Source organism: Podarcis liolepis (assembly GCF_965112155.1).
Source record: "Podarcis liolepis genome assembly, chromosome: 11".
Lineage (NCBI taxonomy): Eukaryota > Metazoa > Chordata > Lepidosauria > Squamata > Lacertidae > Podarcis > Podarcis liolepis.
This window is the reverse complement of record NC_139565.1, coordinates 26,815,978-26,872,877: the sequence shown is the minus strand read 5'-3', so window position 1 is coordinate 26,872,877 and position 56,900 is coordinate 26,815,978. Positions and strand designations below refer to the sequence as shown.

General features: G+C 43.5%; 1 protein-coding gene and 1 long non-coding RNA gene across 4 annotated transcripts; one reads left to right on the top strand and one right to left on the bottom strand.

The window, feature by feature from the left end:
- Nucleotides 1–6,341: 6,341 nt before the first annotated feature.
- Nucleotides 6,342–44,362, bottom strand: SLCO4C1 (solute carrier organic anion transporter family member 4C1). Of its 3 annotated transcripts, none has more exons than XM_083464506.1 (13): nucleotides 42,530–44,362; nucleotides 35,683–35,946; nucleotides 27,727–27,924; nucleotides 26,938–27,034; nucleotides 26,325–26,446; nucleotides 24,080–24,189; nucleotides 23,130–23,274; nucleotides 21,104–21,299; nucleotides 18,583–18,739; nucleotides 16,451–16,632; nucleotides 13,450–13,514; nucleotides 11,756–11,893; nucleotides 6,342–9,790 (listed from the first exon to the last, which is right to left on the bottom strand). In XM_083464506.1, the coding sequence occupies exons 1-13, from the start codon at nucleotides 42,765–42,767 to the stop codon at nucleotides 9,666–9,668; spliced, it is 2,037 nt and encodes a 678-aa protein (XP_083320632.1). In that variant the 5' UTR covers nucleotides 42,768–44,362; the 3' UTR covers nucleotides 6,342–9,665. The 3 variants fall into 3 exon arrangements, with proteins under 3 accessions (XP_083320632.1, XP_083320634.1, XP_083320633.1); XM_083464508.1 differs by having other exon boundaries at nucleotides 43,256–44,357; XM_083464507.1 differs by having other exon boundaries at nucleotides 43,107–43,182.
- A 1,930-nt stretch (nucleotides 44,363–46,292) lies between these two features.
- LOC310688348 lies at nucleotides 46,293–49,172 on the top strand. Its single transcript, XR_014516881.1, has 3 exons — nucleotides 46,293–46,957; nucleotides 47,053–48,887; nucleotides 49,054–49,172. It is a non-coding gene; the product is annotated as an uncharacterized lncRNA (long non-coding RNA).
- Nucleotides 49,173–56,900: the final 7,728 nt, after the last annotated feature.

Genomic DNA, 56,900 nt, shown 5'->3' with positions numbered 1-56,900 from the left:
TGTGGCTGTACAGACCAATATGGGAGAGACATGTTATGTTACAGCTGGGGCAAGTGAAGGTGTCCAGTTTGCGCCATGGCATTTCTTCTCTCTGTTCTCCTCCCAGTGATCATTTCTTCTCTGGTCACTGCTGTGGATACACAACCTGACTGTCTGTCACTGTGGTCGTCTGCAAGGGATTCCCACACAGTGGGATTAATGTTACCAGCCTTCATGTCATGTTTGCAGGCATCTTTATAATGCAGAGTTGATCCACCAACAGGCCTGGTGCCTAAAACCACATACAGCACATCCTTGGAGATCCTGCCATGACAGCAGTATGGGATTATCCAGGCCACAGCTTTATTGATTACAGATGTTGGCAGGTTTTGTGGTAGGTATTGGGTATGTATCCTGAAATCAACCAGCACACTGGCAATAATAAATTAACATAATAATATATTCCACATAGGATGAATAATCCACACCTCTCTGCCCATCAAAAATACAAAGATGTTTACAAACTCAAAATTCCCTGGAATTCCTGTACAAGTGGGGTGGGTAACATTTTGGGGCCTAAGGGCCACTTTCACCATTCACCAACCCTCTGGGGGCCACATGCAGAAATAGGTGTCGCCAGAAGTGGGTGTTGCCGCCCAAACTTCAAGAAGAAGGGTTGTACCACACAGACACACAGCCCGCTGCTTCTCATCTCTGCAGATCAGCTAAGGAAGAGTGTATCACACTAACAGCATTTGCTCAGTGTTTGCTTTTATGACCTGGGGGTAGAGAGATTGGCATCTCTATTAGGTCCACGGGTCTTGGCAAGGTTCAAACCTCTCCAAAACACACTGTGGTGTGTCTGCTTTTAGAAATTAGTTTCCTTTTCCTGTTTCCTGCCAAAATCAGTGGGGTGGAGGCGAGCTAGAAAAAAGCAAAGCTCATTGTGCTCTGAAATCAACGCTGAAGGAAAAAGTGGGGAAAGCACCAAACAAATAAACAAATGCAATCCAAAGAACAGGCAAAGCTGCTAAATGGTACTGAAAAGCAAATCTTTATCAAATAATAACAGCCCTTGTGAAACCATAAAATTCCCAGCACTTTTCAGCTGATGACAACCTTCCTCAGGGATGCAAGATGAAGGTTCTTCTATCAAAGGAACATCTCATTTCTTTTTCAATACCTGTTCTGTGGCTCTTCTTTTGCTTCCTCTGGAATATATCTGAAGCAAATGTTTTGATCAATTGTCCCAAAAGGTCAGTCGAACAATACAATCTCGTGAGCTACGCGATCATTGTGCATTATCAGCAGAAGTGATGGCAACTGTGAGTTGAGCTCAGCACTCCTCATGCTATACATGGAGAAAACTCCTAAGTACAGAATACAAAATACGATCAGGCAGAATTATGAAATGGAATCCTGGAGATATGGTAAAGGAAACTGCATGCTTGGTGTCACAGGAGCTTGGCTTCTTGTATTCTGGGACTGAGGACTACAGGAAGGAACGTAGAGCAGCCCAACCGAGGGCCAGCTCCTAGTTTGGGGCAGCCCTTGGCAAAATGTCATCCCATGAGGACTTTCTGCAAGCCACCAACTTGGGTGGCTTTTAAAGAAGATACAATACAAATTCATAGAAGACAAGGCTACCAATGGCTAATAGCCACAATAGATATGTCCTTCTTCCAGTTTGCTTGGAATCACAGGTGGGCAGAGTACTGATGCACTCAGGCCCTGCGTTTGGGCTTCCCATAGGCATCTGGTTAGCCACTGGTTAGCCACTGGTCCAATCTTTACTCAATTCCTCATGGATCTCTAGGACTTTAAGCAGGACCACATCCCCTGGAACCCCTGGAACAGATTTGGGTGTGTGTGAAAGAAGGACAGGATGGAAAGTCCCATTGCATTTGCAGTAATCCTTGCACTAACAAGACCTTGAATTCACACTACATTGAATACAACCTACCGTGTCTACACAACACCCGTAGAATCACAGTGATGTTGCATGCATCGAAATGGAGAGCGATGCTAAGAGAATATACACAACTCTAAGAACATAATTGGCTAATTTTTGTGTAAGCTGAATGGAGCAGGCATTCAGTTGGGATCCAGTAAGGCCTGGAAGGTGGGAGAAAATTAAGAGTGACGAAGAACAATTTGGAGGACTGTGGTTGTCTATAAGCAGTGTCTCAGACTGATAGCAAGGAAATATCACTAACAAATTAGGGGCATGGCAGGAAAATGAGACATGAGCAATAATTAGGCAAAATACATGATATTAACATAAATTCACATAACACAAGCTTACAATGTGAACTCATCTGAATATTAGTTCCGTTTCTTCGGGGATGTCTCTGAAAGGTTGTGATCTGCTGAGGTGGTTGATTTCTGCTGCAATTCCTCCCAACTTTTAAACACTTCCCCAGGAATGGAGTTGAACCTGTGTGCAACCAACTTTGATATGTGCCCATGCTCTTAGAGCATAAAGAACTGACTTACAAAACATTTCAGATGAAGGTCACCCACTTTGACTAGACCGAAACACAATAGTAATGTCCTTTTCTTAATCTTCTTGAAGCCTTTCCTTCCAAGCATTACAGTTTCATCCCTCATTTCTTTTGTCTCATTTCACGTCTCCTCTTATGGCTGCTTTAATATGCTTATTCGCCAATATCTCACTTGAACAGCTCCAATTCACTTACTGTAGGTAATTAGCTCGGAGTTCCTGAGCCCCTGTCATCTGCACTGCGGGCTGCTCTAGCTTGCTGAATTTTTTTTTTAAATCCTCCTTGGTTAGAAACAAAAAGAGACTCTGGATAGAGTAATGGGATTATGTGGCCTGATCTTTTTGTCAGTTCCTGTTCAGACTTAAGTCTATGTTTTCTTTTCTTGTGTTTGTTGTATGCCTGTAGGCATGGGAGCCAACTCCTAGGGACCAAGGTCCATTCAGCACCCCCAATAAAATATTTCAGGGGGCTAGACCCCCCAAAAGTTGATGGGAATTGTCATTCAAATGGTTTGTGTGTGCTATGTCTTATGATCGATTATGTCCCATCCCCAATATTTTATTCAAGTTGGCACCCCTGCCTGTAGGCGAAGTGGAAATTTTAATCTAGGCTAGTTAGTGTATTTAAGTGTGGAGAATCAGTGGGTTCAGTAGCACAGAACAGGTTCAGAATTGTTTGGATGTGTATATGGGAGCAGACATCGTCCAGTCTTCCATTACTGTACCTGGTCCTATCTGAAACCAAGTGAGACCACTGGTCCATTTAGCTCAATATCACTATGCTAACTGGCAGTGGCCCTCCAGGATTTCAGCCTAGAATGCAAACCATGTGCAGCCATTCCTTTTCAAGTCCCATGGGGCCTTCTTCTCCTGCTCGCAAAGGTCCATCCAATGCTAAGCTCCATATTTCATCTCCTGACAGAGTATAGTCTTACTCACCAATGTCTCACATCTACTCTTCGACCATCTGTCATCCATATTTACAACTTCCATTGCCTGCCATCTAGTTGGCTTCTTCCTTGCCTCCTGATAGAATCAGCCCCACCATTCTTTCTTTACCTTCTGTAGTTTCTGAGCTGAAAAAAGCATCCACAGGGATGGAAATCCCATCCACCAACTCCTCCATTCGAGATGACCACCTAGAGTTGATTCGTGATATGTTGATATGTGTGGATGTCTTTATGAAATTAAAGGCCCTTGAAATAAAATATGTTCTATAAATGGAATTCGTGTGGGCTTTTTTTACTTTACAGAAAAGGACATTGCTTTTGACAAAGCATACTACAATCTCAAGAGGAATAGCATAAAAAATGTAAAGTCATGGTCACTGAAGGTATAATGAGAAACAAATCATACACAAAAGATACTGCAGAGGAGTGTTCATACCAGTGGCGTAGCGTGGGTTGTCAGCACCCGGGGCAAGGCAAGTAATTTGCGCCCCCTAACCCCTAACCTGCCGCTGCTGCCAGCTTCTTCTTGCTGCTGCCTGGTCTGGTCTGGTGTGGTTCTCTCCTGCGCTCAGCGCTGCGCTGGGCGGCCGCTGCACTGTCCCTCCCCCAGATAGTCCCTTGCTCTCTCTCCGCACTGCACTCCTGGCACCCCCCCCCTCCACAGTGGACGGCGACCCGGCGGCTCGGATCGGATTCGCACAGCCAGCACTGCAGTGAGAGTGAGTGAGCGAGCCAGGTAGGGGCAGAGAGCTGAGAGTGCGAGCGCCCCCCCCCAGATGTTGCGCCCGGTGCGGCTGCCCCCCCCCCTGCACCCCCACGCTACGCCACTGGTTCATACTCATACCAACTTGTACAATGCGGACTACCATCTTTCGCATCGGGCTTAGTGGTGCGTTGCGCCAGGGCACCAGCCTCTCAGGGGCACCCGAGTGAGTGGGGGAGCTGCGCGGCTTTGCTGATGGCCTCCCCTTTCCCTGCACACCTGCCAGCTGTACCCTATCAACCATATGGCTGGCGGGTGTGCAGCTTGCCTCCCAAGACTCTGCAGGAGGAGAGCAATCCCTGCAGAAGTTTAGGATGGAAGCTGTGCCACACCAACTATATGGCTGGAAGGCGTGCAGCTTCCTTCCCAACCCTCCGTGGGGATTGCTCTCCTGCAGTGGCATGGGGGGAGAGTTGTGCACCCCCCCCCCAAGGCTGGCAGTACGCAGCTCCCCCCCCCCACTATCCATGGTCATTTGGGGGCACTGGGTGAATATTTGCACCCCAGCACCGCATCTGCTAAAGGCGGCCCTGCGGACTACTTTAACTCAAATTAGGGGGCCAAACACATACACAAGTGGGGTTTAACTCCAAGAAGATTTCCACTCATTTCCAGTGAATCCACAACAATCTGTTAGAGGAGCTGTCCCAATATGTGTTCTTATCACCGTATGTGGTGTCCTCCAAAGATGGAAACTTTTTGGACTGTGATCTTGTTAATGGTGGAAGCCATTACAAAGCAAACCATAGTTATGCTACTGTTTGATGTAGCATTATGGACTTTGTTTGATGTGGGCAATGAAGGTCCATAGAGCAGAGGATTGATCAGCCACTTTTCAGTGGCAGCAGAAGTAGCAATAGTTCTGACGTGGAAAACATTAGGGGAAGTCTGTGCAGCTAGGTGGCACAGACAGGTGTGGCAAATTGTCCTTAGGGAACGGTTGACCCAAGTTATGAAGGTGTCTAGAGGACAAAGGAAACAGGTCAAAATATGGGTGTTTAATTTTATCATGCACAAAAATAATAAGAAACAAGGGTGACCAATACCATTATATATAAACCTTTGGACACCCTAATAGTAAGGCATTGTTACTTCTCGGCTGTTCTTTCTGTTTAGGAGGGAAGTCATTATTAGAAAGACACCTTAACAAAAAAAGTGAGACTAAAAAACCGAGTTAAGAAAATGCAGTGATCTAACTACAGCATAAACCTACAAATCCAACCTTATTTGATTGTGCCTGCTGGAAGAGAAAGGTAAAACCATTAGTTTTTTCAAACAGAAATATTCTATGTGCTTTTATATATAGAGAGAAATCATTTTCTGTCCAATATGAGTTACTACATGAATTGTCAATATTCATAGTTCCATAGTTTAGTTTACTTTAACTGTGAAGTCAAAATATCTTAGGTTTGATTGTTTTCCTTGTATTATGTGCTGTCAAATTTTCAGTAAATATTACAGTATATAAATATTTTAAAGACAATGCATATTATCTCTTCCCTATTGCATGTACAGGAAGATGTACAGGGAGAGTCAATGTCTCCAGTCCACCCTCCAAGATTGACTTGTCATTACCCCCATTAGAAGTCAATAATAATAATAATAATAATAATAATAATAATAATAATAATAACCACTCCACCCTTTTAAATGGTGGTTGCATTTCGTGTAATAAAGGACTGAATCTGTTGCAGCTTCTTTACTCTGATCTTTTAAAAACTAAGCACAGCCTAAAAACCTTATTCAGCTTCCGAGAGAGGTGGTGTTGCGAGAAACAACAGCACCATCTGTTGGCAGAATAATGCTAAAAAGTTTGGTCCTCTTTTCTCATGGCCCAATATGAGCCACTTCTTCACACAATGCATGCTTTTCATAGATGTAAGCAAAAAGATGTTATATGCACTCATAAAACTGTGGAAGTGGCACTAGTGTGGTTGTTCCAGCAACATGACTCAAAACAGGTAAGTGAACCTAGAAGCTGGGAAATAGCCCTGACAGCAGCTTTAAATTCTTCCTGATAACAGGTTTTGCATAAGTCTTGCCTTATATTTGGAATGCAACATTTGGTTTAAAACTTTTAAGCTAATAAGCAAATGCAACAACATTATTAAATCATTCAGAAAGAAAGAAGAATCCACAACATTAATACATTTGAAATAAAACTTTATTTCAAGTCAAATATTTAAAAATAATCTGTTTGAACAAAATAAAAATTGTAAGGCATTTACCTCTTGGTGTGATGCTCTAAAATAAATACTGTTTCATTCAAAATATTGTGTGAAACTGTTCAACAGAACAGGAGTACAGTCTGTTCAGGATCTTTGCATAGAGTTGTGTGATATGCATATATGTACACACAAATACATTTATTGATACAACAAAATAGTGCAATTATCTGGCACTCAGTGGCAATATAAAAGAGCATTCTGTTAGCTTGCAAACAGCAAAATCATAATGTTCACAGAGCCTGAGCATACCTAACTCTGTTAGATGGTTTCCATTGGAAAATACTATTTGACACTAAAAAAAAAACCAAAAACAAATCTTGATAAGGTCTTCGCACTGTAATTGAAAGAGGATTTATATACAATCCTGCACCCAAATAGTAGTATGTATAGAAAGGTATCTGAAAGAGAGCACAGTGATTTCTGCAGGAAAATTACACATAAATGGGTCCAGGACTCACCAAAATTTAGAGAAATGTGTTTGCCAATGTTATGTAAGTAGCTCTGTGCAAGCAACTTCATTTTGTCTAAATGCAATAAAGTACTCCCCACAATTCACAAGGGGGAGCTGCAAAAAGCAATCTGACAGAACCAGATTTCTATGGATGAAAAGAAAAGAAAATCTTTCCATTGCCTTGATCACCCACATTTTGGATTGTGGCTAAACTCTTTAAGGCATTTGGTTTAAGAAAAGTTCTGGCAGTCATAATAAGGCTGGCTTAAAATGGCAGAAAGTTAATTGGTTCCCCCCAACTATTTCTTTCAAAATGCATTTTAATGCTTCTAAAATGATCAGCCCTTTAACATAATAATACAACATACATATAAAACCAAAGGTGTTTTCTAACCCTATGGATGTATTTGCATTATATAAAAAAAGACACAAACAGTACGGTTTGATAACTTTGTCCAGATCACTGCAAGAAGAGATTATGATTCACATTGCTTGTGAATCAAAATACTGAGACAAAACTTTTTTAAAATGTAGAACTGAAAAAGCTTGAAAAGCAGGAAGAGTAAAGTATATTACTTGCTTGTGCTGCAGAGATCCTAACTTGTGCAGGCTTCTTTTTTGGGTGATCTATTACAGCACCCTTTTACTGCCAATGATCCCAAGGACCACTTGTATGATACCCTTATAAAAACAGACAAGTCATGTTGTGAATCACTGAAGCAGCACCTACATTCAAAGGGCAGTATTTTTATGACTGCTGGGGGCATAAGATGCTGTAAAGGCATCCTAATTTGCCCCTCCACACAATTATTTTGGAATTAATGGAAAAACATGTGATAGAAAATAAGGTGGGAAATGATAACATCCTCACATATCCTAGCGTTTATGAAGACGTTTAAGATTCAACACACTCCATTTTATGGCACTAATATTGAGAACGCATGAGAATGTTTAACTTGACGTTGGAATGACAAGAATCACAAATTAATGTTATGAATGTCGAAATATAGACATATTATTTCTGCACTTCTCAGATACACTTCAGTGAAAGTTGTGTATCTGAGTGTTCAGACATACAAAAAATAATAATCCATCTGCAATTGCCACTATTCATATACGAATGGTGACATACACCTAATGGCACTGTAAGGTACATAAAAATGTGTAAGGTTATTGGTTTGACTAGTTTTCAGGTTTAAATAGTAGATAAAATATATATGATTCTCCTGACTAAAATTAGTCTGTTTATAAACAGACATAGGCCAAAGGTTCAGGTAGTTACATCAAATGGGTTTGGAGACATGGCAGCAACCATTTTTCTTGAACATAAAGAGCTTAAAATAACCTTCTTGAATTGGGTTTTTTTGAGTTAGTATTCCTATGGTTACACACACACACACACACACACTCTTAAACAATGGTACTGGGTCCTGCATGTGAAAATCTTTCTAGCGATTTCCTTGAATTCTTTTGTTGAGCCACACAAAGACAAAATGCTCCGGCAAATGCCTCTGTTGTATAACATTATATATGCTTTCATATATATAAAAGCATATATATAATTTCATATATATATGAACAACAGAGGCATTTGCCAGAGCATTTTTTTCTTTGTGTGGCTCAACAAAAGAATTCAAGGAAATCGCTAGAAAGATTTTCACATTGTGTAATTGTACCGTTTCTGTCAAGTCAAAGCCTACAAGTCAAAGAAAGCCTACAAAACAGGCACTCCGTTTTGTCAACCTGGCAAGCTATGTAAACAATCCACATTTATCCTTTGAGAGACAGAGGTGCAAATAAATTTAAAGCACTTTGCATCTATGGTCAACTAGCCAACAGTATTGTTGCACAGTGTGCCTGGTTTGTAGAAAACATTACAAGAGCTTTAAACAAGTAAAATTAGCTCTTAGGTGGCTAATTCTCTGTAGTGCATCACAGTTCACTGACAGGTCAGGTCAGACGCTCAGGAGTATAGGGGCAACTGCTGGGCTTGTGGAGATACCAACTGCATGAATAAGTGGGGTCTATGCATGTGGCTGTCATTATTTGCAAAACAGCAGTAGTTACATGTATCTGCTATTTCATACAGTAAGTGCTTCTGTGGGGTTCAGCAGTGTCATAAATCTGCTAGTGGCACACAAGCTCCTAAAGCCAATTGCACGTAGCTGCTGATGGCTGGAAAGAAACAACATAAAATTTAAATGTGCCTCCGAATGATTGAACTCTTCGACATAAGATTAAAACAAAGTGCTATTTTATATTCTGCAACATTCTAGGAGGTTGGATCCAGATTTGCCTTTTCTGTTTGCAGAAGAGATTCACATCCAGTGGTATCTCCCACTGGGGTTTATTTCTGGAGGCAATTTTTGTCGGTTTCCTCTGCAACCCCCAACCCCTCTTCCTCCCAGGCTGGTACAAATTTGGGAGGTTGTCAGAGGATGTTGAGGAAGGAAGTGGGAAATCAGTGCATATTTCCTCTTCTCCCCATCGTCTCACCTAGTGGAAGAATACTCTTAATGGAGTTGCATTTCTGGAAAGTCTGGATCCAACCTCATGGTATTTTTCCTGAATGAAACATTGTTTGAGGTGACTGAAATAAACCTGACAGGCTGTGTTTATTTTATTTTTTATTTTTTTTAAAAAAAACTTGAAACAGTTGCTCAAGATGTGCTCTGGTGCTGGCATGATTCATATTTAGCAGAGCCAGCTGCTATGACATTCTTAGAAAGCCATCGCTTCAGTCTTAGTTTTTGCGTGAGAGTTTCTATTTAAAATTTAGGGGTTTGCTGTGTTAAAGTTGTACAGAAGTCACTGCTTCTTCTTTCTTCTCTGAAGACTCCAGTTGCTCTGGTGGAGGGTTATATATGAAAACTGCTGTAACAGTAAAAACGATGGAGACGACTTTGGCAATGACGCCTGCGAAAGGGAAAGAAGGAAGATTTGCAGCATTCTAACAATTTCCCTTTTGCTAATTTAGCAATTAGTGATAGCTTTCGGTTTATCGTGTTGTAGATTTATTTCACACCTCTTTGGAGATCTCAGCAACATAACCTATATTGAAGCTTTGATATTCCACACATTGATTGATTTATTGATAAGTTAAAAGGCAGCCAATTAAGATGCCGTCTACAATTGGCATTGGGCCAGCTGAGGCAGCTATAGAAAGAAGAAGAGTTTGGATTTGATATCCCACTTTATCACTACCCTAAGGAGTCTCAAAGTGGCTCACAATCTCCTTTCCCTTCCTCCCCCACAACAAACACCCTGTGAGGTGAGTGAGGCTGAGAGACTTCAAAGAAGTGTGACTGGCAGCTGCATGTGGAGGAGCGGAGACTTGAACCTGGTTCACCAGATTAGGAGTCTACCGCTCTTAACCACTACACCACACTGGCTCTCAAGAAAGAGGCAGAAATAGCGTTCTGTGTAGAGGGAGGCCTGCCAGACTGCCATGTGGAAGACTGCAAGGCCAGTGGCACAGCATATGCCTGCGCTGCCCAGGGCGGGCTCATTCCTGAGGGGCATAGAGGGTGCCCTCCAAGGCGTGGGAGAGCCAGATGCGCACCCACCAATCCCGCTTCCTTCCTCTCTCCTTCCTGCTTGCCTGACTCCTTCCCATCCTCTCCCCTGCCTGCCTGTCTCCTCCAGCCGGGAGCATGGGGCGCACCACCCACAACAGCGCACCACCTGCCTGTGACTCCTGGCTGGAGGAGAAGGTGGGAAAGAGGCAGGCGAGCTGGAAGGGGAGAGTAAGGAACCAGCAAAGCAGCGCAGCAGGTCCCCCCGCCCCTTCCTCCAACGGCTCGCGGTAGGCGTGGGAGTCCGAGTCGCAGGTGGGCGGAGCACCGAATGTCAACCCTGCTTAGGAATGACACCCGGAGCTCCCCCCACCCTGCACCTACCTTCCTCCCCCAGTGTGCAAGGCTGGGGCTGTGTGACCATACCAACCAGGGCAGCTGACAGATTCCAACAGTGTGCCCACAAAGTGCGAGTCTCACCATTGGGTAGCCCCCCACCCTCCATCTTGGTAAGCAGCAGTGACACCTCTGCTGGGAGGCTATTGCTGCAGCTCCACCTGACGAGGTGAGTCTGTCCTGACAAGGGATAACTTCCAGTTTCCTCTTTCACGTCTGTTGTCAGCCATTTATGGTCTCATCACTGCATTTGTAGGAAACTCACATCTGTCCATGTCTGTCACAATAACTTCCAGCAAGCATCAGGGCACGTTAGGTTGCCCCTCGCAAGCAATAACAATAAGAAACTGCTGATCCTCAGACCATGTACAGTGGTACCTCGGGTTACATACGCTTTAGGTTACAGACTCCGCTAACCCAGAAATAGTACCTCGGCTTAAGAACTTTGCTTCAGGGTGAGAACAGAAATCGCGCGGCGGCAGCGGGAGGCCCCATTAGCTAAAGTGGTACCTCAGGTTAAGAACAGTTTCAGGTTAAGAACGGACCTCCAGAACGAATTAAGTACGTAACCAGAGGTACCACTGTACAGTGGTACCACAGGTTACATACGCTTCAGGTTACATACACTTCAGGTTACAGACTCCGCTAACCCAGAAATATTACCTCGGGTTAAGAACTTTGCTTCAGGATGAGAACAAAAATCGTGCTCTGGCAGTGCGGCAGCAGCAGGAGGCCCCATTAGCTAAAGCGGTGCTTCAGGTTAAGAACAGTTTCAGGTTAAGAACGGACCTCAGGAACGAATTAAGTACGTAACCAGGGGTACCACTGTATTCAGTTTGCTTAGCATACCAGACAAATGAGAAACAAAACAGTTAATTCTAACTACAAGGTGCTTCCCCCATCCTATATCCTCACTGGAATTGTTCAGACTCGGACTATTTGGAGCACAAGGCTTTGGAGAGATACTTACTTATGCCCACTAGCATATAGGCCATTCTGTGGTTGTTATAGGTCCAACATGATCCTTTACGTCCACACTTATCTATATCCCAAAGTGTACAGGTACTGTCTATTGAAACACCAAAGAGGATTGGTCCAGGTATGCTGCCTGTAGAAAATGGAATAGTGAAAAACAATAACTGAAAATGCAAACTCAGATGCCGAAACCATGCTGTAAAAGAGAGGTGTTGTACCAATAGTGGACTTCTATAACCAATAAAGAAGGCTCTTCAAGCATTCCAGAATAATATAAATATATTTTTGCCTTTAACAAAATGCATGATTGCAAGACTTAAAGACATAGTTTATATGTCTAAAACTATTACTAATGGCAATAGCAATGTTTTAAATAAACCCTATGCTATCAATTGACTGTCAAAAAAATGTTCATATTTTAAGATTCAGATTATGATCCAGATCCTCCTGTTCTCAGTTACCTCTGCAATGTGCTCTCTCAAACAAGAACATTTCTCTGTGCATTCATGCCTCCAGATCATGCCCTCTGAATGTACAGACTAGCCAGTGTCACCATATTGATGCTTTTCCTCAATCTCTAATAAGTTTTCGCTTGATAAATCATCAAAATGGAAATGAAACGTAGAGCCTGGCAAAGTTCTTAACACAGAACTATCAGACAAATTTGGAACTGTTGAAGCAAGAGAGGGCAAATCCCCCCCACACACCAATTTTCAGTGACGGGAGACACTCTGAGGGACCCAATCTACCCGTCAGATTTGGCTGATAAGCAGTAGCGGAGTACAGATGGAAAGCCCTGGAAAAAACCAGAAAAATGGGGGGGCACTTCCCCCCCCGGGTTGTTGTTGTTTTGCAAAGCTGTTTCCCCCCAGAAAAAATGGGGGGGGGGGAATGTGTGGAATATTCAAACTATATCAAACTGTTTTTTCATTTTTTCGAGAAAAAAAGGCTTTGGAAATAAAATGGGGGGGGAGTATGGGAAAAAAGGGGGGGTGGAAAAAACCTGGGTTTCCCCCCAACTTTTCCAGGTTTTATCCAGGCCTTCCCATCTCTATATGGGAGATAAGGATCTGTCCCACTAGTCTGTTCCATGTCTCCAACCCTGCTCCAGAGCTACAACAGAGTAACAAAGTGTGCTTCAGAGCAAAACTCCATGAGTTATTATAAGGAATCAGGGAAATATGGCAAGATTGTACTGCTTGGAGCACTATATGTGGCAGTTTATATAGACGAGTTATGGGATGTAGAAGAATATTGCTTATTTAGAAATCAACAATATTCCAGAAGCCTATTCATTTACAAGTTATTTATTACTAAGTTTTGCTCAAAAGAGACGGTGGCTAGCAACATAGAATTTAATGAAATCTAAAAATATTCAATGAAATGAGCCTTTCATGTGTATTTTAAATAAAAAATAAACACAAATCAGCAGCAATAAATTATCAGTGGTATCTCCTCCAAAGTCAATATCAACTTAAGAAAGATATGTTTTAAACTTCAGCCTGAATAAAGTTAATGATAGTGTACATCAGCCATGTTCGAGTCACCTGTTACCTGCATTTGTACAGGTAACATCCTGATCCTACCTTTTCCATAGATAACTATGGAGCCTTGGGGCACCTGTGATCCTTAGAACTGTGAACATTGTTCCTAGTTCCTACTTAAGTATAGAGGTTTTAGAAAACATACCCAAAATTCGTAGAAAGAGCATGTGAACCCCCATAGCAAATGATCGGTGCCTTTCTGGTACACACCTGTAAACCAAAGTTTGATTTATTGTTTAATAGAGATTTATACCATCCTTCAGCAGAAATTATGAGGATGGTTGACAGTATAAAACATGCATAGCTATCTTTAAAAATACAAATGTTAAAACAGCAGTGAGGGAGAGCACCAAAATTGGTATGAAAACCTCATCCAATTTTAAAATACATTAAGATTTGAAGTTTAAGGAAATGGCAGCAATGTAACTTTCAAATCTACTGCTTCTTCTGTTCATCTATATTTTCAAATCATGCTTCCATTTGTTACTTCTCATTTAGAAGTATGAAAACAGTTTTTGTTTTCATTCTGTAATTTTGTAGATACAATGCCTACTTAAGAAAAATGCAGTCTTTAAGAATAAACAAGAGACACAATAAAAAAACATGAAAAACAAGAAAATCAAATTCAACAATATATCTGTAAATTGTTCCATGCTGATGTCTAGTTTTTAAGGAAAGGAAAGGCAAAATTATTATGTGATTCTACAACGTCAAAGAACAGTTTTTGCATCGTATGAGAGTTCCAAAACACACATACAGCAAGGGATACTGTTATCCACAAAGAAGATGTTGTTATGCAATACATTGCCTACAAAATATCTTAACTGTTTTGGCTATCCAGGCTGCTGGTGTGAATTCTGGAATAGGCAAAAAAATTGCCACCATAAGCTCCAACCAATACTGATTAGTATCCGGCCTGATATCAGCACCCAGAATCATCGGACAGCTGCCAGGGCTCTGGAAAACCCACAGTGCCTACCACTGGTGCCTAACTTGGGTCCCTGTTAAATAAATGTCCTTTTCCCAGTGCTGGGCTATAGTGCAGGAAATTAAAATGTTAGCTTCCAGTGGAGACCGAATGACTTCAAACTTGAGTCCTGTTGCTGCCCACGGATGAATAAATCAACTGTGGGGGAGTCCTAGTTTAGGCAAGGGCCCACCTATTTGCCAAGGACCCTTCAAACCTGGGGAAAACCCCTGCTTAAGTATACATTTTACGTTCAGTTTACTATAGATATTATTATTATTATTATTATTATTATTATTATTATTACTATTATTATGAATAGTCAGCCTCTCTATCCCTCTATACATTCAAGCACAGATGGACAAATCAGTCAACTTTCTGTTATCTTAGTTTCTAATTTTTCCTGTCTTAAATTTAACAGCAATTTGCACTGGAAATACCTTACGAAAATGTGTCAACCTTTTAGTGCAAGTTTCTTTTAATACGTAATATGCAGTTTTGAAAATATATGCATGTTTGCAAGCAATTTTCCTGAGTAAATGCCTTTCACATGCTATGTCCACTAATATATGCATTTATATACGCCCTTCACCCTAATACAGCCGTACCTTGGTTCTTGGACATAATCTGTCCTGGGAGTCCATTCAACTTCTGAAAAAGTTTGAAAATCAAGGCACGGCTTCCGATTGGAAGCTTCCTCAATTCTGGGTTTGTGGCATTTGGGAGCCAAAACTTACCAAGGCATTCACAAACCAAGGTGTGACTGTATGTGTATTTTTGGCTAGGTTGACTAGAGAACTGCATTGCAAAGTTTAGAAAATTGTGTATTTCAGGAGATGGCTGTATTTCAGTTCACACCTTGTTTCAGAAAGTATGGGTTTGGTAAGTTTGACTTTAAATGCAAACTGAATCAGATTTCTCCCCTATAAGATTCCCCCCACCCATATTCAGCTTGCTTGTGTTATTGAACTTGCAGGCAACTTTCAACTTAAATAGGGGTTATGTTCCAGAGATAACACCTAAAGCCAAAATCATATATAGTCAGAACCCATTAGGTTTAATGGCAGGTAGAATAGCAAAAGGCTTTTTTCCCCCAGACACCCACTCCATTTCCACCACCCCCTTTACCATATGTGTGTGTGTGTGTGTGTGTGTGTGTGTAAAAGGTAAATGACCTCTGGGCGACTATGGGGTTGTGGCGCTTATCTCACTTTCAGGCCGACCATGACAGAAACCTGAGCACACGGAAACACTGTTTACCTTCCAGCCTCAGCGATACCTATTTATCTACTTGCACTGGCATGCTTTCAAACTGCTAGGTTGGCAGGATCTGGGACTGAGAAACGGGAGCTCACCCCGTTGTGGGGATTCGAACCGCCAACCTTCTGATCAGCAAGCCCAAGAGGCTCAGTGGTTTAGATCACAGTGTCACCCGCATCCCTTTTACCATACACACACACACACACACACACAAATCTAAATCCACATAAGTTCTGTGTTACCTGTACTTCATCATCTGTAGACATCAACTATACTGCTAGTTCATAAACAATTCATAAACAATTTTACAGATGACCACTCCACTAAAACACACATTAGTCACGTAATGTATAACACTTCCTCCCTCTTAACATCATTTAAAAGGAAGTTAAATAAAGTTACAACATAGTCAATATCCTTCACCTCTACCCAGAATATCTCTGGATTGTATCCAAAGTTAGTCATGCTCAGAGTAGACCTATTAGCACTGAGTAGCACTTTGTGCAAGTGGAAGTAATTCCACTTACACAACCAGGATTTTACCCCCCCCCCACCCAATGTTCTGGGGGGTTTCCCCAATGCTTCAGAATGGGTTTGTGGAGAATAGGAAGCACACATGAGGAGGAGAGCAGGGAAAGTCCCATTGGACGAGCAGAAGTCATTCTGTTGACACATTTATTTAGCTGAATACTGCCCATTGAAATGAATGGGCATGTAACTTAGCTGTGTTGATTCCAGTGTGTCTACTCTGAGTATAACTTAGTTGGATGTAACCCTCTGTTCCTTTCTGAATTGTGCTAGAGAAGGAGGACAGAGGGGGGTAAAAAGAATGAGTGGTTTTTATTTTAAAAATTTAGAGAGGAAATTTATAGCATTCTGCAGTGATCAGTAAGTAGGATAGAAACAAAATGAAAACTACCTTAAAATGGCCACTGTTGTTGGTGTCACTGCCATGAACGTAAAAACAATAGTGAAGAAGAAGAAGCCAAGGAACAGAGCCAGGGATGAACAGTTTGATGCACATTTCCCAGGGGTAGCCCCATAGATGATATTCTCAATGGTAGATTTGGGATTCACAACACAGTCACAGTTGGTGAAGACCTATAAACAGTGCATATATACAAATATGAGCACAACAAATGAAGTAATCACTATTTCCAATATTAGCAATACTGAATAACAAAGTTCTTAACCAATTACAGCAGAAACAGAGAAGATGTTTCTATGGAACTGCCTTCATTTCAACAGGAAAGGGAGGACCATGAAGTCGATCCACAACTTCTGCAATGCACCTGGAGCACTACCCTGGACATAGGGCTGGTGGAGGAGGAAATCAGGCTTAGAACCTAAGAATGTCCATGTAAGGAAGCTCACAGGAAGGAAAGTTCCCTGGTCCCCAGCACCCCGCCCATGCCCAACCCAACATTATTCAAGATGGCTTCTCACTCTTTAGGGAGTGGGGACATAACTGGCAGTTGGGGAGATGAGGGGGGTGGCAAACTTTCCTTCTATGAACTTCCTTAAGCTAACTTGCCTTATGATCCAAGTAATACAGTGGCACTTCGGGTTACTAACAGTCCTGCTTACAAATGCTTCAGGTTACGAACTCCACAAACCCGGAAGTAGGTGTCCTGAGTTGAGAACTTTGCCCCGGGATACGGATGCAATTCACTTCTGGGGCCGCGGGAGGCCTATGTAGGGAATGTGCGCCTTGGGTTAAGAACGCTTCGGGTTAAGAACGGACTTCCGGAACGAATTAAGTTCGTAACCCGAGGTACCAATGTAATGAGAACTATCTTGCTGTGTGGAGGAGCAGATCCCTGCTTTAGTTGAAAACTATCACCATGGTTACACACATGAGGCATGGAGAGGCATGCATGAGCGGACTAGCCCCACATCCCATCCCATCCTGTCATGCCATCATATGAAAATATTTTATGTAGTGATGAGCATGGAAGAATCAAGATCTATCTGAAGTGAAGAGTTCAGATTACCAGACCAACCCCCAAAACATGCTTTAATAAATTTGTCTTGAGAAAATAACTTCTCTTGTATGCTATTCATACAAGTGTTGTACAAATGCTAATAATAATTAAGTAAATTAATGAATTAATATACATTTGAAAAGGACACGTTTGCTAAATACAGTGGTACCTCGGGTTCCAAACACCTTGGGTTACAAACACTTCAGGTTACAGACTCCGCTAACCCGGAAGTAGTACCTCGGGTTAAGAACTTTATCTCAGGATGCGAACAGAAATTGTGCAGCAGCGGGAGGCCCATTAGCTAAAGTGGTACCTCAAGTTAAGAATGGTTTCAGGTTAAGAATGGACCTCCGGAACGAATTAAGTTCGTAACTAGAGGTACCACTGTAAGCACTTTTAGCACCCAGAACTCAGAGGCAGACCAGTGGGCCGAATTTGGCCTGAGAAACTGTTTTTGACAAACCACACTCACCTGTACCACACAAATGTCATATGTAGCATGAGGTGTGGGGCAGGCAAAGGCGTGGCTGCAGTGGAACAACTGGAAGCTTAAAGTATGCTCCTGATTGTACCTTGGAAAGCAGGGCTTGCTTTGCAGCACTAGTCAGCTGACTGGTGTTGACAGTGCACATTCAAAGTGGCTCAGTGTAGCATCCAATCAGCTGATCTGCAGTGACAGTGAGCCCCACTGAAGTTTTTCACTTGCAAATGCGGTCTGAATGCAGACTATGCCTCCAAATAGACTTTAACCAGTGTTATCAGCTGATCAGCAGCTACAACAAGTCCCTTTGAATATGTGTCTTCATTGCCAATCAGCTGACTGTGCACCTTCAAAGGGGCTCATTCTTAGTTCCCTATCAGAGCAAGCCCCTTTGAAACTGTCAGGTGTTATCAGGTGACTAGCAGATTTGTCAGTTGATTGGCAGGTGGCATCAGGTGATTGACAGGTCTGTCCTGCAGGGGATGGGGAAAATTAGGATCCTGCCTGCCAGCCAAATTCATTTTGCCACCCTTTAGACCTAAGGTAAATTCTGCATTGTCAACCCACGATATAAAATAGCAATACCTTTGAACCGTCCTGAATAGTAACAGCAGAGGTACATCCTGCATAACATGCAGAAAAATACTGGACTCCATCTGTGCCACAGACTGGTAAATAGTTTGAACGCAAGCATCTACAGTGGGAGTTGCAAGGCGCAGTTAAGTTTGATAATGTGCCTGTCCTGAAACAGAGAGATAAAAGTCAAAGGAGCTAGGCATACACACCTTTTGGTATCTTTTAAGAACATATTCTGAACAATTAAAGAGTAAGAACATAAGATCTCTACAGGATCAGACCAAAATCTAATCTAGTCTTGCCTTGTGTTTCCCACTGTGGCCAGCCAAGTGTTGTCAGGAATCCCGCATGCAGACATGATATTTATCAAAATATTTATATGCCTGGTTTCAAACAAAATATCAGAGCGGTTCCCAAAAGTTAAACCTAAAATCATACGACAAAAACCATGCAAGCAGTTTTAAAATCTGAAATAAAGGGAAAGTGTAAATTCTTTTAAAATTAGATATACCAGAGAATGAACCTGGAATGTTTTTCAAACAAGACGATGGACCTTTCAATCCAAACCCTCTGAGGACTTCAAATAGATTTAGAGCATAGAGGACAAGGTGGGACCTTGTGGGATTACACGGCACATAGTATGGAGATGAAGTCCCTCCATGATACTTATTTATTTACCATTTTATCTAGGAAATTTATAAACTGCTTGCTCAAAAAAAGAAAAAAAAATCTCCAAATGGTGCACAGGTCAAATTATATATAAAACATTGCTAAAAGACACAAACCAGTTAAAAATATACATAAAACCATCATTAAGAACAAAGATAATATGATTAATATAATTGAAACAAATGCTAACTGAATCATGTGCCTGGGGAGAGAGGTTTTCAGTAGGTGTCTAAACAGTGCAGTGAACCAACCTTCCAGGTAGGAGGGTTCCCAGCGCACAGCACTGGTCCAGTAAGATACCATGGTTGACAGTTTCAAAAGCCACCGAGTAGAGTCACATTCCTTCCGCTTCTCTTCTAACAAAAGTCATCCATCAGAACCAAGGCTGTTTCAACGCTAGACCATGGTGTTGACTGAAATGGGTCCAGAAAGTCCATTTCATCCGACTACACTTGGAGTAAGACTACCACAACTTTCTATTATTCCTTGTCCCAAAAGGAGATATTTGTCAATAGTTAATAGTTATCACAATCTTCAGTCTAGAAGCCAGAATCATATCAAAATCCATTGCTCCAGTCTAGAGAACATGAACAGAAAGCTGCCTTTGGGTTGCTATATTGGATAAGCCCCCAATATGTACTGACTAATAGATGATAAGCTCCGTCAAATGTGACAGGACTAATGAACTGCTCATGAATCCCACTGTGTGTTGTGACAGCCCCGATTAGCTATCAAGTGATACATGCATAATTAGGCTCAGAACACCTAACCCTCAAGAACTAGATGCATTGGATTTTTGCTCTCATAGCAGTCTTCTTCTTCTTTGGCAATCATTCGTAGCTGAGTAAGATTGTCTTCCATAAACATGGTTTTAACAATGAGTCCGTAAGTGACTGTGGAGGCCAATTCTGGATCCCACATGTCCTTCCACAGTGGGGACATAGGTTTCCGGAAGGGAACTGATCACAGTGTGGATTTGCCAAGCGTGCCTTTCTCTTAGCACGTTTCTCCCTTGCGTCCTGAGTTCAAGTGTCTTCAAAACCCATGACACCTTTGGTAAAGGCTGTTCTCCAACTGGAGCGCTTGCAGGCAAGTGTTTCCCAATTGTTGATGTTCATATTACATTTTTGAAGATTTGCCTTGAGACAGTCTTTAAACCTCTTTTGTTGACCACCAGCATTAAGCTTTCCATTTTTAAGTTCGGAATAGAGTAGTTGCTTTGGAAGATGATAATCAGGCACCCACACAACATGACCAGTCCAACGAAGTTGATGTTGACGAATCATTGCTTCAACACTGGTGATCTTTGCTTCTTCCAGTACACTGGTATTAGTTCACCTGTCTTCCCAAGTGATGTGTAAAATTTTTCGGAGACACCATTGATCGAATCTCTCAAGGAGCTGGAGAAGGTGTTTATAAGTGGTCCATGTTTCACAAGCATACAGTAAGGTTGGTAGTACAACAGCTTTGTAAACAGGCATTTTGGTTTTCCTTCAAATGTCCTGGTTCTCAAACACTCTGCACTTCAATCGGAAGAAAGCCACACTCGCAGAGCTCAGGCAATGCTGGATTTGGGCATAAATGTTGGCCCTTGTGTAAAGGGTGTAAATCTAACATTACACCATTGAGTTGGATTTGTGGCACTGCAGAGGGGTTATTTTGTACTTGTTGGTGCAGCACTTTGGTTTTTGGATGTTGAGCGATAGGCCAAACTTTTTGTAAGCTTCTGCAAATATATTTAAGATGGTTTGGAGGTCATCCTCTGAGCATTGTCATCAGTAGTATACACACAGTATACACTCATAGCAGTATACACACAGTCAGGCCCATCTCATTGTTATTCTTTTGAACAAATACTTACCCGTTATAATCTTCTGAGACACCCGCAAATGGCGTATTCCCACATATAGCAATTAAAAAGACCATATTGAATCCAAGTGCCACTGAACAAGTAAGGACGATGAACTTGAGTATGCTTTTGCAATTTAGTTTGAGTCTGGAAACTAAGATACCACTTATGATTTGACCTATTGCTGCTCCTGGGACCAACACAAGTCCTGCGGGAAAACAAGGTGACAACAGAGATTGCATTAACATTTATTGTTAATAATAGCAGTCATCAATAGTTCCAGAAAATATAAAACAGTGAACATATAGAAATGGTACAGGCACATAAAACTTTCACAGATAGAAGCAAAAGTGGGTTATAATGCTAATCCTACCCCAACATGGCGCACAGCTACCAACATCAAGGAGGCAGGACTTGTGAAGTGCATCACGTTGAGGCAAGGCTAGGCCCCATTTCCCTTTCTACCCATGAAAGACTTACATGACTATAGCACACAAAAAGGGCTTAAGAATATCTTGAATGCTAAATAATATCTAAACAACAGTTAAATAAGTCTATTTATTATTATAATATTTATATCCCACCTTTTCATTCAAGGAACTCAAGGTAGTGTGCACGTTCTTCCCCCTTCCCCATATTGTCTCAGCAATCCTGTGAGGTAGTTTTGACTGAGAGGCAGAAGGTCACCAAATGAGTTTCACAGTTGAGTGGGGATTTGAGCCTGGTGTCTCTCCTAGGTCCTAGTTCAGCACTCTAACCACTGCACCACCCTAGCTTGCCACTCCAAAATCCATCTTACCACATGCTTCAAATCGTTTTGATTTTCTACCTATGTGGCTTGCCAGTCAACTTTTGCTGCGCATCACAGGGCCAGTGAACCTAACTGCACTGTTATGCATGAATCTAACGCCACACATAAAGAGCCAAGGGTTATATATCTTTGATCACAACTGCACTTTCTCTTCTGGCTAGCATGCTCTCTCAGTGCCAGACTACATGTTACTCTAAGTAGGCTCCCTTTTTAAAAAACATGCCAACTCAAGCTATGTCTCCAGTAAAGCCTCTTTATGGTACAGCCTCATCCTAAGAGCCACACAAACATATTCTGGAAAGGTGTCGTCACATTAGGGACAGGGGATAGAATTCTGGTCACACACATGGAAAGTGGAAAAAAGATGACTTCTTAAAAGCTGCTGCTACTACCAATTTGTTACCAGCCTAAAATGTTCAGAAAAACTTTCCTACACCAGCACAAAAAGATGGTATGCCCCCTTTCTAATTCACTGTTTCTATGTGGGGAAGCAAATCTGAGGAGGACATTTTTCCCTCAGTTTAGAAATATCTGAAATAACCACCTAGTCAAGACCAGTGTCTGACATACCCAGGGCTAATGCAGAAGCAATTAAATAAAGATCTAGCCAACAGGAGTTTCATACTACTCAAGAATATAAGAACATTCTTCCCTGACCAGGTCAAAGGCTGTCAAAGTCTAGCATCTTGTTTTCCAGGTGGCCAAGTCCATGCCCAGGTGAGTCTGTAGGCATTCTTCCCAATAGTGATTCCCAGCAATCAACATTCAGAAATACTGTCTCTGACATAGAGGTATAAACAGTCATTGGGGCTAGTTTGCCTGATTCCTCTCAAAGGGATCAGTGTGCAGGCCAAGAGACATCAGCTCAGTTCCTAGCTAATTCTTACATCCCCCTCCAACATTTCTCCAATGAAAATAGGGACATCCTATTCAGGAAAAGCGGGACCTTTTGGGGTCAAATCAGAAACTGGATGCCTTCTGTAATTCCGGGACTGTTCCTAGAAAATAGGGACACTTGGAGGGTATGTTCTTAGCCATGCACTAGGAAAACATATTTGCACAGAAATAAGCCTCACAGGGTTCAGTGGACCATATTCCCCAGTAAACCTGTTTAGAACTGCAGACTGTGTATTACTAATCCAGTTTTACTCTGCTCTTGTTATTAAACTCAAGCAGTAAACATGGTTAAGAGCATATTCTGTAAAATAGATAAGAGAAATACATTACCCCCTAAGGTGGCTGAATAGCTAGATGTATATCCAAACTGGTTTTCTATAAATTTGGGCAAGAAAGTTGCAAAGCCAGTGGCAACACAGGCTTCCATTGAGGCAGCGAGTACAAGGCACATCAGCACTGGGTTCCTCAGAAGCATCTAGGAAAAAAAGGGGAGGAATTATTTTGTGACTTCTGACATTTTCTTATATTTTCGTAATTAACAAGTTTGATAATGCAAATATTGGCACTGATATGGATTTTTGTCACAAAACTATATGGATGGGTAAGTCTAATTCTGGTTTGCAGCACTTTTGTAATGTGTTCATTTTTTAAAGTCAGTTCTGTCTCCTTACATTATTTGAGGAGGGATTAAAAATAATGTCACTTTGAGATGGTCTAAGCCTGGGGTGCCACTGGCCTGAACGCAGGCTTCCCTTCTGTTGCAAATGGCAGTTTCCAAGCAAGGATTTCTGTTCGGACCATGGCAGGGAGAAAATGGTTAAACTCTCAGCTTGCAATCCCCCTGAAGCTACTATTTACATTTTTCAAACTGTGCGTGTTAATTGCATTCATGTTGTGTGTAACCTGGGCTTAGGGGAAGAGGTGGACACAAAACAGTTCTGAGAGATAATAATCAGTGACTGTGCATTGACAAGCAGATTTACTTGTGGGTGTTGTTGCTTTAAAAAAATATGTATGTGTTGATAAACTGTATTATTCCTAGTTAAATCATTTGTCCTTTGCTTTGGGGTTATAATTCTGTTTTTTACTTTGTCCCATTTACCAAAAGTTATGAATTAAATAACGTGATCAGGCAGCCAATCTTACCTAGCACCCAACCAGAACTGAAACATGATGACAGGGTCATGTTGTCTATGGAAGTGTTATTTGCACTTCAAGCACACAGATAGGCAATGACATGAATCTGAGGAAACTGTTCTAGATTCCTTGCTTATAATTACCCAGAGTGTCAGCAGAAAGTCTCTGAGACTCCTCCCACCATATTCAGACTGAACGTCAGATCCACCATGATGTGCTTCAGAAATCTTTTCAGCTCGTATTTTGTGCGTACCTGAGGCGGTGGGGGAGAAAGCTCATCAAGCATATATATATATTAACAGAAAGGCGTGATTAACAGCTGGCACTAGAGAACAGAAATCACAAGGAAATAAGCTGCTGTTTTTAATGTTTGACAAATTAACTTCACAAAGCTCCATATCTGGGACCATTTGGAAGCAGCCAATTTGCTTGGATGCGCACATGTGTGTATGTGATTCCTTTGTAAACTGGAGTCTGTTTCCCTCCTCCCCCACGCTGTTGAACATGTGCTGTTAAGTATAAATAGTTACAAGGAGTCCGACACTCTTATCCATCTCCGGTGTGAAAAACTCAGCACATTTAATTTCTTTTTCAACATCTCTAATTGACTCACACAAGCCTTCCTTCCTGACAACTGTGGCTGATAGGGATTGGCTTATATTCGGTCTGGTTTGTCTATTTAAAAAGCACAGCCAGGACATTTAAAAGACAGCTCTGCTTTTTAAAAGAAGAAAAGAAGAAAATCTCTTGCGGGCCAAGTCACAAAGCCATCCCCACCCCCGGCCTGCCGGCAACGAGATAACCTGTGGCAGAACAGGCTTGGGCAGGAAACTAATTGGGTTGAAAATGGCCACAACTTTATTGATTACAGGTGTAGGTGAATCATTGGCTCAGGCATTGGCTGTATATCCATTTCAGCCTCCTGCAGGAAGGCTGAAACCACTGCAGGGTCGTTCCAAGGTTATGACCTCCCCAAGATGCCAATCTATGGAGATGGCTGTCCTAAGGTCACTGCTGGAAGCTCTATGGCCCATCTGCCCCGTGCTTGGCTTCTGGACAGAGACCTCCACCAAGCCCTTCTACCCTGAATTTGCCGCTGCATCAGAACTGGATGATGCTTCACTTCACCCAAGTTTGAGGATTCCACCCATGCTTGAAAAAAGAAAAAAGAAAATCTCTTATGTGTCAGAGGGAACTTCCCCAGTGGCCTAGCCAGGAAACTGGGTAAAGGATTACAACCTTGGATCAAAATAGGAAAAGCCAGTCCCATGCTGCATTGGGGAACTACCACCGCATTCTGCTAAGTGGGGCCCTGGACCTCTGCCTCAAAGTGTTACCCTGTCAGCACAACTGCAGGGATTCACGAGGGAACTCGGTATTTTGTCTGAGAGACCTAAGCTTGTGGCCATTTTCTGAGATAAGTTAGAGTAAGATGGCGGTTTTCCTGCAAACAAGGTCTTAGGGTCCACCTGGCCAAAATCGTTATAGCCCAGGTGTTTGAGAAAAGTTTCTTCCTTTATACCTTTTTACCTTTCTAAAGGTAAACTCTGATCCCTAAAACAGTTTTATAGTTCATCTGCACCTGGCTTCCACACCTTCTTAGCCAGTGTGCAAGGAAGAGTTATGCTTTTCTCATAATTATGGGTTTTTAAAATTATTTTATAAGACATCCAAGTGATTTCTAAATATTGGGCATTCTAGCTACCAGTAACTAAAAATGCTAGATTGTGGCAGTTCTTGTTTGTTTTACACATGCATACAAATATATGAATGAATCCAAATCCCCAACGGATGATTAAAGTAGAGCAGTGCAGGTAAACGACATAGAAGTCTCAGATTTATATCTGTCTCAAAAAATGAAAAATGGTGGCTTCATGATTCTGTTGGAATCCCTGCTTTCATATGTGTGTGCTGCTTTCAGTACTTCTGTAATATTACTTGTCAGATAAGCCTAGAGGAAAGCAACATAGCATGAGCTAGCACAACGGGACTTCTTGGTCCTCCTCTCCACCTTCAGCCCACAAAGGACTGCCACATCTACTCTGGAGGATAAGGGACTATTCTGGAGCAGATTTGAGGGGGCAAGGCATTGGAAGGCAGAAGGAAAAACCCGTTGCACTAGTGGAATTTCTCATGTGCAAGTGGACAGACGTAACTCTGATCTCTCCATTGATTGCTACGAGGGCTAAAACAACTAACGCAATGGTTCTCAAGCACCTCACAAAATCTAGGTCACCATAAATCAGGAACACTGAAGCCACGTTTAGGCCAAGGCAGGGTATATATTCCAAGCCCCTTTCATATAGAACCTTAGAGCTTCCAACTAGATATTTGAGGCCCTAACCACTCGGGATGGCACTTCTCTCCTGCTTCAGAAAATGTGTTTACCTGGCAATTGCTTTGGGAAATATGAAAATGGTGCTACCAAAAGGCACGTAGCGAAACTGCATGCAACAAACGCTACCCACCAAGCTCCAACCCAACGTGGATCTTCTGGAGTGATGTCATGTCTAGAAAGATAGTAATTTAGCAAACACAGTTTTAATACAGACATGATTAGCTGAGTCACTTTCCAGTACATTCTGCCAGGCTATTCTGCAAGATAAATTATACACCTCCGGCTTATTCATCACATACTGAGCCCTTTATGATCCAACGTAATAACAATTATATAAACAATGGTACTGCTGCCTCACCAGCTGGGGAAATTGCTATCTTTTACAGTTCTGGTTCACTAACTAAGTTTTATTTTTCTACTTCATTGATCAAAAGCAAATAAACAGTAAGTTAACTAAAGAAAATGCCTCTTAACTCTGTGGCTGTTCTGACATCCTAACGCAAGTTCCCCCAAGTCCAGTTCCACATCCAGTGGGTATATTTTTTATCTGTTTGGCATAAGGCTAAAATGTAAAGTTTAGTAACATTGTTGTTGGGGGGTGTAATGGAGTTCTAGGGTAACACTATGGAAGTAAAAGGAAAAAAGAAGAAGAAACCTCCTTGCCTCGGGTGACGATGGAAATCAACATAAATGTTAAGCAGCTGTCCTCCTAATACATAACCGATAGCTGGACCCATCAATGACATGGCATAACCAATTCCTGCAGAGTAGAAAGATAATAGTTTGCATTGCAAGGATCCAAAATGCATTTAGCCTAGATGCCTAAACAGGTTGATCACTTTTAGATTCCACAATATTAAAATGCAGCCTCATCACAGGAGGAGAAAGGAAAAAGGAAAAAGAAAGAGGGGGAGGGAATCAAATTGGCTCCAAGCCAAAGAGCAGGCGGAACAACTCTGTCTTACAGGCCCTGCAGAAATCAGATCCTGCAGGGCCCTGGTCTCATGAGGCAGAGCGCTCCACCACACCGGAGCCAGTGTTGAAAAGGCCCTGGCTCTGGTTGAAGCTAATCTAACTTCCTTAGGGCCCGGGACCACTAGGGTGTTGCTATTTATGGACCTTGAGGCTCTCCGTGGGGCATACCGGGAGAGGCGGTCCCGTAGGTAAAATGAGCTTCATGGCCAAGTGGGAATATGAATCCAGGTCCTAGTCCAGCATTCTAACCACTATGTCTTTTTTTCTTTTCTTTTTTTAGTGCGTGTTCAACCTCTTGTAGTTCTGCACACACTGGACTCCCATTGGACTCAGCAGGGCTTACATCCCTTGTAGGCGTGTATACAATTGTACGTAAACAAACAGAAGGCACAAGAGGTACTATGGACATTCTTCCAAATATTGATGGATAATCAATATAAATGGGCATTTCTTGAAATAAATTTCAGCTAAGCTTACCTATGTAGACTGAAGACTTGTGCTTGGGGACACTGTCGTCGATGAAAGCTGTTCCCAGTGTGTAAAGAGGAGTCCCACCTGCTCCCATTATCAGCTGTCCCAGCAGGAAAACGTAGAAGTAGTTGGAGAGTTCAGTCTTTTTTAAGCCAGGTTTGCATGTGGCATTCTTAATTGCAGCCAGGTTTACTGGACAGGTATCTGGAAGTGAAAGTTTATTACATTAATGAATTTTATTTGCTTTCAGATGAATTATCATAGGTCTTCAGTTGTCCAAGGCACCACTGAACCCAACAAATGGTGCACAATGTTGTAGAAATGTCAGGTTGCTGTCAGTGGCTCCCGGCTGGTTGCCCAAGAAAGTATAAAGACAAGGAAAAGTTTCTTACCGTCCTTTTTTATTTCAATCTTTACAGAGAGAGGCTATAGAACCCAGCCTCTTGGATAATGGCATTGTCCCAAGTGAATCTCCACCCCCCCTTCTCTTCTACTTCCTCATTCATCATTCTCATCGTCTCTTCTATGGGTGCTGCTACATGCCCTCTGTATTTGAGCTCTTTGCTCTCCTACTGTTAAGGCTCGCTGGGTTCTGGGAGATAGAGGGTCTGGAATGCTTTCTAATGACAACGTATCAGCTGAGTGTTGTTCTAGCTCTCCCATGATTTACCAGCTTTCCCCCTCATCTGCCTCTGAGCTGCCAGCTCCCTCCAACCCCTGTTGTAAATCTATTTTTGTCTTCCTCTTCCTCCTCCCCGGAAGAGTCAGGACAGGGAGCCGGTCTCCACCATTCCTCCTCTGCCCAGTCCCTGAGAAGAAGTAGCAAAGCAGCTTTTAAGCTGACGTGGGGAGAAGATGCAGGCTGTTCAGGATAACAGTCAATGGCTGTTCAAAAATAATAATCTTGGGTAGCCCATGTGAGGACTACAACTCCCATCAACCCTGATGATTGGCTATGCTGGCTGGGGCTGGTGGGAGTTGTAGGCCAGCAACATCTGGAACAGAGCATGACACTGGAAACGAGTGAGAATGAATCACAACAACGAAAAGTTAAATGTTAAAATGAAACTACCTTCCAACTTCTGTGCTTCGCCCACCTGCAATTTATATAATATCGCCATTAGAGATAATATCACCATTGCAGAGTGGTGGGTAAGGATTACGAAAATAATAATATCTTATGTACTTTGAACACCTTCTCACACACACAAAAGTGCTATACGTATGTTGCTGTTATTATTATTATATACAATTATATGGTGCATTTTTACCCATCATCATAAATAACACGACATACATGTATGAAATACCTTTCACAGAGCTGCAAAATATTCACTGTGCATAATGTCAGCACTGCTCCGTGAAGATCACTGACTTATCTTGTGGGGATATTTTAACTTTGCTCAATTGAAAGACTACTGTATTGATACAGCTTGGATATTCATATCCCATAACCAGCGCAGGTAAGACTACATTTTTATTGACCCAATGTGTATGGAAATATGGAAGGCAAACTTTCAGATGGAACAAAGTTCTTCCTTGGAGAAGGGTCATAGCTCATTGGTAGGACATCTGCTTTGCATGCAGAATGTCCCAGGTTGCTCGGAATCATGGAGAGCCATTGCCAGTCATTGTGGACAATACTGAACTAGCCGGACCAGCACTCTGCATAAGGAAGCTTCCAATGTTCCTAAGTTTTTCTAAGAATTATTATGGGTGCACATTAGTAGCATAGCAAGTGGAATCTGCAACAAAATTTTGCTGTGTATCCTCCTTTCTCAAATGGTATTTTTCAGTCCAGCTATTCCCTCTAAGCAGGGTGTCCCATTTTGTCATGTCATTCTATGGCTATTGATATTGCTCAGTTTTTATTGAGCTGCTGTTGCTTTTTTGAGGGGAACTTATAAAGTTCTTTTTTCTGCATTCTTTCAGAATCCCTCAAGCCTGCTGCTCCTTCCCTCTTGTTTCATTATGGCCCATTTTGACTACAGTCCTGGTGGTGTTTGCCATTCACGTTCACTAGCAAAAGGAGGTATAATAATAAATGCCACTAGAGGGAGCTCCCATTTAATAAATCTGAAGTATGAGAAACATCTTCTATCAAAACAGTGTTCACCTGAAGAAATGTAGGATTTTTAAAAAGAGAGAGGGAGCATATATAATTGCTTTAGACATCTTTTTCCCAAATGAAGTCACAAATTGCTGGTATCATTCATTATGTTTATTCCAATCCAAATAACTTTATTGTACTAGCCATTGGCCATGACAAATCTGAATCAAAAATAAATACAAGCAAAAGGGGTGTCACACCACAAATAATGGTCTCTATTTAGATTTCTGCGTCTCCCTTACAGTTCGCTGCTGTATTGTCCAGGGTCTTTTTTCTGATCTTTTTGGCCGCCAAGGGAAAAAAGGGAGACTTTGTGAGTCACTGAAGTGTTTACATTGCTAAGAATGTATGCCTATATCATAGCAAGCAAGAGGTAGAAAGAAAGGCCTCATATTTTAAGGGTTCCAGAGTGGAAAGGCGGGGGAAAACAGCTCTCATTGTTAAGTCTAAAGCAGACCAGCCTGTGTCAAAGATGTGAAACAGTATTTGCCAATCCTCTGCATCTTGCCGCCGCCAAATACTACGGTAACTAACTAACTAACTAACTAACTACCATAACTAACTTTTCTGGGAAAGAACCCCACCAAATAAGCCAAGTGAAGAAAATGGTGGGCTGTGTTAACTTGCATAGTTAAAGGTTAAACTATCATTTTTATTTTGAAAAAATCCCAAGTGCCTTATTATGATCAATCAAATTGTCACAGAATAGCGGGCAAACTTTTGAGTCCACCAAAACTCTTCATCAAGATGGATATGTTAAGCAAAGGGGAGGGAGATGAGAAAAACAAACCTAGTTCAATACTGAATCCATAATGTCCGCTTTGATTAACAATTCATTTTGTTATATAGCTTTAGAGGGATGCTGCTTTGGCAGTCAAGTTTGTTGATGATACAAAAATAAAATAAAATAAAATAAAATAAAATAGGGTGGCTAAAATCACATGGGGTTGTAAGGAACTCCAAAAGGATCCCTCTAAACTGAGTGAATGGGAAGTAAAATGGCAAGCGCAATTCAATGTAAGCAAGAGATGCACACTGGGGTAATAATAATAAGAAGAATAAATCCTAATTTCTCATGTATGTTTATCAGGTCTGAACTGGGAAAAGACCTTGAGGTCACAGTGGATAGCTTGAAGATGTTGACCTAGTATGCAGCAGCTGTAAAAAGGGTGAATTTCATCCTAAGGATCATGAGGGAAAAGATTGAAAATAAAACTGCCAAAATTGTAATGACATAACACAAATCTAGAGTGCAACCACACTTGGAATACTGTGCATAGTTCCAGCCACTGCATCTCAAGAAGTATATGATGGTGCTGAAACAAGGTCCAAGAGCATGTCCCCTATGAGGAAAGGTTACACTGCTCTTTTTTTGGGGGGGGGGTTAGTTTGGAGAAAATCTAAGTGGGAAAATGATAATGATGTATATAATTTTGCATGGTATGGAGAAAGTGTAAAGCAAGTTTTTCTCCATCTCTCATGATACTAAGAGTCACAGCTGTCCATTGAAGTTGGATGCTGGAAGATTCAGAATCGGGCCAAAGGTCCACCTAGTCCTGTACCCTGTTCTCAAAGTGGTTAGCCAGCTGCCTAGGAGAAGCCCACAAAGAGGGCACTCTCCCCAAGAGGCAGTGATGGGCACCAACTAGGAGGGCTTTGAAAAAGGAATAAACAATTTCATGGAGGATAAGGCTATCAGCAGCTGCTGACCACAGTGGCTGTGGTCTACCTCCGCTGCTAGATATTTAGTTGATAGAGCAGAGTCATCTGCCTCTGAGTGACTCAGAATCCCACCTGTGGCGTTCACTCTTGTGCTCAGGTCCGGCTTGCAGGCTTCTGGTTGGCATCTGCTTGGCCATGGTGAGAACAGAATGCTGGATGAGATCAGCCTTAGTCTGATCCAGCAGAGCTCTCCTTATGTCCTTAGTGAGGTTGTCTTGAAGAGTGCCTGAACTCTAACCCTGCTCTGCTAACCTCATTTGTGTGGCAATTTATCCTCCTAAAAACCTTGCCAGTTTGAATGTATAATGGGGGAAAGCGAGTCTGTGTCATCCGATATCAATGAAGATGAAACGTGCTTGACCACTGGCCTAAAAGATGATGCCTCAAATAGACATATTAATTTGACTCTTCCCCATCTGAAAGTCTACTAAAGCCTCGTTCTACTGCACTTCATTTACTTTGTTTGGGGTGGCAGGTGTTCCTCAGTGACTGAAATATATGAAACCCTATTGATATCTACCATACCAACTGCCTAACACTTAGCTAAGGAGCTATAACAAACTTACCCTGTGTACACACTACACATTTAAAGCACATTTGAAGCACATTCTTTCTCTCAAAGAATTATGGGCACTGTGGTTTGTTAAGGATTGTTGGGAATTGCAACTCTGCAAGGGGTAAACTGCACTTAGCGTAACTCTTTGAGGGAAAGAATGTGTTTTGAATATGATTTAAAGCTATGGTGTGTACACAGCCTATAGACCAGAATCTTGAATGCCAGCCATTAGATGTAGTATTTATAATTTCTTTTAGTTCAGTTCAAGTATTTTTCCCCGCACTCTTCAGCCAACGAGCCTCTCAGTGGGGCAACCTGTTCTGAAACTCAACGTGGCCTCCTTCCAAGCAGCTGGTTGACTACAGAGCTGTGTTTGCAATGCTCTCTGCCAGGCACCTATTCAAAGATGTTGGATCCTTCCCTACTAGGCAACCTTTCCCAGCACTCATTAACTCCACTTATGATAAAGAGTAATGGGATTATGTTTTCTTCTGCCAGATTCTCACAGACTAAGAAGATTACAGAATTTCACGACAATCCACTTGTAAAAAGAACCAACAAGAAAATAAAGGGGAGCTAAAGAGGAGCAGCGGGAAACACCCTTATGGAGACCACTTCTTTCACAAACAATATTTCATTGCAACCGTGGGAGGTTAACTTTCATTTACATCAACAGCTTTGGTTTGCTGGTAGGCAGCCGAAAACGTAATGGTCTCTAAACTGCAAGAAGTGAGATGCTTAGATTGAAGTGGCCTATTCCGACCGTTTGGGTTCCCTTTTTTCCCTCTGTTATGGGGTATAGAGGCTCCATAGCCTTGGTTAAAATGGTGGTGCTAATAATGCAATGCAATAGTACAATTATGCCATTTATATGTTATAACACTGGGACATAGCTGTCAACCTTCCCTTTTTTTTTGCGGGAAATTCCCTTATTCCAGCGCCATTTCCCGCTGCTTCCCACTGCTATCCCAGATTGTTAGATATCCTGTAGACTGTCCCTGCTGATCCCTTATTTTTGAGGCTGCTGATCCCTTATTTTCAAATCTGAAAGTTGACATCTATGCACTGGGAGCATCTTAAAACATAACTTTAAGAATTAACTGAGACACCTTTTGTGTCAGGCTAGTCCAGGATGTTTTGCCACCTTAGGCAAAATTAAGAATGCTGCTGCACGCATTCACACCGCCTGAGGCGGCCTGGCGAGTAAAGGGAGGTGGGTGGCAGTTGTGGCATTCAGGTGGGTGGGTGGGCGGGCGGAGGGCGAGTGGATCCACCACCAGTGGATGGATCTGCCACTTGAGGCAACGGGTGGGCCATCCCTGCTTTGTGCTGTCTTCTGCTCTTCATGTAGAAACTCACTACAAGTCAGCTAATGGCAGAAGACCATTTTTATTTTTGATGAGGCTTGGAAGCTCTCACAGACTAGGTATTTAACTTCTTCACCCAGGCATTACCTCTCTGAGCTGGCCTTCTGGGTCATAGCTGTTTCTCTTAAAGGTTAAAAAGAAAAGAAAAGTGGTCTCTTAAAGGACCACCATGCTAAATATTTAGGTGATAATGCATATATTACATACACCCTTAAGAATCAGAAATACGTAAAAGGGTATCTAATTTTAAAAAATTCAGCAAGTGCAAACACTGCATGCAACACACTTAAAAAAACAAATCTGCACCCATTTCTGGCATTTATTGTCTTCCAGCAGCAATCCCTAGTCTGGGCTGCAAACTGCTTTTAGTTTTAAAAGTGAGTTTGATTAAAAAGGAACTACAAAAGCCAACAGGCCAGAGAGGGGGGGGAATTTAAGAGGAACAAAGAAAAGAAGGGAGAAAGCCACTAAGACAAAACCAGGCAGGTAGACAATTCAAGGGAACTCTAAGTAATAGGAGCAGATGGAGTTCACTGGAGTTAGACAAAGGTGCGCATTCAGAGTCTCTCAGGCCTGTCTCTGGTTACAAAGTCCTGGGATGCAGACTCCCTGGCAGGAGAGCCTGTGGTTAATAAATACTGCTGTGTGAGAGCAGGAAACAGTGGAGTGGGTGACATGTGTGCTCTCAACCCTGCTGTCATGCCCTCACCACCCCTACCGCGTGCCAAATTATAATCTGTTTACTTCATCATGAATAACTCAGAGTAGAAAGCAGTCCAAATCTCCAGAGCCTCACCCCTTCCTCTGCATAGCCCCACCTTAGGTTCACATTATTGATTATGATAGCATCATTCTATGTATTTATGTATCAATCTATTCAAATACTGCTATATCCTAAAAACAACAACAAAGCGGTTCATGACTATGATACTGATATACAGTGAAAACCTCACAGCTTTCATCTAAATTGCCTGCATAAAGCTGGGCAGCATAGAAAATTTATCAGCAGGCATTTAAAGGTTGAAACAGAAGGCACCTGCTGAATCTCTACTGACAGAGCAGTCAATGGGTCTTATTTTATGAGCATGGTGGAATCCATCTATTGGCTTTTACATAAAGGTAAATTTGACACTAAGCAAAACAAGAAAACCCCATAGACAAATGTTGTTAATCTCAGGTATAAAAAGGAGGGGGTGGGAAACCGTTCGAAAATCAAGGCACGGCTTCTGAAAATTGTTCGAAAACCGGAACACTCACTTCCGAGTTTCAATCATTTGGGAGCCGATTTGTTCGCAAGGCTTTTGAGATCCCAGGTATGTCTGTATACGAAATGTATAAATTCAACTTGTGTTTCGATCAGGGGTAGGCAACCTAAGGCCCGTGGGCCGGATGCGGCCCAATCACCTTCTCAATCTGGCCCGCGGATGGTCCAGGAATCAGTGTGTTTTTACATGAGTAGAATGTGTCCTTTTATTTAAAATGCATCTCTGGGTTATTTGTGGGGCATAGGAATTCAGTCATCCCCCCCAATATATACCGTATTTTCCGCCCCATAGGACGCACCTAGTTTTTTGGGGGGGAAATAAAGAAAAAAAATTTATCCCCCCCCAGGTGTGCTGCGCTAATCCCAAAGCTTGGGGCGTGCAGAGCTCAGCGCGCCCCAAGCTTCTGGGTGCTGGCAAGCAGTCCGCTAGCCCTGAAGCTTGGGGCGTGCGGAGCTCAGCGTGCCCCAAGCTTCTGGGTGCAGGCAAGCTCTCCGCTAGCCCTGGGAGAGCTGGGTCTCCCACAGCTAGCGGATAGCTTCCTGAAGCCTGGAGAGCGAGAGGGGTCGGTGCGCACCGACTCCCCTCGCTCTCCAGGCTTCAGCGAAAGCCTGCATTCGCCCCATAGGATGCACACACATTTCCCCTTCATTTTTGGAGGGGAAAAAGTGCGTCTTATAGGGCGAAAAATACGGTAAATATATATATATAGAGAGAGAGAGAGAGAGAGAGAGAGAGAGTCCAGCCCACCACATGGTCTGAGGGACGGTGGACTGGCCCATGGCTGAAAAAGGTTGCTGACCCCTGATTTAGATGATACATAGATAGATAGATAGATAGATAGATAGATAGATAGATAGAGATACACACACACACACACTGTATATCCAGGATCCATAACTTCAAAATGACAATGAAAGAAACATTTAAAACATAAGAACTTACCTTCTGCTTTTTCCCCGTATATATATGGTCCAGCAGTAAAATGTGGCAAGCAAAAAACAAGTGCTCCTAGTGCTATCAAGAAAGATGCAAAGGCCAGCCATCTTGGTTTGTGCCCTCTTTCTCCGTAGAAGGATATAAAAAGGCAGAGCAAACAGAAGGAAATGTCATAGCCAGAGGAGATTATACCAGTGAGGGAGCTGTTCAAATCATAACGCTTCTCAATGGTGGAAATGCTCACGTTTACCAGTCCGTTTACCACAATGCCTAAAAGAAAAGAGAAATAAAATCAGATAATAGAAGGATACATCGATTTTTTTAAAAATAATGATAGCACCTTTCTACATGGGCTCCCTTGTCTCGCAAGACAGACAGATGCCACCAACAACAACACGGGCTGGGTAACGTTCTGCTCTTTATACGTCAGTATTGTTCCCCCAAAGTATTTTATTATTGTGAAATTGGTACAATGATTTGAGCCAAAATATACACAGTGAAGTAGTGGGAGCTGGGGTGTATGCGTGTGTGTTATTTATCGATTCACCATTTCAGACACTGCTTAGAAATGCAAATGATTAAGCAGTATATAAATGCCGGGGGTGGGGGTGGAATCGAGATAAATTGTTTTTGTTAAGTACTGCCATTCACTACAATAGGGCACATTCACCCATATTAGTTGCCACCAATGCATTTTCGAAGCGGCACATGCTGGTACTGCCACCTCTTCCCTCCTAGGACTGCACTACACCTTTGCCTACCGCCACTGCTGCCGGTCACTGCAGACAGTTATTCAGCCCATGGTCTGAGTCGATTTCCTATGAAAGCTGCCTATTGTCATTTTTGCCATTTGCTGTGGTTGTCCTGTCACTTTAAGAGTTGCATACACCCTGTATACTTAAAGCACATCACAAACACACACCAAGAAAACAATATTGGGAGCTGTGATTTCTTAAAGAGTCCTGGGACCTATAGCTCTGTGAGGGGTAAACTATAGCTCCCGAGATTCTTTAATATTTAAATGTATGGTATGTACACAGAGCTGTCTTCAAAAACACTGCTGTCCAACTGTCCAACACCTTGGTGGATTAAAAGAAAGTTTGGGCTATGACTTCAAAGCTTGCAAGCAAGAATTCTCAAATTGCATTATTCATTTGTTAAACAAATTACCGTATTTTTTGCACCATAACACTCATTTTTTTCCTCCTAAAAAGTAAGGGGAAATGTCTGTGCGTGTTATGGAGGGAATGCCTATGGGTGGCATGCCCACGGATTTTCCTCCTCTAAAAACTACGTGTGTGTTATGGTCGGGTGCGTGTTATAGAGCGAAAAATGTGCAATTAGCTCTTCATGGGCAACTACTCTATTATTTTGTATAATCAGGGTTCCCACTAAAGAATAATTAATAATCTTAAAAATTAGCAAGTTTTATTCCCTACAAAGCCCCGTAAGACCAACATGCTTTCATGCCATCTGTTCTGGAATGCAGTACAGTGGTACCTCGGGTTACAAACGCTTCAGGTTACAAACTCTGCTAACCTGGAAGTAGTACCTTGGGTTACAAACTTTGCCCCACGAAATTGCGCACCAGCAGTGCAGCGTCAGCAGGAGGGCCCATTAGCAAAAGCGCGCCTCAGGTTAAGAACAGTTTCAGGTTAAGAATGGACCTCCGGAACGAATTAAGTTTGTAACCCGAGGTACCATTGTACTGCAATGTCAGTCCAATAACATGGAAGTTTTCTCAAAAGTTCAATTGAACTCCTAATGAATTATATTACTTTTAAAGGATTTTGTAAGATATATGAATATAACCATCTAACTTTGAGCCTAAAAGATCCCAAAGACTGATCTGTAATACAACTCAGTTAAGCAGCTCTAGTATTGCAACTTTTCAGGTCAGCCTCATTCTGGTCATGCAGCTGCCCAGTTTTAAATTGTCTCTTTTGAAGTTACAGATGTAGAATTGTAAATGAATTGCAGTCTCTATAAACTGCTTAGGCCAATAGGCAGAACTTGTTTTTCAGGCCCTCTGCCCACTGATGTGACACATCATGCCTTGTAGAAAGTCTTTGGCTATGTATGATTCCTGAAGCAACAAAAACGTGCCTATGCGTCGTTCGCTTTCCTAACATTTAATCTAATGTGTGGGACAAAGCTCATCCACAACCACAACGAAGAGAGGCAAGATTTGGGTTCAGCGCCCTTAAAAGCGGGAAAGAAAGTGGGAGGGACAGGGTTAAGAAATGAACCCATCCCTCAGAAAAACCGCAACTCAATATGAGAGAAGGATGGGAGACTTCAATTCGCTTCTACTTTGAGTAACACAAGGTCCCATCATCTCTGGTGTGGGTGACACTGCCTTATGGCTCCATCCCACACTGTTTCTGCTATGTCTTGAATACAGAGGTACCTTGGGTTAAGAACTTAATTCATTCCGGAGGTCCGTTCTTAACCTGAAACTGTTCTTAACCTGAAGCACCACTTTAGCTAATGGGGCCTCCTGCTGCTGCCGTGCTGCCGGAGCCCGATTTCTGTTCTCATCCTGAAGCAAAGTTCTTAAGCCGAGGTACTATTTCTGGGTTAGCGGAGTCTGTAACCTGAAGTGTATGTGTCAGGGGCTCAGGGACAGAGGCACAGGGGAGAGAGGAGATGGAGAGCGAAGGGGAAGGATCTGAGGGCAGCATAGGGGAGTATGACAGTGACCCGAGAGATTCCATGAGCTTCTCCAGCGAATCAGAAGATTCCCAGAAGGAGGCGCCGATGGTCAGGGCAAGGGGGGCCAGCGGGGACTCCCAAAGCAGCAGCTGGAGATCAGGGCCAGCTTCCCCACCAGCGCGTAGTGGGGGGGGAGGAGTCCCAAGTGTCAGGTCCAACGGCCCATCCAGCAGGGAGAGAAGATGAGTCAAGACTGACCACGCCTCTATCGGAGAGTGGGTGAAGCAGTGACAGGAGCAGCGTAACGGTCAGGAGGAAGGTTGCCGGCTGGGTGCGCGCGCCAAGTTCAAATGTACAGGCGCGCGGGACAGCAGAAAGCCCGGATCGGGAACCAGGTCCTAAAGCCCGCCGGAAGCAGGGGGAAGACTCAGGGGAATCAGCGTCAGAAGAGTCTAGGAAGGGCGAGACCCCAGCTGACAGGCGGACCGAGAAGAGGAAAGAGCAGAGGAAGAGGTGGAGCAAGGCTCGGGTCTTAAACTGGTGTCTGGGGGGAGGAGACTCAGACGGAGCTTCAGCGGTCTAGAGTTTCAGACGTAGAGCTGCACGCTGCGGCTGTGGAAACGAAAATGAACTTCAATAAAGACTTTTGTATATAACAACGGAGTGGCGTTGGTCCTTTGTGAGCTGGGACCTAGGGCAGCTCTGACAGTATGTAACCTGAAGTGTATGTAACCCGAGGTACCACTGTATAGGAAATTGTGTGTAACAGACTGATGGAAGATACTTTATCTTCAATCAATCCACCTCATGTGATTTTCTGCATACAAATATTACCAGAGCGATATGGGACAGAGCCACAAGGAAGTGCAACAAAGCTGCCATTGTAACGCAAGAACTGTCCTTGTGAAATTCGATCTCTTAGCAAGAGACAGTCAGTTGCTGGTGTATACTCAATATCGCATTACTACCACCTTGGAAGACTAATACAAATTGCCAGTCATATCTGTAAACATAGTGAAGATTCAAATCCAAAGTTGTGGCTATAAAACTGGGGAGGTGGTTCTGCTGAACCCAATAGCTTTGAGTGTCCCTGAGCTCAGAGAGTCAACCTTCCTCCTGCACCTTGAACCATTGTTTTCAGCAGGTCATTCCAGGACTTGGCAGGGGAAAGTTGCGCCTGCAAAAAGTACCTTCATCTCCACAACTGTCAAAGGACACCAGAGCACTTCCTGAACTGTTAGCCAATTTGACACATAGCACAAGAGGGTGGTAACAGGCTGGCACCATCAGCAGGCTTGGCATGGGCCTCAGGAAGACATGGTGGCACCAACACCTGAGTGACTCACACTGCTTCTGGAAGAATCTCCCTCCAGTGGGTGTATGGGTGGTGCCAGAAGGGAGGAGAGGGGACAAGCAGCTCACCCCCACATTTGCCCTCCCATTGCCGGACCTCCATTAAAATATACTTTTGTTTTACTTTATGTTAACTTCTGGGACACAACTAGCCCACCTAGAAATATGCTTTGCTATTTCTGTGGCCCCTTCCCCCCCCCAAAAAAAAATATTTATTGGTGCCATGGTTGTGTGTGGGTTGCATCTTCCACTGTGTTGTGTTTGTGTCTTTGCCCCAGGCAGTGGGAGCTGCCTTGTTTTTTCTCCTTCACACTTAAACTAGACAAGCGAGTGGAAGTTGAAAGGATTGGCCCTCTGCCCAGCCTCCCACAGGGTGTCAGTAAAGGATTAAGAGATACAGTGGTGCCCCGCAAGACAAATGCCTCGCAAGACGGAAAACTCACTAGACGAAAGAGTTTTCCGTTTTGGAGGTGCTTCGCAAAACGAATTTCCTATGGGCTTGCTTCGCAAGACGACAATGTCTTGCGAGTTCCTGCTGGTTTTTTTCTTCCCCCCCCCCTTTTTCTAAGCCGCTAAGCCACTTATCAGCTGATCCGATCAGCAGATAAGCCGCTAAAAGCCGCTAATAGCGCTAATGCGCTAATCCGTCAATGGGCTTGCTTCGCAAGACGAAAAAACCGCTAGACGAAGAGAACCACAGAATGGATTCTTTTCGTCTTGCGAGGCACCACTGTAGTTGGTTCTCTGGCGGGTAGGGATGTAGGTGGTGGTGGTAAGGTATGGCCTTCTCACTAAGAGCTTTGTCCTACAGATTTCTAGTATATTTCATATGAAGAGGTATATTCTCAGATAAAGGCCTTTTTCATTTTGTTGGTTTTAAATAGGCATGCAGCCTATTTTAAATAGGACTGCAGTCTCATTTTATTTTACAGATCACAGATGTTAAAGCCTGGATGGATTGCTGGTTAGAGTGTTGAACCAGGACCTGGGAGACCCCGGTTCAAATTCCCCCTTAGCCATTAACCGAACAGGGTAATTTTTCGCCAGTCGCGATCTCTCGGCGTAAACTACCTTGCAAGGGTGCTGTGAGGACAAATGGTGAGGGGAGAGAACGATGTACAGTGCCATGAGTTCATTGGAGTTCATTCAGAAATGAAACAAATACATAAAGATAATACACACATTGTCCATCCATACATTTCACAGAATCATAGAATTGTAGAGGTTGGAAGGGACTGCAAGGTTCATCTAGTCCAACCCTCTGCAATGCAGGAATATACAGCCATCCCATGTGGGGATCAAACTTGCCATCTTGGCATTTTCAGCACCTTGCTCTAACCAACCGAGCTATCCAGCATGAGGGTAACAGAGAGCTCCACCACTGGGGAGTGAGCAAGCAGCGGCCACAAGGAGCAGTTGCAGCCACCCCTCACCTGGCCGCTTCCTCTGAATAGAGGACTATAAAGAGCACTGGCTGAGTTGCTCACTCACATTGCTGCTGCAGCAGGGACAAATTGGAGCCAACTTAGCTTAGTGGGAGAACACAAAAGATCCCAGTTTCAATCTCCACATATGGAAAGAAAGAACTCGCTCTGAAACATTGGAGTTAGTGTAGGCTGGGGCAGGGGGCTAACCCACTGCCCTCCAGATATGGTTGGACCACACCTCTCGTCATCCCTGACAAAACCCAGAGTGGAGTATTGGTTAAAGTGTCAGACCAGGGGCTGTGAGACCAGGGTTGAAATCTTCACTCAGCCACATACCTCACTTGAGCCAATCGCTGCCTCTCCGCCTAACCTACCCCACAGTGCTGTTTTGCGGATTAAATGAGATGGGAGGGAGAACCCCATTTGCCACCTCTGGCTCCTTGCAGAAAAAAGGTGAGGTATAAATGTGATGAAATAAATAAAAATAATAAAATAAATGGTCTGTGATGTCAGGGTTGGTAGGAGCTGAGAGCCCAGCAACATCTGGGTTGTTCAGTTGATTAGAGTGTGGTGGCAATAAAGCCAAAGTTGAAGGTTGAATTCCAATATGGGATGGCTGCATATTCCTGCATTGAAGAGGTTTGGGTTAGATGATCCTTAGCGTCTCTTCCAACTCTACAAATCTAGGTTGGCCACTCCTGGTATAGGTCACACTAAGCCTACTAGAAGGACCAGTGGCCGGATTCAGTTTGTGGTGTCCCAAAACCCTGAACCAGTGATGTGCATATAATTATAGAATCATCGAGTTGGAAGGGACCCCAAAAGTCATCTAGTGAATTTTAGTCCAACCACGTGCATTGCCAAAATCTTGCCCACAGTGAAATACGAGAGATCCCTTCAACGCACAACCTTGAAGGATACCCATGATTGGGGGGCAGGGGTGCCAACTTAAATATGGAGGGCAGGTAAACCCCACCCTGCATCACAGATCACAAGACATGGTGCACACATACCATCTGAATGGCAATGCCCATCAATAAATATTCGAGGGGTATTGGTCCCCCAAGGAGTTGGCTCCTATGTTTGAGGAGGTGGCCAGGGTGCAGGTGGAGGAGGAACTTATAGTTTCATCAAACCATCGAATTGTACAGTTGGAAGGGACCATGGGGCTGAAACCTGAAATTAGGAGTTTCATTCTCTACCAGCTGAGCTATCCCAGGCATTTGATCTGAATCCTCTCCCCCCCCCCCTCTACTTGCACTTTCTTTTCCATCCGCCTTCCTCCACACCACCGCAACCCATGCGCCACAAGGGCGCACTTGACCACGCACGCCTTGGAAGCCTTGCGGGGGGAAATCTCCGTCTCCTGAGAGTGGGGGGGGGGGAGAGAAAACCCCTCTGCCTTCTTTTCTCCTCACCTTGGAAGACGGAGAGGAGACTGTAGAAGAGCAAGTAGCCCTTGGGGTTGTTGCAGACCTGCAGCGCGGCGGGCGCGAACCTGCCGATGCCGCAGAGGTGCTCCTCCGGGTCCAAACTGCAGGACGTGCCCAACGCCGGGTGGCCGAGGCGGCCTGTGGAGAGCGCCGCCCGCTTGTGCTCGGCGCCCTCCGGGCTGGAAGGCTCGAAAGCCGGGTTGTCCACGCCATCTTCCTTCATGGCGCGCAGCCCAGGAAGGACCTGAAGCACCTGCCACCGACTTCCCCGCCCACCACCGTCTCCGGGGACTCGAGGCCGCCGGGTCCCAGCAGCAGCAGCAGCCTCGGCGCGCGGAGAGAAATGGAAAGAGAACAGCAGGCGGTGTGGCAAGGAGACCGTCCTGGTTTAAGGAACCGGGAGGAGCTGCAGAAACCCGAGGATGAAACTCCCCGGGAGGTGGGGACCTCTTGGGGAGAGATGGCGAGCGAGCGTGGCTCTGCTGGAATGACCAGTTTTGTGTGCGCGCGCGTTTTCCCCCGCTCACATGGCCAAGGCGACGGTTGTCCTCGTTCGGCTCACCTGCGCGTGAGGAAAAGGCGCGCAGGGCGCAGCCTGAAGGGCAAAAGGCCACAAATAAGAACATCAGAACCACTTTCTTCCTCTCTCTCACGCTGCCTTCCAATAGTTTCAGATTCTTCAAGGAATAAAAGAAATAAAGAACAGGGAACCTGTAGGTGTCACCAACGTCCACGCTAAATGTTGCATCTCCTAAGGTGTTTTTGTTTTTGTTTAGAACTGCCACTCAGCTCCCCAGATTTCTTTCCTCGTGAAACTCACAGCCCTTGCCATGTTGCCACATCCCTAAGCAGGTGAAGCGCATGTGAACATGTTGCAAACGGGTATGCGAGTATAGGCATGCCTAAGATATATTTGTTTATTCAGCTCCTATGGAATCAATGGGCCAGGGGAAAACGTAATCCAGCTTTTTAAATGAATAAATAAAGCTGCCACAAATGGCAAGCAGAATGGGTTAAAAAAAAGAAGAAATTAACTATTGCAGGAGAAGGAGCCCTTCTGGAATGTCGCAGGCAGCCTGCTTGGTGACAGTTAAGAGTGGCAGTTGGTCAGGGACGCCATGGCAACCAGGCTGATTTGGACCAGAAGTGAGGCTGAGGGCACATTTGATGCTTGAAACACAGTGAGGTAGTTTCCCTGCCCCTGCTGGTTTCAAGTCACTTTCTTACCATGTTCAACACACCAGAGAGATGGAGGGGGCATCTTCATTTGGTTGCCCAATACTTGATTTGTTTCCTCTTGCCATTTGTGCACGTGTTGTCATCTGCGCATGCGCAACAGCTGCCTGAAATGTACGCACCTCGGCTCAACAGCTCCTTTGAGGGAAAGCACCTGAGTATTTCTCAAGAAGCCACAGGATATAGATGGATTGTGGCTAACGCCATGTGCATACAGCTGCAGACGCCAGTGGTGGGAGCACAATGGAGCCAGAGTAAACACTAATGTGCACACAGCCCAAGGAATGACATATGGGGAGCCTTTGGCGCTCAGGTGTTGCTGAACTGCAAGTGCCATCATCCCCTGGCATTGGCCATGTTTGCTAGGGCTGACAGGAGTTGTAGTTCAGAAATATCTGGAGGGTCAGAGGTTCTCGACTAATGCAATGCACATTCCTTCTGAATATGATCATGAGATATCAATGCTATATCACCTCTAACCTTTGGGAAGAAAGGGAGTCCAGGTTTACAATATGGCTACTTCCACTGATTTCATGTGGAATTACTGACAGAAGCAAGGAATACTGAAGCTTGCTATGTATGTGTTTCTCTCCCCCCTCCTTGTTATCAGATGTGTTGGATATCCACTTTGATCTAAGTGTTGGCAACTCAATTTTTAAACAAATTGTATCTGATCCTTCAAGTTACTAGCTCAGCTCAGTTACTAGCATGAGACTTAATCTCAGGTGGGTTCGAGCCCCGCGTTGAGCAAAGGACTCCTCCATTGCAGGGGGTTGGACTAGATGACCTTCTTGGTCCCTTACAACTCTACAATTCTATGTTTCTAAACATGGAAAATAGGCATAATTTGCTTGTATCACTGGTGGATGCTAGCAAAGTCTCTTGTGAGGGCTTTTTTCCTGTGGATTTTTCTTTTCTGTCTTTTGCTGTTGGTTGTTGACTTTAAATATTATATACTTATTGTATTTTTAATGGTGTTGTGCTTGTAAGCCTCCCAGGGGATAATTGTTGATTGGCAGCTGTTAATTTGTGGCCCGCTGTGACCCTTCTTGGGTTGCTTGTTAAACTGGAAAATTAAGTCTCCCACTTAGAAATGACAGACAGCTATGATCACAGTTAATGTTTAGCTTCCTATTGTTAGATCAGGAAAGGACAAGCTCTTCAGATAGGTTATCACCTCTCAACCCAGTTATATAGACACCCTGAGTTTGATAAGACAGGAAACCAACTTTTTTTTAGTCTTTGCTTTCATTTTAATCATTAAACACTCATAAAATCGGTTGCTTTCCACCATAACAACTAGGAATGTTTTCAATCTGAAAACAGACTTTCTTTCCAATACAAGAACTCTCCTCAGGACCTCCATCCTTCTCTTCTCTATCACTCTCTGTCGCTGAAGAGGAACCCACCTACTACATCAAATGCAAAACTCACAGAAATATGAACAAATATTGCACACAGTCTCACTGACAGGTCAGCCCCCCCAATCTCTTTCCTCTTCTCCTATATTCTTCTTTCAAGCCCAATCACAAGCCCCTTTCTCGGGGTGATCTACTCTCTTTCTCCTGTTCTAGCAATCTCCCTTTCTTTTCCTAAAGCAAGTGGTTCAAATCAATGTCCATTTTCTTTCTGAAAACACCTTCACTCATTCAGCCACAGACTCCCCTCTCCTTCCTGTCAACATCTCTGTCGCTTCCCCCATCTTTCCCTGGGCAGTTTCACAGCATCCTCCTTTCCCCGTGGATGCTGATAGCTTCACTCCTTTGAAACGTAGCCTGTTTGGTCATGTATCGCTTATCGTAGAATCAAAGAAACATGGAATTCTAGAGTTGGAAAGGACGCCAAGGCTATCATTTATCAACAACAAATTGTCACTGTTTTTTGTGTTGAATATATGCTATAGGGTAACATGGACCTAATAGGTATCTAAAGCCATTTGCACATAACAAAATATGTATTTTATCGAAGTAATTGTTGAACTGAAATACAATTAAGAAGAAGTATATTAATAGTGAAATTGGGGGGGGGGCAAGAGAGTGGAACCCTAAGCTATAGCTTGTTTAGCTTATACATAAATCCAGCACTGTATAATATATGTTTGGTTTTTGCACCTGCAAACACATACACATATATCTAGAAAGGGCTGGGGAAAGTAGTAGGTAGGTGAGGGTTGTTTTCCCTTCTCTGTCCAGCCCTCTTCAGCTGTCTCTTGCTCATCCATCCCCATCTGCATAAAGTAGGATTAGTTCCTCTGCAGCCCAGTCCCATTCCAGAGCCTGGGGAAAGAGAAAGGGAGGCTGGGAAGGAAGAGAATGGGTTTGTTAGGACAGTGTTAACTCCTTCCCCACTTTGGCCATCCATGGCTCCTGAAGTCTCATGTGATAAGCCAGGTCTGTATGTTCCAAGTTTTTCCTCTGCTGCTGTGGCTTTACCAGTCCTACACCTGAGGCAATATGACACAAAGGGAGGGAAAGTGGCCATGCCTAGCCCTTCCCCAAAAGCCAGACTTAGTGGGCCTAATTTGTCCTGCAGGTTGAAGGCTTCCCTCTGCTGCTTAGGAATATCACACCCGTCCTCCATGATTCTGGATTTGTCCAATCTTTTATAAAAGTGATCTCAGGATTGAAGAACGCATCACATGGAAATATGTGTGACAAACACCTGACATTTCATTTCTGTCAGAGAAAAGCAGCCTCAGGAGGGGTGTGTTTGGTGTTTTGCTTTGTTTTGCTTGCTTGGATGATCTCTCAGGATCCCTTCCAATTCTTGATTCTGAGAGTTATTGAGCCTGAAATTAGCCATGCAGGTCTGGCCCAGGGACATCATTTGTTCGAGGCACATTGTTTGCCAAATGTTTGGCCAAGCAAGGGCTGCCACTGAAACTGAATATTGGCTGGTGGTTTGAATGTTCCAGTAAGGTGCCTCCCTCCCTGTTAAGGAATGTTGTGATTCAAATGCCTGCAATCCGGGGAGAGGCTCAAGAGAGACACAGAGAACTCAGTTCTTTTCTGCAAGAACCTGGTGCCAGCTGCTTCCCTGAAGGTCTGATGTTGGAGCAGCAGGGCTTTTCTCTCTGTGTGTGTGTGGGGGGGGGGTGTTTAATGCTGTAAATAAACATCACTTTTGCAAAATGCCAATATGGCTCCTGTGACCTTTTCCAATGGAAACCAAATCCAGGTAAGCACTGTTAAGAGAATTGAGGTGTGCACAGTGCTATTTTCCAGAAAAAGAGGTGCCGGAACTCACCACGAACTTCTCTCTTGTTCTCTTAGAATGGCAATGGCACTCAGCTGAGCTTCTGCGAGCTCTGGCTGGGGGAAAAACCCCTGGATGTGCATAACTTGCCCAGACCCTGTGATCATCATCTTCATGTGCCACCTCCATGAGAGGTCTGGGCCTTTTCTGCAGTGGCTCCCTGCTCTCTCCAGGGAAGCTTACCTCTTCAGCCAGGCTTCTGGCGGACTAACATCCTATATTGTTTCTCCCTGGTTTGCTTTTGTTCTTATTATGTATTTTGTGTTTTTATCTTGTATTTTTATGCTGTAAACTACCCTGAGATCTACAGAGGAAGGTTGATATGCAAATTTAATAAATAACAACCACAACAATACATGCACAGAAGATGAGGTGAATGCCCTACTCTAATGGATGAGAGTAAACATTTAACCTTATTTCTGTTTTGTTGTTTTTTAAACCTACCAGCCAGGAATGTTGTAAGGAGCAGTTCACTGCATGCATGTTTTGAACTTTGTTTTTTTATCTCTGCTCCTTATCTTAAAAGCACTTTGTTATGGTTCATCCTCAGATCAGTACACGACTCCTCCAGGTGCTCAGAATCGATGAGACACCCATGGTGATACATATGCCTGCTAAATAATGTTATGCTCCACCAAAAAAAGTATATAAACAATTAGTGCTCATCCACACTTCAGCTTGCCCCATGCCTAGAAACCATGGGTCCAAGCAGTTTTCCATTTGACCCGCTCCTTTCCCAGGGAAAACCTGCTCTTTGATGCTAAATCAGAGCAACCGTCAATCTGGAGAAAACCTGAATTGCCACTTGTGCCGACTGAGCACTAAAGAGCGGTTTTCCCTGGGAGAAAGCAACAGGGCAAGAGGAAGTGTGGTAAGCCCTTAGAAACCAGGATCCAGCATTTTGATAGCAATACACTACCAAAAACAGGTACTGCATACCTTAAAAGAAAAAGAAAGCTAGCAGATTTCATACGTCTCAGCTGCACAGTTTTGTGCACCCAACATATGTAATAATTGACACCAGAATTTATAAATGAATTCAGTTAGAAACTGAACTATTGACCCCAGCTGTTGGCCCTCATCCAGCTAAAATACTGAGGCAATCCAAGGAACATTTTCTCAGGGGTAAATCCCACTGAATTCATCAAGTGGAAGGAACTGCTGAAGTGGTCAAACCAGTTTCTTTGTTACAGTAATGGGCCTAGCCAAGTCTGTTAGGCACCCATTTCTATTTCTAAAGAGCTGCTCAAGTACATATGCATTGCCATAGGAGCAGCTGGCTGGTTAGGCTCTTTCAGGAGAGAGTAGGCCTGCTTCACACAAACACAAACACAGAGAGCTGGAAGCTACATAGTCTTGCAGGTAGGAAAACAATCGCCCAGGAACTAGCCTTTTTGTTTTAGTCCTGTCAGGAGTTGGCCATTTCCCAGGGTGTCTGGAGTTGGAGGCTAGAAAGACCCAGAGAGGTGTAAGCTGCGGTCTGTGCTGAGTCCAAAGCTATGGCTTTGGGGACAGCAGCCCCAATCCTGGAAGCTTAATGGGGAAGCATGATCTTCTGGAGGGCTAATTCTGTGAGTCCTGTGCTCAGTACGTATGCACTTATACATTTGTGTAAATAAAGCGATATGTGTTAAAGACACCGTTGTTCATGTGATGGCCACTTTAAACAATAAGATCCATTGAATGAGGTGAATATTAGGAGTGCGGATTCAATCACTGATGCTAAAAACCTAAGCATACTTATTAGGTGAGTGAACTCCCCAGTGAACACAGTGAGACTTACTTCTAAGTCAACTTCCATGGCACTGCATTACACAGGGTATATAAGATCCAGTAAATGCAGTGGCGTAGCGTGGGTTGTCGGCACCCGGGGCAAGGCAAGTAATTTGCACCCCCTAACCCGTGGATTTTAGCACTCAAGTGCGAGCGAGCGCCCCCCCCCCAGATGTTGCGCCCGGTGCGGCCGGCCCCCCCTGCACCCCCCACGCTACGCCACTGAGTAAATGAAACCGTTAAAGTTGTCCTTAAGGTATTCCTCCCCACACTTTGAGGCATTTTTCCAAGCACAGGCTTATGCCAATGCTTGCATGGTGCAACTCATAACTCTTCATCAATAATACTGGCTGCACCTGCTTTTTTTTCTGCAAATGAATACCTCCTCCTCCCTGCTTTTTCTCATTCTCCACCTGCTTTCTTCTCTCCTCCTTTTAGCACTCTTGTATGCATTCTCTTTCTTCTTACCGCCTTCTCTGCCTTTTCTATCATCTCCATACTTCCCATACAGATCTAAGAGAGATAAAAAGAGTAAAGGCACACATATCTTGAATTTCTGTTTCAAAAAAGCTTCTCTCTCTCTCTCTCTCTCTCTCTCTCTCTCTCTCACACACACACACACACACACACACACACCCTGGGTGTGCAGCTCAGAGTCAATGGGGAGGGGAAGCAGATGAAGCAGGGAGACAAAAGGACACACCACTCACCTGACCACAGCTAGCTGGCAGGGCTTCAGATGTGGAAATTGCTTCTCCATCAGCTCTCCCACCACCATTACCATAAGATCGTTCTTGCCATTTTGGGGGCAAAGATGTTATATAACTGTGCAAATTCCAACCAGTACCAAGCAAGTCAGTGCAGGCAGGGGGGAAACTTAGCAAACTGAAAGTAAAATTAGCTAGAGGATGTTTTAAAACAGCATTACATCTGCCAGTACAAATAATTCTGCAAAGCTGCTGTGTTGAAAGAGGGTGAGAGGAGAAAACAGAAAAAGTATTCCACAGATCAGTCTGATACAGAAATAGAGCCAGGGAATTTCCCTGGAATTTATATTATTTTATATTATTTTTGAAGGACAGAGGACAGCACAAATGGTCACTCAAACGTTTTAACATGTCACTGAGAGGTGACAAGAAGTTACAATATCTAGGAATATTTATTAGGTCTGAAATGAAGCACGCAAACATTCTCTATACCAAACGATTCCAAGGCCTGGTTTTCACACACACAAACACACACACAGACACACACACACACGTCCAAAGGCTAGTACAGTGGTACCTCGGGTTACATACGCTTCAGGTTACATACACTTCAGGTTACAGACTCCGCTAACCCAGAAATCGTACCTGAACTTTGCTTCAGGATGAGAACAGAAATCGTGCGGCGGTGGCACGGAGGCAGCAGGAGGCCCCATTAGCTAAAGTGGTGCTTCAGGTTAAGAACAGTTTCAGGTTAAGAACGGACCTCCAGAATGAATTAAGTACTTAACCCGAGGTACCACTGTAGATAATGTACAGCAGCAGCACCCATGGAAACTTAATGGGGAAGCACAGTCTGTTGGAGTGTTAATTATGTGAGTCCTATGTTCAATATTTATGTGCTTGTACATATGTGTAAAGAAATATATGTGTAAATAAAATCACATATGTTAAAGACACCACTGTCTTTAGTAACTTTCATTCCAAGGAAACCAAACCCTGGGTGAGTGCTGGGACCCCTGAAGTCTCTTGCCACTCAGACATTGGCTTGCGTGTAACAATATAATGGAACTAGATAGTATACCAAATGTGCAGTGCAAGCATAGGTACATTTACTCAAAATGTCTGCTTTCAGTGGGACCTGTTCTAGTAAGCATGCTTACAATTTCAGCCTCAAGTTCCATTCCATTCAGCATGCCTTAGTTTTGACAATTGATATCTGCTGCATCAGAATGGAGGCCAAAAGTTAGGAAGGCGATGCATCCCAGCTGAAAACAATGGGGCTTAAGGACATGTAAGCTTCACGGTGGATTACGGCACAACAAATTTGCTGCTATCTTTAAAGAGTTGAAGAAAATATGTTTCCCCTTCAGTCAACTCTACTTGAACATTCTTTCACAAGTGAGAGGGTTCTTTGCTTAGTATGTTCAAGCAATCAAAAAAGTTCGTCTGCAACTCTAATACAAGTTTAATAAGGTCAATGTAGTTCAATGACTTTTTAACAGCAGTGCTGCTGGGACCATCTGGGTGTTTTAGAGGGATTTCCCCCATATTGCTTACTTTGTGACTAAAAGGTGTCACCCTCTCAACTTTACAGCATTTTCTGGCCAAAAACAGCTCAGGGAGTGTTTTCCCAGCAAATGCTGAGTTACTGCACAGCTCAGATGAAGGTCAGTAGCCACAGTTTCAACATCTGGTGCTGGCCAACATCCAGTTAGTTAGCAGTCTGCTTCAGGTAAGTTGGTTTCCTCTGTGGTGACTTGCATTATAACAACCTGTCGCGAAGAGATTACTCAAATGCGGCTGGCTCAGAAAAGTCTCTTTCTCTGTGCAATCAACTTCCTAATAGCTGCTTCTGCAGACTCAGTATATGTATTTCACAAAATGGACCCCAACTTCTCCATTTTAAAGAGTTGCCTGTGGATTTCTAGCACATTCCATCCTTTTCTGTGTGGACAGTATGGGCTCATGCACACTTCTGTTTGCCTTGTGATTTCTAGGTATGGGAAAACTCACTGTTTACCATTGAACTGGAACAAGCATCAATCCATGGAAAACCCAATTGACATTCAGAAGTAAACAGCGGGTTTTCCCAGGCAAAGCAGCAGGACTAAAGAAAAACCTCGTGGACCCATGCCTAGAAATTACAGGACACTTGGAATAAATTACAGCACAAAAAGAGCTATGGGTGAGCCCTGTCTTATGCTGATTGTTCACTTAACATGCCCATTGGTGAGGAAGAAAAGGGTAGGTTATATAGGTTTGTAAATTGCAATCTGTTTAGTGGTTTAGTGGTGTTCCTCTAACACAGACGTACAGTGGTACCTTGCTTCTCAAACTTAATCTGTTCTGGAATTCCAAAACTAAAGCATTCCAAAGCCAAGTCGTGCTTTCCCATAGAAAGTAATGCAAAATGGATTAATCCGTTCCAGACTTTTAAAAACAACCCCTAAAACAGCAATTTAACATGAATTTTACTATCTAATGAGACCATTGATCCATAAAATGAAAGCAATAATCAATGTACTGTACTATAAAATAAATAAAACAGTATTGTAGATGATAAAAATAAAAAAAAATTCTTACCTGTACTGATGATAGTAATTGTTTGGATGGGGGGGGGGGGCTTTTATCCATGTCCGCAGTCACACAATCAATCAATGAACAATCCATCAATGAACGGAGATCCACACAAGTCACAAAAAAGCCTCAAAACAAAAAACGCAAAATAAATAGCAAAAACAAAAGCACCAAATATAAGCTCCAAATATCACCTCAGAACATTGCAATCGAAAATAGAAGGCTTGAATTACAATGGGGGGCGCAAATTAGCAGCGCAACAGGAAACACTGGGGACTCAAAACGAAGCACGTTCAGCCTCTGAAAAAAGTTCGAAAACCAGAACACCTACTTCCGGTTTTGCAGTCTTCGGGTTCAAAGTTGTTCGTGAACTAAGCTGTTCGAAAACTGAGGTGCCACTGTAGCCATTGTCGGCTATTCCTATTCCAGCATGTGTAACAGAGACTTGGTTGGATGAAGCAGATGGGCCTGTCCTTGCCGCTGCTTGTCCACCAGGTTTCTCTTACGCACAGCAACCCAGGCCTTGTGGGCGGGGAGGGGGGGTTGCAGTGATTTTTAGGAAGTCATTAGTTTGCACCAGGCGTCCTATTGGGAAGACCCAGTTTTCCGAGTGCATGTTCTAGGAGTTGGGCAATAGGGGCAGTACAGGATTCCTTTTGGTGTACTGACCTCCCCGCTGCACCAAGGATTCCCTGCCCGAGCTGCTTCAGGTCGTGGCAGATGTTCTCCTGGAGACACCTAGTTTGGTCGTCCTAGGGGATTTTAACATCCATGCCGACACGACCTTACAAGGGGCCGCTCGGGACTTCGTGGAAAGCATGGCCTCCATGGGGCTGTCCCTGAATACTTTTGGCCCAACCCATAGCCGCGGACATGCCTTGGACCTGGTGTTTACCTCCATGGATGTTGGTGTTCTGACACTAAGTAAAAGCGAAACAAAAGAAGTGCCGTGGTCAGATCTCTTTACCGCCTCTATTGCATCTGCAGAAAACAGCAGCAGGAGACTTTTTCAGGTGGTTCACAATTTAGCGGAACCACCTGCAACATCGGGGCCCAGTACGGGCCACATGTTCTCCTGCAATGATTTTGCAAAGTTTTTTTGCAGATAAAATCGCTCAGATTTGGGAAGAAGTAGACTCCACCGTGGGAGCAGGGCCAGGGTGGGAGAGTGCTAGAGACCTGTCTAGTCAAGTTGCGTGGGATCAATTCCAATCTGTTATCTCTGAGGATGTGGACAGGCTGCTTGGACAAGTGAAGCCAACCACCTGTCTCCTGGATCCTTGCTTATCCTGGCTTATAAAAGCTAGCCGGGAAGGACTGGGCGATGGGCTTCGTGGGGTGGTGAATGCTTCCCTCTGTGAGGGAGCCTTCCCAGACCCACTGAAAGAGGTGGTTATTAAACCACTTCTTAAAAAAACATCTTTAGATGCAGCCACGATGGCCAACTATCGCCCAGTCTCAAATCTTCCATTCTTGGGCAAGGTGATTGAGCGAGTGGTTGCTTAACAACTCCAGGCACGCATGGAAGAAGCGGACCATTTGGATCACTTCCAGTCGGGATTCAGGCCTCATCATGGGACTGAAACTGCCTTGGTCGCACTGGTTGATGATCTCTGGCGGGCTAGGGACAAAGGTGAGAGCTGTTCCTAGTTCTGCTGGATCTCTCAGCAGCATTTGATACCATCGACCATAACATCCTTCTGGACCGTCTTGAGGGGCTTGTAGCTGGGGGCACTGTCATACAGTGGTTCCGCTCCTTCCTCCTGGGTCGTGTTCAGAAAGTGGTGGTGGGGGATGAGTGTTCAGACCCCTGGGCTCTCACTTGTGGGGTGCCTCAGGGTTCTGTCCTCTCCCCCATGCTTTTCAACATTTACATGCAGCCCCTGGGAGAGATCATCAGGAGGTTTGGGCTGGGTGTTCATCAGTATGCAGATGATACCCAGCTCTACCTCTCTTTTAAATCAGAACCAGTGAAGGTGGTGAAGGTCCTGTGTGAGTGTCTGGAGGCAGTTGGAGGATGGATGGTGGCTAACAGATTGAGGTTGAATCCTGACAAGACAGAAGTACTGTTTTGGGGGGACAGGAGGCGGGCAGGTGTGGAGGATTCCCTGGTCCTGAATGGGGTAACTGTGCCCCTGAAGGACCAGGTGCGCAGCCTGGGAGTCATTTTGGACTCACAGCTGTCCATGGAGGCACAGGTCAAATCTGTGTCCAGGGCAGCTGTTTACCAGCTCCATCTGGTATGTAGGCTGAGACCTTATCTGCCTGCGGACTGTCTCACCAGAGTGGTGCATGCTCTGGTTATCTCCCGCTTGGACTACTGCAATGCGCTCTACGTGGGGCTACCTTTGAAGGTGACTCGGAAACTACAACTAATCCAGAATGCGGCAGCTAGACTGGTGACTGGGGGCGGCCGCCGAGACCATATAACACCTGTCTTGAAAGACCTACATTGGTTCCCAGTACGTTTCTGAGCACAATTCAAAGTGTTGGTGCTGACCTTTAAAGCCCTAAACGACCTCGGTCCAGTATACCTGAAGGAGCGTCTCCACCACCATCGTTCTGCCCGGACGCTGAGGTCCAGCGCCGAGGGCCTTCTGGCGGTTCCCTCATTGCGAGAAGCAAAGCTACAGGGAACCAGGCAGAGGGCCTTCTCGGTAGTGGCGCCCGCCCTGTGGAACGCCCACCCACAAGATGTCAAAGCGATAAACAACTACCTGACATTCAGAAGACATCTTAAGGCAGCCCTGTTCAGGGAAGTTTTTAACGTGTGATATTTTAGTGTATTTTTGGTTTCTATGGAAGCCACCCAGAGTGGCTGGGGAGGCCCAGCCAGATGGGCGGGGTATAAATAATAAATTATTATTATTATTATTATTATTATTATTATTATTATTATTATTATTATTACTGTGTAACAGATGCATAACAAGTAGAATTTCATCAGGCATTGCAAAGGGGGAAAGCTGTACCTGTGAAACATGCCATGCTGCCTCTTCTGCCAATCTCACAGCTTTTGAAGGGATATCATATTTATCGAGAAAGAAAGAGGAGACAACGAAAGATGGAAACCTATGCATGGGGACATTGAAAGTTAATATGTTTCTACTGAAAACCAACTTTTGGATGGGTTCCAAAATATAAATTACCTTGCGAAAACAAAAACAAAAAATGGGTTAGTTATGAACAGGTTGTGTATAATTCTTTCGTCATATGCTCAACTATCTGAGAAACGAAAATCAGTCATCAGAAAATCAGGCTTAAAAAGAAGCACCCCAACATTTTAAATAGAATAACCTACTTCCAAAAAGAGAAAGACTATGATCATAATCATACAGTACTGTGTCTCATGCAAGGAGACCTTTCAAACTGTTGCATTTATGCTTGTATTCTGTAGTCACCTAACACTAAACTATAGTGAGCATCTGGCTTTATGTCTGAACCACATGACTGGGTGACTAGGACATGAATTATTTTATTTTCTTTTAATGTGCTAAAGCAGAAAGTGTTCAGCTAAATGGAGGCATGATCAGCAATCAAACACTAACAGAATCAGTTTTCATTGTAGCGGGCAGGTGAGGTGGTTAGGGCATCTTAAAAACAAAAATCAAATAGCTTCTTTTCAATATTTGAAGTGACAGAAATTTCCAGCAGACCGTCCAAAGGATAAATTGCATTTGGACTTTATTGAAGCTGACAAATTTCACAGCAAATCTGAGAGGACATAACGTTAATACATGTTTTCTAGTCATGCATTATTGGGGTAACACTGTTATTTTTAACAGATACATATTTTCCACAGTACACCATACTAACACTTTGAATGCACAAATAAAAAACATTTAAAGTCTACAAATATATATTGATGCATGCCATGCACCATATGATATGTGGTTTCTTTACACATATACACAACCTGAGCCTATGGTGGAGGAGTTCACAGCACCAAAACCACAAGAGGGTATTGTTTCCCCCATAGCTGCAGCCTTGGATTCAGATGGAAATCAATCAATGCACGTTCTCTCTCAACCTGCCCCCTTCCAACTTGCTGCTTTGCATCTTGCTCACATTACTCCAAAACTCTCGGCTCTAAACCCTGCCTTTATCCTTCTAACCAACGTGAGTTGAGGGAGGGGCCCCCAACTACTTGCTATCTTGCACAGAGCCCCTGTCTTTGTTGTTTTAATGACCCATCACCCAGGCTACCACCTGATCAGGAAACTAGACTGTCTATTCCAAGAATTAGAAAGGGATCCAGCCATTCAGCCTAACCCCCTAAAATTGTCATATATATATATATATATATATATATATATATATATATATATATGAAGTTACATTTATGTAACCTGAATGAGAGTCTTCACCCCATCATAGAACCCAGACACTGAGTTCCAGCTCCGAGGGCCTTCTAGTGGTTCCCTCCCTGCGAGAAGTGAGGTTACAGGGAACCAGGCAGAGGGCCTTCTCGGTAGTGGCACCAGCCCTGTGGAACACCCTCCCATCAGATGTCAAAGAAATTAACAACTATCTGATGTTTAGAAGACATCTGAAGGCAGCCCTGTTTAGGGAAGTTTTTAAAGACTGATGTTTTAATGTATTTTTAATCTTTTGTTGGAAGCCACCCAGAGTGGCTGGGGAAACCCAGCCAGATGGGCAGGGTAGAAATAAATTATTATTATTATTATTATTATTATTATTATTATTATTATTATTATTATTATTATTTTTAAAAAACCAAATTATAGATAAAGTCAATGAAAGAACAATGCTTTCAAAGAACACTTGAATTGGGCTAATATCTTTCA

Bases quoted from the DNA above. Each gene is read 5' to 3' on its own strand.
- SLCO4C1 (XM_083464506.1), bottom strand. From the start codon at position 42,767: ATGAAGGAAGATGGCGTGGACAACCCGGCTTTCGAGCCTTCCAGCCCG. The intron at 27,035-27,726 runs GTAAGCTTAGCT...TCTACTCTGCAG, and splicing joins CAAGTCTTCAGTCTACATAG to GAATTGGTTATGCCATGTCA. The intron at 18,740-21,103 runs GTAAGTATTTGT...TCTCTGTTTCAG, and splicing joins GTCTCAGAAGATTATAACGG to GACAGGCACATTATCAAACT.